Source organism: Melampsora larici-populina (genome assembly GCF_000204055.1).
Source record: "Melampsora larici-populina 98AG31 unplaced genomic scaffold MELLAscaffold_66, whole genome shotgun sequence".
Lineage (NCBI taxonomy): Eukaryota > Fungi > Basidiomycota > Pucciniomycetes > Pucciniales > Melampsoraceae > Melampsora > Melampsora laricis-populina.
In genome coordinates this window covers 18,196-88,507 of record NW_006768830.1, presented here as the reverse complement: position 1 = coordinate 88,507, position 70,312 = coordinate 18,196, and the positions used below count along the sequence as shown (strand labels likewise).

At 42.4% G+C, this 70,312-nt stretch overlaps 13 protein-coding genes across 13 annotated transcripts; 8 read left to right on the top strand and 5 right to left on the bottom strand.

The window, feature by feature from the left end:
• Positions 1 to 6,520: 6,520 nt before the first annotated feature.
• On the bottom strand, positions 6,521 to 7,159 carry MELLADRAFT_68354 (uncharacterized protein; the record flags this gene model as incomplete). Its single annotated transcript, XM_007416917.1, has 1 exon — positions 6,521 to 7,159. One exon carries the CDS (start codon positions 7,157 to 7,159, stop codon positions 6,521 to 6,523), a length of 639 nt encoding a protein of 212 aa, XP_007416979.1.
• Positions 7,160 to 13,090: 5,931 nt separating this feature from the next.
• Positions 13,091 to 14,837, top strand: MELLADRAFT_68353 (uncharacterized protein; the record flags this gene model as incomplete). The annotated part of the gene is made up of 5 exons (XM_007416916.1): positions 13,091 to 13,187; positions 13,401 to 13,630; positions 13,692 to 14,090; positions 14,125 to 14,277; positions 14,544 to 14,837. The coding sequence occupies 5 exons, from the start codon at positions 13,091 to 13,093 to the stop codon at positions 14,835 to 14,837; spliced, it is 1,173 nt and encodes a 390-aa protein (XP_007416978.1).
• Positions 14,838 to 16,299: 1,462 nt separating this feature from the next.
• On the top strand, positions 16,300 to 17,032 carry MELLADRAFT_28736 (uncharacterized protein; the record flags this gene model as incomplete). Its single annotated transcript, XM_007416901.1, has 2 exons — positions 16,300 to 16,408; positions 16,470 to 17,032. Coding segments are annotated over 2 exons (672 nt in total), but the record flags the coding sequence as incomplete, so codon positions are not given.
• A 7,747-nt stretch (positions 17,033 to 24,779) lies between these two features.
• MELLADRAFT_68351 (uncharacterized protein) lies at positions 24,780 to 25,262 on the top strand (the record flags this gene model as incomplete). The annotated part of the gene is made up of 1 exon (XM_007416915.1): positions 24,780 to 25,262. The coding sequence occupies one exon, from the start codon at positions 24,780 to 24,782 to the stop codon at positions 25,260 to 25,262; it is 483 nt and encodes a 160-aa protein (XP_007416977.1).
• Positions 25,263 to 33,247: 7,985 nt separating this feature from the next.
• Positions 33,248 to 34,408, top strand: MELLADRAFT_112439 (uncharacterized protein; the record flags this gene model as incomplete). Its single annotated transcript, XM_007416981.1, has 3 exons — positions 33,248 to 33,394; positions 33,533 to 33,682; positions 34,079 to 34,408. The coding sequence occupies 3 exons, from the start codon at positions 33,248 to 33,250 to the stop codon at positions 34,406 to 34,408; spliced, it is 627 nt and encodes a 208-aa protein (XP_007417043.1).
• A 670-nt stretch (positions 34,409 to 35,078) lies between these two features.
• MELLADRAFT_112438 (uncharacterized protein) lies at positions 35,079 to 40,691 on the top strand (the record flags this gene model as incomplete). Its single annotated transcript, XM_007416982.1, has 9 exons — positions 35,079 to 35,283; positions 35,411 to 35,476; positions 37,220 to 37,328; positions 37,632 to 37,764; positions 37,844 to 37,871; positions 37,972 to 38,277; positions 38,402 to 38,512; positions 38,609 to 38,919; positions 40,584 to 40,691. 9 exons carry the CDS (start codon positions 35,079 to 35,081, stop codon positions 40,689 to 40,691), a joined length of 1,377 nt encoding a protein of 458 aa, XP_007417044.1.
• Positions 40,692 to 40,954: 263 nt separating this feature from the next.
• On the top strand, positions 40,955 to 42,606 carry MELLADRAFT_68348 (uncharacterized protein; the record flags this gene model as incomplete). The annotated part of the gene is made up of 6 exons (XM_007416914.1): positions 40,955 to 41,041; positions 41,101 to 41,230; positions 41,906 to 42,007; positions 42,066 to 42,224; positions 42,301 to 42,402; positions 42,446 to 42,606. The coding sequence occupies 6 exons, from the start codon at positions 40,955 to 40,957 to the stop codon at positions 42,604 to 42,606; spliced, it is 741 nt and encodes a 246-aa protein (XP_007416976.1).
• A 133-nt stretch (positions 42,607 to 42,739) lies between these two features.
• On the bottom strand, positions 42,740 to 43,435 carry MELLADRAFT_68347 (uncharacterized protein; the record flags this gene model as incomplete). Its single annotated transcript, XM_007416913.1, has 4 exons — positions 42,740 to 42,843; positions 42,911 to 43,093; positions 43,162 to 43,319; positions 43,404 to 43,435. 4 exons carry the CDS (start codon positions 43,433 to 43,435, stop codon positions 42,740 to 42,742), a joined length of 477 nt encoding a protein of 158 aa, XP_007416975.1.
• Positions 43,436 to 44,705: 1,270 nt separating this feature from the next.
• MELLADRAFT_112436 (uncharacterized protein) lies at positions 44,706 to 45,639 on the top strand (the record flags this gene model as incomplete). Its single annotated transcript, XM_007416983.1, has 6 exons — positions 44,706 to 44,826; positions 44,847 to 45,010; positions 45,085 to 45,195; positions 45,219 to 45,341; positions 45,381 to 45,493; positions 45,540 to 45,639. 6 exons carry the CDS (start codon positions 44,706 to 44,708, stop codon positions 45,637 to 45,639), a joined length of 732 nt encoding a protein of 243 aa, XP_007417045.1.
• A 7,841-nt stretch (positions 45,640 to 53,480) lies between these two features.
• Positions 53,481 to 54,337, top strand: MELLADRAFT_112435 (uncharacterized protein; the record flags this gene model as incomplete). The annotated part of the gene is made up of 4 exons (XM_007416984.1): positions 53,481 to 53,794; positions 53,830 to 53,888; positions 53,951 to 54,124; positions 54,300 to 54,337. The coding sequence occupies 4 exons, from the start codon at positions 53,481 to 53,483 to the stop codon at positions 54,335 to 54,337; spliced, it is 585 nt and encodes a 194-aa protein (XP_007417046.1).
• Positions 54,338 to 56,861: 2,524 nt separating this feature from the next.
• On the bottom strand, positions 56,862 to 58,867 carry MELLADRAFT_112434 (uncharacterized protein; the record flags this gene model as incomplete). The annotated part of the gene is made up of 7 exons (XM_007416957.1): positions 56,862 to 57,164; positions 57,463 to 57,494; positions 57,567 to 57,769; positions 57,834 to 57,943; positions 58,219 to 58,391; positions 58,524 to 58,638; positions 58,709 to 58,867. 7 exons carry the CDS (start codon positions 58,865 to 58,867, stop codon positions 56,862 to 56,864), a joined length of 1,095 nt encoding a protein of 364 aa, XP_007417019.1.
• A 389-nt stretch (positions 58,868 to 59,256) lies between these two features.
• MELLADRAFT_112433 (uncharacterized protein) lies at positions 59,257 to 61,859 on the bottom strand (the record flags this gene model as incomplete). Its single annotated transcript, XM_007416956.1, has 5 exons — positions 59,257 to 59,280; positions 59,378 to 59,635; positions 59,765 to 59,962; positions 60,657 to 61,230; positions 61,597 to 61,859. The coding sequence occupies 5 exons, from the start codon at positions 61,857 to 61,859 to the stop codon at positions 59,257 to 59,259; spliced, it is 1,317 nt and encodes a 438-aa protein (XP_007417018.1).
• Positions 61,860 to 65,880: 4,021 nt separating this feature from the next.
• Positions 65,881 to 66,937, bottom strand: MELLADRAFT_112432 (uncharacterized protein; the record flags this gene model as incomplete). The annotated part of the gene is made up of 2 exons (XM_007416955.1): positions 65,881 to 66,093; positions 66,821 to 66,937. The coding sequence occupies 2 exons, from the start codon at positions 66,935 to 66,937 to the stop codon at positions 65,881 to 65,883; spliced, it is 330 nt and encodes a 109-aa protein (XP_007417017.1).
• Positions 66,938 to 70,312: the final 3,375 nt, after the last annotated feature.

The following is a 70,312-nucleotide window of genomic DNA, read 5'->3' as shown; positions in this document are numbered from 1 at the left end:
GATATGTGTTTCAAACATGTTAGTACCCCCGCAATGTGAGTCCGATTTCTTGCCTTCTCAACTGCCTTTACAAACAGCTAGCAAGTGTATACACCGTTGAGAACAGATGCCTACAACTGAGAATACCAAGGGAGCTAACACAACACCAGTTCACAGCGAAGCTGAGATTGTGGATATAAGAGAAGGGTGTGGGTGGTGTTGTTGGAGTTTGGTCCGTCCATCCAAAAGTGTTGTGTTGAGTGTTGTGAGTTTTGTGATAGTTCTTTCTGTAAAATTGTTATACCCTTATAAAAGGATGAAAGTGTTATTTTTTTTAGTATTTCGGAGTGATTACACATCCTGTAGCGTGAAACGTCTGTGAACTGTAGAGTGCGGTTCTGTTGTGAAAGTGGATTGTTGAGCGTGTCTTTTGAAGTTTTAAGGAGATTGTAGTGGTCTCTTTTAGAAATTTGTTTTGGCAATTTTTTTTAATGTTTCAGACAGTCTTAGAAGTTCATACAACTTCTTCATCAACCAACCTCACATTATAATTTTTTCATATTCTTTTAAGTTCTCTCAAAAGATCTCAGTGTTGAATTTTTTTAAAAGAAAGTAGATTGTTATACATGGCCAATTTTTTGTGTAGTGGTGATTTAGGATTTCTGTAACCCTAGCGTATGCACTTTTAGTGTTTAAGGGACGTTTGGTGACCACTCGTTACAAGCCAAAAGACTTGTTTGAGCTGTTTCGGACCAGGTTTGGTGCTGATTTATTCAGTAGGAAGAATATAGTAACATTATTAGAGGTGTTGGGTGTGTGTCACAGGAAAGTTTGTTTTAGAATTGTGCTCCGTTGCTCTGAACTTAGAGATTTCTAAAGGTTGAGGGCAGCTTAATTGCATTTGTTGTACTTCCATTCTCACCAGTTGTACTTTGTCCTATCTCCAGCTCAGCCTACGCTACACTGCGTAGGAGTTCTACACCGGTTGTGTTCCTTTCACAATCCCTCATACCAGCTGAAAGAAACTATGAGATCTTTGACAAGGAACTCTTAGCGCTGGTTGCTTCTTTCAAAGATTGGCATCAGATTACCTTGGCGGTAACCTGCACTGACTAGAAGTGACTGTGTATACTGATAACAACAATTGAGAGCTTTATGACAACAAAGCAGCTAACTTGACGCCAGGCCAAATGGGTAGAGACATCTGGGTGCTTTGATTTTGTCATTAAATTCAGACCTGGGAGACATTCTGTTCAACCGGACACCTTATCTCAACAACCTGATCCGGCACCTACCTTGGAAGAAAAGCTTGCTTTTGGCCAACTGCTATGCCCCAACAACATCACCAGCAACACATTTGTAGAGCTCAATTCCTTTGATGCTCAGTTTTGCCCAGATGTGACCGCAGAACCCAAGGACACAACCCAATGTTTTGAATCAGACATGTTGGGTCTTACTTGGTGTGGTGACCTATTTATGGGATCAATCAAAAAAAATTAATCATTAAAAATTTCAGCATAGCAGAAAATTCAAAATGGAGGATTTTAGATCAATTGAAGCTTTTCTAGGCTTATGTGTTGATCATTGGGTCAAGATTATGTGATAATATTTCAAAAAGATTATTGAGATCAGTATAGTTTATTCACAATCATATTCCAAAAAAAAAGAAAAGAAGAAGATAAGAAAAATTCAAAAGTATAGGTATACAGTCTTGAAATGGTTTTTAGGGTGTAATATTAGGTTTATGGGTTTTGTCAGGTTAGAGTATGAAAGAACAACATTATATTATACAGTGAAAATCTTAATTTTGAAGGTTGATAAGGAGAAACAGAAGATATTAGAGAAAAGGTCCTTTTTTCAAGGATGGTAAACAAGGATTATAGATGTAATTTACATATGTAATGGTGGTAGTAGCAGGATTCAGGGTTGCCAAGCGGATCTTCCTGGATTTTTGAGGTTATAGATGATGATGTCATATTACATGAGCAAGAAAGAAGGAGTAACAGCTGTGAAAAGCAGTGAAAATGGGTGAATTTTGTCAAAAATAAAGGTTTTCAGCTTATTACATACTGCATCTGCATGAAAGCTTGTAAAAAAACTTTTTTTTTTGCTTGAGAGGCGCAAAAATGGCCCTGATCTGAAAAATACCCAAAGCCGGATCAGCTGGATGGCGACTGATCCAAACCCCATCCAGCGCTTCAATGGTTTTCAGCTCAAAACCATTGATCCATCCACTCATCCACCACTTTTGATCAATCTTGATCTCAATCTCTCCACCACTCAACTTCCGCAATGCCACCAGACACCGACAATGAGCATGGATCAAATGCAAGCAGCATCAGCCTCCCTGTTTTAGAAACCAAGGTGAGTTTCTTCCGTTTCTTTCACTCTCCCCTTTTTCTTTGATTGTTCTCACTTCTGTCGATCAATGACCATCTCTACCAATCACAGTTCCTTCTTCTCTTTTTCAGTTTATAGGACCAACCACTCATAAACAGGCTTTCATATGCCATCTTGACTACCTCCTGCACTTCAACCACGGTGGGAAGAATCCAAGATGGAAACCACACCAATCAAAGAAAGGTGGTATTGCAATCGATATCCCACCTTATATGGATCTGGCCGCCTTTGGAGTTCAAGTAGCCAAAGCTTGTAGCTCCAATATGAAAGATCTCGGCAAAATGATCACCAAATACCGTCGTGCTCAGGCTCTTTCCATTTGGTGAGTGGCAAGCTTTTTGGATCTGTGGAATTCATTGCTTACAATACATGTAATTCTCAATTACCTATCACCCATGCTCTCTCAACACTTTCCGTGCTAGGTGAGCATGTTGATGGCGCCCGCCGTCCGGCCTGATTTGCGTGATCCGGAAAGTTTTCTTTCTCACGCAAATCTGAGCTGGTTGGCTGTACGCTGGGTGGGTGGGTGACATTTGAAGGAATAGTATTGAGAAATGAAATCCGAGATGAGAGTGAGTTCGAGACTAGTGCGTGTGTGAGCAGACGTGAGAGATCGTGAGAGGAAGAGACTCAGATCTCGTTGCGGGGGAGGGAAGAAGTTCTTTCACTGAACTTCTCCTTGCTACAAGCATATGCCTCTAGTCTGTCAAAACCCGCCTCACAGTCATGGAACTCATCTCCAAGTCGTGCCTTTGATGGCACTACGAATCCATTTGGTGAGTGGCAAGCTTTTTGGATCTGCGGAATTCATTGCTTACAATACATGTAATTCTCAATTACCTATCACCCATGCTCTCTCAACACTTTCCGTGCTAGGTGAGCATGTTTGGGATGGCGCCCGCCGTCCGGCCTGATTTGCGTGATCCGTAAAGTTTCTCGGAAGGAGTGCCCAGACCAATTGCCTGAACTCACTCCACTCTTTCCCCAGAGGGCTTCGAGGCGACTTATGAACATTTTCTTCGACAAAGGTTTCCTCTTGCTCCTTGAGCCGTATCCAAACAGTGCGTCTTCTTGACTCCATGATTCGTTTCTTTTGATCAGTCGTTCTAGGGCCTCTACTGGGTCTAGTATTGATGGTTGGGATGATATTCTTATAGTTTGTGATTTGCCTGGTTTGGCTGTTTTTGCTTTCCATAGTGTAAGTACCGCAACCTTCTTACTCTCGGTGCCTTCGAAGTTTATATCGGCTATCGTTAACATGCCTTCTCTTCTTGTTGTCCTCGTCAGTTCCCCAATCCTCATCATGCCCCAGAACGCGACTAGAGCCGCTGTTGCGATTGCTTTGTCTTCTTCTGACCTTCCTGCTAGGTCGCAGACTAGTCCGATCAGTTCTCGCACTTGGATGGGGTTCTTTTCTCCTTTGTTCTTTGAGTTTGGAACCAACTTTTCTTCTTCTTCTGCCTGTTCGCAGGCCTTTATCAGTGCTTTAATCATTTTCTGGTCGAGGTTCGGCGGCGTGAGTTTAGTCGCCATTTGCCATGCTGTAAGTCCTGCTAAGTACTTCTCTATCGTCTTGGATTTGACCGTTCGTCTGGCTGATGAGTCTTTTTCCGCTTTAGATTCTCCTGCCCAGACGATGAAACCGTATACGTCATTTGCTTGTACTGGTAATGCCGAGTCCCATTCCTTTCCTTCACTTTCTATATACTCCTTGAATTTCGCTACCGCACTCGAGTAACCTTGTTTTGTTGAATCTGCCCAAGCCCCGCTAACCATATGTCTTGCTATTTGTAGAGTCTTTATGTCAGCGACTTCGTCTTCAATTCTCGCGAAGCTGGGCTGGTGGGACTTCATGATTACTTGGTCGATGAAGGGGTCGGTAGGGTTTCTTCGTTGGTTAAGGGTGAAAGTGGGACCGTTGACGCTTCAATAAAGTCTTTTAGGTCTTCTGGTATTTCAACTTGTAGTCTATCTGAGTCGCGTTTCCCTATCCTTATCCCTCTCGAAAGGTCGTCAGCATCGTTTTTCAAGGATGTAACACGTTTCTCTTCCAGGTCACAATCTAGCTCGACTAGTCTCCTCTGTATCCTTCGCCACTCATTGTTCACTGCGACATGCTTCGATTTCAGATTTCTAACTACCGCTTCCGTGGTGGTATTGTCTGTTAGGAATAGATATCTCTTGCCGCTGACGTCTTCCATTCTTGCTACCATTTCTAGGCCAAGTCTTACTGCTATCGTCTCGGCCCAGGCTATATCTCTTTTTACGCCTAACTGATCTGTTTCGTTCCAACCCTCCTTTAGCCTCCATTGAGCCCATTTGCATCCTATGATTATACCGATACCGTGATTGGTCGCCGCGTCGCCTACCCAACCGACGTCTATGGACTCCTTCTTTGGGATTAATCTATGGTTTTTGAAATCTTTCAGGACTTGTTTCCACTCCCACAAGTCGTCATGTACGTTCTTTGGCATAAGTCGTGGTGCTCTTTTCTCCTTCCAAGAGGCCATCCAGTGGTCTAGGCTGGTGTTGAAACATCGCATCTGGGGTAGCATGTGGGTTACGTGGGATAGTCTTCCTCGTAGTTTTTCAATCTGCTTGAAAGTATGTGGGCCTGTTCTGTTCAACGCTTCATCCACCTGTTCTTTCCGTTCCTTGAGTTTCCCTTCCGGAAGTCTGACTGACTTTTCTTTACCGTTCCACACGAACCCAATATACTTCTGTTCCGTAGCAAATTCCGCGTACTTTCCCTCGTTGGTCTTAACTCCCAGAATCACACTCTGGTTTACCACGTCTTCCATTGTTGTCTTGTTGTTTTCCTCGACTATCTTTACAAAGAGGTTATTGTCGACCCAGCGAAAGACCTCGTTGAATTTAAAGTAGGCTTTCATTATGTCTTTCCAGGCGTCAGCGGGTCCGCCGAAACTACCACACCCTGCCACTCCTCCGAATGATACTCTTGTTGTTTGTGTGTATCATCAGGTACCGCCATTGACTAGGGTGAGTTGGGATTTGGCAATATGCCTTCTCCCAGTCGAAGATCCCTAGGAGCAGTTCCCCTTCCGTGTTAGCGAAGAAAAAGGCTACTCTGGCGAAGTCGTCCCAGGTAGTCTTAAATTTCTTTTTGTCGCCAAAGGAATTTACTGATGGTAGATTGTCTTTGTGTTTTGGAAAGGACAGGTCATTGATGATCCTCTTTGTGCCGTCACCGTTTGTAACCACCCCCATCGGGCTTGATCTGAAGAAGCCTAGCTTCTTCAGAGCCTCTTCCTCTGTGAAGGGTCCCCTCATCCTTCCTGAGGTCAATTCTTTCTGAATCTTCTCGATCATTATCGCATTCGATTCCTTCGAACGGTCATGGTTCGGTGGCGAATGGAATCTCATGCCCTCCAGTACGTGTTCCGGAATAGAGTTGCTTCAGGGTTTCCTCCCATTTTCCAAGGTCCATTTCACACTTCACCGAAGTTGGCCACTCCTTGTTTGGTATTAGCGTTGTTTGTTGGGCACTCGGTTTTTCCTTTTCTTTGCTGAGTCCTCTTGCTAACGGCAATTCCTCTTTCGTTGCTTGGTTCTCCTCCGTTGCTTCATGGGTTTCTTTCTCCTGTATACTCTGATCATCCTCCGTTTTTAACCTGCTAGCACGAAAGTTTTTCCAAGAAGGAGGTTATTCAGTTTGTAACTACCAACCTCGTTTCAGACATTTCTTCAGTTGGCATTCTCTTTTGGTCTCACGCGTTTTTTGGGACTAGGAGTGCGCTTTCTCACACATAAGCTCTCCTGTCTCCAGCGTGTATGGAGGCGTCTCTCACGGACATTTAGTTTTTGGTCTAAACTGACACCTTTCTTTATATTTCAATTGGACTGTTAACCGCGTGCTCACTTTTAGATATTACAGTCGTGGTCTTACCCTAACTCTCAATATGTTAGAGGAAAGGAATTGCATGGAATTCAGATCAGGAATGATATGGGGTTGAATTATTATATCTTAGATTTCCCAACATCAAAAGGAAAAGGGGATTTTGGTTTGGGACTGGCTTGGTAATTCAATCTAGGGGAAGTTTGATAATTTTATCTAGGGAAATTAGGGAAAAAGGGTTAAGGAAAATTGGGTTTGGCATGATTGACAGTAAGCGACCGTTGCTTACCAGTTTTGTTTTCCTCCGTTGTTCTGTCTGTTCACTATCGCTAACGCTCCACTCTGACTATTACCAGTTGGTTTTGCTATGATTGCTAATTGGTTATGTTGATCAGTGCCATTTGTCGGACCGTTTTGTGTGTAGTTGTGTTGGTATGGAGAATGGTACGCGAATGGATTGTAGGCGTTTTGCGTCTGGTAGCCGATGGTGTTCTGGTGTGTGAAACCGAAACCAAAACCGCCGTTTTGGCGGTAACTACTATTCTGGTCTCGATTCGCGTGGAAACTGCTGTTCTGGTGAGTACTGTTGCCTCTCCTGTTCTTTTGCCACGGCTTCTTTCTGTTTCCGTTATGATCGCTGTCAAATTGTTGATTGTTCTTGTTTTTGTTGTTCCGTCTAGAACCGGAGTTGCTCTTCCAGTTACTATTACCGCTGTCTGGGATCTCGGTGGTCGCATCGTTCCTCGTGGGGATTTTGGTGAATGATTGGTCCATTTCACTCCCTGACGAGACGTAGGGGTTTTCCTTGTAGGCTCTCTCTCCTAAGGCTTTGGCTCTATCCTTCGCCGCACGTAAGATATCCTGATGTAATATCCCCGCGTTGCTCATCTGCAGTTTCTTGTCTATCCCTATTCTGTTCTGCATCACCAACTTCCGTACTTTGATACAGTATCTTAAGGCAATCATCCAGCAGGATGTGGAGCGTCTTATGTCTACGACTATCGCTTTATGCTTCTTGAACATCTCTGCCAATTTCTTCATGTGATAAAATTCCTCTACGTAACATATAAATAGATCGATAGAGTCCATCCAATCACCGTACGTCATCAAGATTTCATCTTTTGGGGTTAGGCCAGAGTAGGTTGGTATGTCGTCACCCTCTTGAAGTTCTTTTACTGACTTTATTTTCTTTAGGCCTGCTTTCTCCACATCTTTTTCTATCCAATCCGCGTTGAACACGGTCAGGGGAACGTATGCGGTAAGCTTTGTCATTCTCTGGTGGAAACTGTTAGACAGCTTTAGCAGGTTGTTGTTGGATAGTTCGAGGTCGTCCACAAAGACCATACCCTTCTCTGGGTCTGACATTTCATCCTCCTCTGACAGATTTTCACCCGACCAATCACTTTTCTTTTTCTCTAGGGAGGTTCTTAGGGACTCTCTAGCTGTCGGCGTTACTGCCCTTGTGAGGCGGGGAAGGATGGGCGTCTCTGCCCTGCTTGGTCTTGGGCGGGTGCTTTCTCTCGATGTCGTTGCGATGGGTCTAGTCATGTCACCCCTTCTTCCTTCACCTTGGTGTGGTGGGGATTCTTCGCGCTCGTCTAGGAGATCATTGTCCTGGATGAGGGACTCTGTACGTGGGCGACGACTTTGATGGTGATTCAATTCGGGGCTTCGTTCTCTCCATCTCCCCCTGGTCTCTTCCGGCTCAAACGGGATTGACCCGTATGTTGCCCTGAACACGTTCAACATTGTACGTCCCAACGATAGGTCATCGTTGTCGAATGCGTTCACAATGGTTCTCCACCAGGCATTTCGGCTTCCAAGCAAGGTATCTGAATGGGGATTACGTGGGGAATCATTTCCATGTTAGTTCACGCTCCCGTCCTCTGTGGCCATTGCTCCCTGGAGTGTTATGTTGTACGTGTTTTATGTTTATCACAACTATTTGGGAGTGGGCATCTCAACACTCTGTTGGTTCTTTCATGTTGGGTCTTTTTAGATGGACCTACGTCTAAACCACCCCGGTTAGGCTCTAACCATTTCAATCTCGGTCTCCTCATGTTTATCTCGACTGATGGATATTTCCCCATCATATCGTGCCTATGGTTATTTACGGCTCCGGATGGACTCTTCAACATCGGGCTCGGATGAGCGTTTTGGCATTTTCTGTCCGCTAGGTGGTCACATCTACACCCTTGGTCTTTCCGTCTAATCTCAGCGGGGATGGACACGTCTACATCCCTTGCCCTATGGGCCTACAAGTGGACTACGGATCACGATCTTGATGCAGTTCTATTTCTGGTGTTGGTGGGGATGGACGCTTCAACATCCCCTATCATCTCCCCGGCTAACGGAACGATATGCTTGGTATTGTGAAGTATGGATGGGATGGATTTCGGGTCTTTGTTGGGTTACGGGAGGATAGGGGGGGGAAGTGACTGGAGAGGAAACGTGGTGGTGACATTTGGAAGTGGGGGGGTTGATGGGGACATGGTTCGTATACAAATCTTTGATCTGTATCCCTTGTTGCATTTATGATCCCCTCCATTTCGACCTCCTTTCCTCCGTTCTCTGACTTTTTGTCCTCCTCCGTTCCATGTCACGGTTCTCTCACAGCTCCTCTTGGTAGTGTGGGTTTTCCTGAGTTCGTTTGTTTTGGTTGACCCCCAGTTTTGGAGTCACCCGCGCTGGCGCTGTCCTCTGGGTTATCAAAGTCGTTTTCCGGGTCGTCTCCCATTTCGTTTGTGTAGTCGACGAACTCACGCTCTTTGGCCTCCGCCTCTTCTCTGTTCCTTGATCTGTTCCTCGTGTTGGGGCCAGATTCTCCACTTATCATTGCTATCTCGGCTACCCTTCTTGCTTGGGCGAGTTCTTCGGCGAGTGTTACCATTTTTATTCAGGTTTGTGTGAATATTTGAAGGATTAGTATTGAGAAATGAAATCTGAGATGAGATTGAGTTTGAGACTAGTGCGTGTGTGAGCAGACGTGAGAGATCGTGAGAGGAAGAGACTCAGATCTCGTTGCGGGGGAGGGAAGAAGTTCTTTCACTGAACTTCTCCTTGCTACAAGCATATGCCTCTAGTCTGTCAAAACCCGCCTCACAGACATGGAACTCATCTCCAAGTTGTGCCTTTGATGGCGCTACCAAGGAATCCAATGGTTTTGTTTTATTCCATCGATCCACAAATTTCTCAAGAATGACAAGACTATACTCAACACAGACCAGACATTCAAATCTTGGTGCGTTGCAGCCATCAAGAATCCCAAAAAAAACCTGGTGTCTCTCTAGTCATGCCAAAGCCCACGGATCCAATTGACGTTGCTCAAAAGGTAAATCTTTTATCATTCTCATTGTTGATATGATTTACTGATTTCTTTCATTTTGTTTCGAACAATTCTCTTTGTATCTCTAGAATTCCACTCTTCATGAGACTCTCCGTAGCATTCCACACCCTATCAACCATCCTGATGAACACGTTCATCCAACGGTGAGTTCCTCCAGGCTGATATTATCTGATAACTCAAGCTTACCATATGCTTTCTTTGGTTCCAGAACATGAGCAATGTTAGTGATGTGGATGAGTTTGAGGTTCAATTAGCAAAATTGAACAAGGTTGGTAATGTCAATGCCTTGATCAATCGACACACACGCATCTACCAGCTACCAAATGATGATGACTCCTATGTCTCGATAAGTACTGGGAACCAAGCAAAATGGGCAAGAGCTATGGTGAGTCTTTAATATTATCATCATTTCATCACAAATCTTGTAAGCTAACCTTATCTTTCTTTTGAGATTGATCCCACTGTTCATGGTGTCTCTATAACTAGCCCACCATCTGGAATTCAAGATAGCAAGGGGGCCCTGAATGTCAAAAGACGTTGAGTAGGTGTTTCTGGGACATTTGAGACCCCGCAGACTGCTGTTCCGGTGGTTTGTGGTTCAGCCTCTATGGCCAATTACCTCGAGTTTATTGAAATCGACGAAATGGATTGAATTTTGGGGATTGTGACCAGCAAGAAGATGAGATTATCATAACTTTGCAGGTGGAATCACTAGGGAGGAATTGAGCGGTTTAGGCTTTGAAATTGGTGAGATAAGAGACTTGTTGGACAATGTGGTCAGATTTGATGAACATATCGCAAAGGATGATCATTAGTTGCTTCATCCTGCAATTCCAATATTTTATTTGGTATTCAAGGCTCTTGCTATTGTAATTATTAGTATTATCAAAAGGTTGATAAATCCGGATTCACCCCCCGAAATCACGGAATCCTGCGCAAATTTGGCAGCAATTCAGTAATCGGATTGATGAAGCACCGGGTCCTCTCCGCTTCTCACTTGAGGCCCACATACGTGAATAGCCGTGAGTAGCGTTGGACGATGCCGATTCACAGCTCAACCACTCTTCTTATTTATACCCATTTTCTCCGGCCTCTGCCTGTTGCACCCAACTGCGGATGCCTCACCATTCCTATCTTTCTTGGCTTATGCGTCACTATGCTTTTCCTCACGGGAAAAGCAAAAGCGCGATCTGCCTGTTTCATGTGCCTGTTTCGCAATCAAAAGCGTATAAGCTAACAAATGCACCTGAACCAGTGCCTCATCATTCATTGTTCTCCTATGTATTCTTTTGTTAAGCATCAAAAGACGTCTTATCGACCGCTTCCCACCTGTCTTTCATTGATTAGGCTTTTCCAAATGCCGTCTTCTTCAGCTTCACAATCACTTAATTAGCGCTTTTCATCTGTATTCCAAGAGCGCTAACTTCTTGCATCCCCAAGTTCGTATCACCGCTGCACACCCCAACTTTGTCGGTGCTGTTTTAACAATGACATTTTTGCAAAAGTTACGTCTCCTGTGTCTCTCTGCAAAGTCACCGTTGCCTTTGCCGTATGCCTTATTTACCCACATGCCTACTGTTACCCCCTTTAGAATATCTAGGTACATGATCGAGATGCTTATTCTTTGCACCGATCACCATGTGCTTTTTACCTCTGATGCCTGTATCTTGCGACTTGCGTTGTGCTCATCCCATTCAATATATCGTGGTTGCTTTTTGACTGCTTTTACCACCATTACACTCTCCGTGATTGTTACTGTGACCTTTCATTTTTTCTCCGTAGCGATTCCCCTGCGCATACGCCATCCACATCGTCCATCTCCCTGGCTTCTAACTCTTTTGTTTTTTTCTCCTCGGTCAAATTCACCTTTCGTCATACATCTGCTTTTGAACTTCATGAGTTATCCCATTGTCTAATTTGCGCAGACATCATTGAGTCGTGTACCAACCAAAACTGGTGCAATGATCTGGTTTCTATTGTTTAATACCAACAAATGTGACGAGCCAGCGATCCATCAAGGACACTTTTCAAGCAAATCCCCCACCTGACCGCAGGTATAAAAGGCGCATCTCAATCCAATTATACTCCTCCATCCACCCCCATCTCATTGACTCCGCAAACCACACCCTAAATAAATTTAAACCGACCTTTCCAAATCCTACCCTAAAATAAAAACACCATGCAAGTCCACCGCAGTGCATACAACTCCCTTCATCCTGGCACCTGTTGGCTCAAATGGCACGTTGCCGCTACCTGGGATCACCCTTTGAATGACACTTTCTTATTTAAGGTTGTTACTAAAATCATGAACGGTCAGTATGTGGATGTCCTCCATGACTCCTAATTGTGCTGACATTTACCTGCATTTGGTTCAGATCACCAGAACCGAAACCGTTCCGTCAACCAATCAGGTACTTTTCTACACTCAAGTATGGGTCTCCGTTATCGTTTTGTATCCAAGCTTTACTCCACTGGAGTTGCGTCTTTTATGATAATGGAGCACCCTACCACCTCAAAAGTCGCGGATCTGTCATCTGCGTTAGCTTTCATCAAATTGGATGATAAATGAGCTGCTCTCCTGTTATACTCCATCGCTTTATTTTGCTTTTAAAAATATTATTGTTTGTTTCCTTTACTATGGCCTGTTATACATGTTACTCTACCTTATTAAATCTCCTATCATGATAAAAACATCATACCTCCCGTTTTGCCTTGATCGCCTGTTGTCCCTCTTAACCCGCCGCGACAACGCGCAGTTGCCTATAGATTTACTAAACTACGTTGCGAGTTCGCGCCCCTCAGATTCTTATTATTTATAAGGAGTTGTGCCCCGACGGTGTACCGATTGATACAATTCTTATAATACCGCCATATTGCTTGCGTTGTTAGAATTCACTGTAGGTAATTTTATGCGCATTTTGGAGTCTCCGGTACCTGGCCATCACCGCCGCTCACATACATACCGCTTACGAACTATGTTATCTTGAGTCAATTTACCTCTTCAAGTTTGAGGTGTGGTGAAATCCTGCAACACCTGCTTAACAAGATGTTGAACCTCTCCAACATAGCTACCTAGACCAGCCGACGCCAGTCAGGAATTCCGCGATAAAAATCTATTTATTGTGTCACCTTTAAATTGTCGATTTAGCTCATGTCATTGAAATCATATTCTTTGAGGGGACTGCCTCAAAATGTATGCTTATTTCGACACTGTTTAGCGTTGTCGAGTCGGCGGGTCCTTCGAAACTGCTTTAAATGTAGCATCTTTTCATCGTGTCCAACACATCGGTCTCCCTTTGTCTTTTTGTCCTCACGACGGGAGCAACAATTGGAGTAGACATCTTCAGCGGTTATTCATAACTGGAAATGAAATTTTGGTATGTGCCTGGCACTGACCGGCATTATGGAACTTTTCGGAATTTTCGGAATTCTCACGGTCTTGGCCAGGTAATCTTGCACATCGTAGCGGTGAGATTGCTTTTCGGCCTTCGATCTTGGTGCTTTTCAAAATGTGCGAACCATCGGCGCTTTTGGATCCCTACTGGGCTTCTATGGTTTACTCGATGCTTTTTGAAAAGCTCCATGAAAAGCGACTTTCTCACTCTGGTTAATTTTACATGATTTGGCGTTTGTATGGATGTCTAAGGCAAAATCCCTTCATTTGGCGCTTTTATTTGAACCGGTCGCCAAAACATGTCGAGTACTTTTCACAATGCTTTCAACAGCTTTTTATTCACCACTCAAAGGGTATATATTGCGCTACCAATGCTTGACTCTTGCATTTCACTTTTCCCTAAGTTGCAATCTAATCTTTGTTAGTAATCGAAAATATTCTACTCGCAAATTCAACCTTCAACATAAACTTGACCATTGCATCTCAACTTAAAATCACTTTCACCAACCACCAACCTAATCGCTCCTCCATCGTTGCCATGTTGAAATCCTCTTTACCAAAGACCCCGCGGTCTGAAACGGTTAAAGGATTGACTAACAGCAAGAAAAAGAATCATCCCTTTTACATCTCTTCTTTGTTTGACATGTTTGCGCAAGTCAGTATCGTCCGTTCCCGTGCCCTATTGTCCCTTCTCGATGCTGATGAGTCGCAATCAGCTTGAATCAGATGTCCAAGGCACTTGGGGGTTCCGACACTCCCATATGACGATTGTTACCTGGGAACCGGATGCCGAGGACTCCATGGGATGGGTAATCAGAGGTTCCGCATATGGTGGAGTCAAGACTATTCTTGAAGTAGACGGTGTTTATTTCTTCAAGGGCCGTTTGATTGCATTAAATCAACCCGGCAAACAGAAATTTTACTACGAACCCAAAAACCAAATCTTTGCAACTACTTCCCGAGACCTTAAAGGTGACATATCAAACTCAGTCAGCGTATTTGGACTCGGCGTCATCATTTCACGCAAAATCAAACCTGTATCTGCAGGAAAGGACACCATCGTTGTTGTCGTTCGGCATACGGATTACAATCCTGAGGTGATTGAATCCTTGCACGTAATAAAGAGTGACGCTGATTGTTCTCTTTTAGATTCGTGCTTTGAGCTCTTTCGACGTCCAATACAGATGCCCTTGGTCTCCCTTAATGGAGAAATTGCAGCCCTTACTTATCCCTAACCGTGAGGTTCAATTAATCGGCCACATCGTAGGTAAAGACATGTCCAAGCACATGTGGGTTGTCGAGGTTTGTACAGTTCGAACCATTCATAGCGCAGAATAGTACAGTTGACATGGCGTCTTTTCTCTCATTCAGATTACTGGGGTCAGCGTCACATCCGGGCCATCGAGTAGTGGCGCTACCTCCACTCCAATTTCAGGCAAAACCATCATAACTCCAGGCGGCAGGTCACGTGGCAAAATGTAACTTTTGTTTCAATGGATTGTTCTCCTCCAATAGCTGATAATCATTCTTTCATCTTTAGGATCTCTGATAATAATAAAAGTGTCCAGGGGTCTTCAAAGGACTTAGACGTAAAGTCATGCGTCGAACAAGAACAACCGCAACCTCCAAAGAAAAGAGCAAGAGCCCCTCCAGTTCGAAACGCGGTAAAAACACCTAATAAGAAAGGTAAGAAGACCGCCTCACCCGGAGTTCAAAATCCCGTCACCAAGCCCAAACCGTTGAACTACAAGGGAGACGCAGGTGGTGTCCCTCCGAACACAGCCAAGGGAAAAGGGAAAGCTCTGCTTCAGTCCGTGGAAGAAGAAAAGTCTGTAGCAGAAGATGAAAGTGACGAGGACTAGGCGTCCCTTCTGTCCCCTTCTTTGCAACCACATGTCGGCGTTTGATATTTGTTTGTTGTATTAGTTAATTACAATGGAATCCAGTGTTCAGTACATATCTCATTTTCACCTCGACCGTGATGAGGCCTTCATCCTCCTTTCGTGATTCAGAATAGCGCGCATATGAATCTTTGAATTTCCTTGAGAGCGGCCGAACCTTCACATAAAGCATCCCACACGCCTCTGATAAGGCGCTTGAAATGGGCCAGATCCACCTTGCGCCTGCCGGAGTGTACTCACGACCACGCCGGTGTCTGTTGGAATCGTGGTCTACGTTTTGTGCAGACTGAAGGGTGTTGCGCTACTCAGATGCTGTTACGAACCTGACAAGTGCATGTGAAATTTCACTGCGGTGCCCTCTTCAAATTCATAATTTGTTTGACTGCTTTAGCTGTCGGTTAGATCAATGTACGACCCGCAGACGTAAGGGTAGAATTGGCGTCGAGGCCTCGCTCTTTGAAGATCCTAATTGTTGCAAGGGTGGAGCCCGTGTTGGGAAACTTGGCTAAAGAGCCTATTATGATTCGAGCAGTACTTAGTCTGAGCGTTTCACGAGACGTTAATTAACACACGCGAAAGCACTTGAATGTGGAAAGCGCATGTGCTTTTAGAGCGAGTGCTTTTACGGAAACAAAGGTTCTTTTCCAAAAGCACCGGGGTCGTACAAGTTAACTATATAAGCCGTTGGTCATGGAGGACTCAGAACCCAACAACTAACCTAAACCAACATCCGCATTCATATCATGAACTTCAGCTACCTAAACATAAACATAACATTCTTTCCAAACCCTGAACATCTTGATTCCTACCATAAATTTGCAACCAAGTCTTTGAACCTCATCATTCGTAAATTGTTTTTGCGATTGCGGAAGTACCCTAGGCCAGCTGACATCTCTTCAACTTGGTGTGGCGTGTATCCTATTGCTTATCGCAGTAATCCGATTTGGAGTACCTAGCGTCATTTTTTCAAACAAAAGTCATTAATCTCTTTGAGAAAGCACCTACCCCATATATCAGCCAAAAACCAACACAAATCAATTGCCTCCGTTTTGACTTTGGTGCCGTTGAGACTGCGGCCAATTGGAGAATTAATTTAGATGTATGTCAGCTCATGGTTCCCATCTCTCCTGTCGGAACCGCCAAAAGCTTCAAATTCTGACCTGCCCCTATGTTTTTGGACCTGAACCACCAAAGAGACGGATTTTGTGGGTGATAGACAGTCAACTTCTTCAATCAGCCGGTTATGGTCGCAACAAAATGAGTCGTGTGCAAGACCAGCGCCGAGAACAATCAATCTTCCATTTTATTAAAATTTCAACACCTCCCTTATCGGCTTGGAGACCAGAATCACAAATGTCAGTATTGCGGCGCATTGCGATGGGCAGAAGAGAGGACAAAGGTAAAATCAAAACATCAAGAAGATATCTATTCAAACTGTTGTCAACAAGGTTCGGTGACCTTACCTTGGGGAGAGTTCAAAGGACCTACCGTGCCCAAGGCTCTGCTGAAATTATACACTGGAAAAGGCAAAGGTGAGTTTGGGCTTTTATCATTATCGTGGCAGGTTCTGACGGGAATTTGTAGATGCAAAAGAATTTCAAGACAACATTACCCATTATAACAATGCGTTGTCGTTCACCTCCTTGGGAGTGAAGGTTGATCAATCTGTCACGGGACAAAAGGGGATCAACACCTTCCGCGTGTCAGGACAACTAGCTCATCGCATTGGATCGGCTTTGCCAGCTGCGAAGAAGACTCCATCCTATGCCCAGATATATGTTGTTGGAGATGGAGGCGAAGGTGAGGTGGATGTAAGACTAGGACATTTCAAGAAGAAAAACTTATCAAGAGACGTGATGCGAGAACTGCAAAATGTATTGAATGATGTTAGTCCTTACGTGGAGTTTTTAAAATCCTCGGCTACCATCTTAGAGTCACAACCATCGCTCCGGATCATGCTGAAGACTTTACCTCCGGGTAAGAGGGAAGTGAAAACGTATAATAAACCCCGCCCAGAAGACGTGGCTGCAATTGTTGAATCATCAGAAACTTTAGATGATAAGCCTTGCCACATCATCCTTCACCGGAAGAACAATAGACTGAAGCACATTTCGGATTTAAGTACATGTTATTTACCGCTTTGCTATCCGCTCATGTTACCTTTTGGCTCGCAACAATGGGATGATGATTATACATCACCTACTGCAAAACAGAACAAAAAAAGTAAGTAATAGAGTTTCACAACTTGGTCAGGTCCGAAACTGACAAAATTTCGTCAGGAAAACGGGAGGACTTCAAAGTGACAAATCTCGAATGGGGCGCGTATCTTCTATACGAGAGAAACAAACATTTTTCCCTGTTCCTCCATGGTCAAAGACTCACACAACAGTTGATTGTAGACTTATACCTTTGTGTTGAACGAGGCCGGCTGCGGTGGTATAAAAACAATCAAAAGACCATTAAGGCCGATTTGTATCAAGGATTACGTGAGGCTTTTGATGGGAACCAACGTCCGACAGGAAAGAGGATCATTTTACCTTCAACTTTTGGGGGAGGCCCCCGACATATGCATAAATTGTATCACGATGTGATGGCCTTAGTCAGGGAATTTGGAAGCCCAAGTTTGTTCATCACCATGACGGCAAATCCGAATTGGCCCGAGATCCAGAATTCGTTGAAGTACGGTGAAACAGCATCTGACCGACCCGATATTGTCGCTCGTGTCTTTTATTTGAAACTTATTTGTCTCCTAGGTGAGATTTACAAAATGGGGAGGTTAGGGAAGTGTATCTCCTACCTGGGCGTAGTCGAGTTTCAGAAACGTGGCCTACCTCACGCACATCTGTTATTCATTATGGACGAAGCATCTCGACCGAAAACTGCTGATGAAATCGACGCCCTGGTCACGGTGCAGCTTCCCAATCCGGTGTCTGAAGAGCGTCTCCATAATTTAGTAGAAACTTTCATGCTTCATGGTCCCTGCCAACGAGGAGGTCCTTGCTGGATCAATGGAAGATGTTGATCTCGATTTCCAAAGCCATTTGCGGAAGAGACGTCCGTCTCAGACGCTTCCTTCCCCAATTATTGCAGGCCAGACAATGGCCGCACCGTTTCAAAACCCTCTTCTACATATACCAATCAACATGTTGTCCCATACAACAAATATTTATTGATGTTGATGGAATGTCACATTAACGTGGAGATACCGGTGGGAACTAGGCCGATTAGGTATCTTTATAAATATGTCACTAAAGGATATGATAAAGCGAGAGTTTACATGGAGACGGCACCTGACGAAAATCCAAACCCTGCCCGCGAAATTCCTACTGGATCGACTCGGAAAGAAACTGTTCCGACACGGAAGCGAAAGCGAAATGAACCAACCACAGTGGAACCTGAAGTACACGATGAAACCAAGGAGTACCAAGATTGCCGCTACATCAGCGCACCTGAATGTAAGTAATGCCAAACATTGTAATGATAAGATGACGAGTATGCTGACTTTGCAGTGCAGGTGCTTGGCGGTTGTTTAAGTTGTTCATGAACAAAAGGAAACCTGCGGTCATGAACTTGAACCTCCATTTAGAAAATGAGAAGTTGGTGTAATATGAGGACGAGCAGGAAGCAAGACAGAAAGTCACCATTGGCCCACTGCCTAATTCTACTCTAACATCCTTTTTTCCGCCTATGTAAAGATAATACTAAGGGGCACAAAAACGTCTATGCTCGAAACCTTCTTTACGTTGATGTCACAAAGCACTTTACTTGGGATAAAACAAAAAAACATTTCAAAGCTCGGAACAAGAAGTTGCGGACAATCGGTAGAGTTCACTACACCAAGGTGGCCGATGGGGAGAAATATTTCTTGCGACTCCTATTGTTCAACGTGAGAGGCCCCCAGTCTTTTCTTCATTTGAAAACCATCGACGGCGTCACCTACAGCACTTTTTGTGAAGCCGCTGAGAAATTGGGTTTATTGGAGTCTGATAAACATCATGAGGCGGCATTGGCAGAGGCTTTGTTGTGGGCTTTGGCTCACCAATTACGAGAACTATTTAGCTTGATGTTGACTTATGGACCCGTTTCTTCGCCCGACACTCTATGGTTGAAGTTTGCCAATTTTTTAACGGAAGATGTTGAAGCTACCTTGAAAGGCTTAGGTCACGAAGGCCCAATTGATAAAGATTTACGACATGCATATGGTTTCAATAGATTGAACGAAAGTCTACCAAACATGGGCAAGGAGACTGAAAACGTCGGTTTTAGCATTGATCTTAAAACCAAGATGACTAGCCAACCAGGCTTAACTGCGCTTCCGACTCAACCTTCTGGAATTGATAGTGCAAGGAGTCGAGCTTTGTTCGAACACGAGCAAAATAGCCTGAACAAGGACCAGAGGCACTTTGTGGATCACGTTTTGGACGGTTACAGGACCAAGGATCAGACGATTTCTTACTTAGACGGACCTGGTGGAACAGGAAAAACTTACACGTTGAACACAATACTTCATTTCTTCGAGGGCGAAGGCTTCCGGCCCGTGGCAGTCTCATTGTCAGGGGTTTCAGCTTTGCTTCTAAGTGGAGGTACGACTGCACACTCAGCCTTCAATATCCCGATCACTATAGATGACACTAGCACGTGTGACCTCACCGGGAGAGATGAGAAGAGTCAGAAAATTCTTTCCGCGCCCGTGATAATTTGGGACAAGATATCTATGCAACATAGGCATTGCATCGAGTCTGTTGACCGGAGTTTGCAACATATCAAAAATAATTCGAAGCCATTTGGCGGGATTAGTATTATTTTCTTGGGAGACTTCCGGAAAACGCTGCCTATTGTACCTCATGGGACGCTTTTTGATCAGAAATGGGCCTGTTTAAAGTCTTCTAAATTATGGTCCCTCATTAGTACCTTCAAATTGAAAGTCAACTTGCGGTTAAGAACTGACGCCGACGGCGACAATACAGATGCGCGGCACTATGCAAAATGGCTACTGGATCTCGGCAATGGTAAACTTCAGAGTCAAGACAGACAGATTATTCCACTCGAACATGTTCAAGTCCAAACAGTACCACTTTTCACCGATAATCCCATCAACTTAATTTCTTGGTTATACGATGACTTAGTCGGGACAATGTCAAACCCGGAATCGCATCAGACTGCGACGTACTTTTCCGAGAGAGGCTTGATAACGCCGTTCAATGAGACGGTAGCAAGTGTAAATAACGCCATTTTGGAAGGAACACCCGGTGGTATGTCTTGCGCCGTCTCGATAGACAATCCTGATCCCAACTTTGCGGATCCGATGACTCCAGAGATTTTGAATAAGATCGATTTCACAGGTTTTCCGCAGCATAGGCTGTTCTTGAAAGTTGGGCAACCCATAATGGTCCTAAGGAACTTGAGCATAGGTTCTGGGCTTTGCAACGGAACTAGATTGGTCGTCATTAGCATCTCGGATTACCTCCTCCGTTGCGTAGTGATAACAGGTCCCAAACGAGGGGAAGTCATTGCACTGCCTAAGATGAGGCTGATTCATCACGGAGACTTGGATCAACCTATTCCATTCTCCAGAAAGCAGATTCCGGTGGTCTCTGCATTTTGCATGACGATCAACAAAGCGCAGGGTCAAAGCCTCAAAAAAGTGGGCATCTTCTTACCCGGGCCAGCTTTCGCACACGGGCAGTTGTACGTTGCATTATCTAGATGCACGTCTTTACGTACTTTGAAGGTATGTTTGGCAACACAGGTTGCGGCTCGAGCAACGACAAATGTTGTATGTTGCGAACTAATCCAAGCTTAACGCATTGGTTACATAAATGTGTTGGGTCTCTCTGTCTGTGCCACTCTTGAATTCCTGTTGTGTATTTATTTATGTCCCATAATGCTTGGACCACAGCATGTTGTTAGTGTCAAACGGTTCCATTGTTAATTCGTGAGCACAGAGTATATGACTCCATGAATGTCTATTGCGGTGTATGTATCCAAAGTTTGTACTTCTGTAGAGAACAAGGGGATAAAACTTGACTTTGTCTTACTTCTGGATTAAAGAGATTCATCCGTGACCGAATGAAACAAACAATAAGGTTTCAGAGTCGTGGTCACTGACCTGGATTTAACGTCACGGCCAATGTCAGATCCGTGCAGGATCACGCCGTGATGCGCAAGATGTCCATGTAACAGTTGATGCACACATTGAGTATGGGAGTGTGTCAAATTGATAGTATAGAGCTAATGTAAGAGAAGGAACTTGAAGTTCATCTTGGAGTGCTGAGTTTCTATCCATGAATCTTTTCAGATATCGTATCCTGGTATAAGATATATAATGAGTGGAGTGGCTATGTCCTAGATCAGGATTCAAGATATTCATGCTTGACCGAATGAACCAAACAGTGAGGTTTCATAGTCGTGCTCACTAACCTGGATCCAGCGTCAGGACCCAGGAGATCCAAGCAAGAACACGCCAGGATGGGTTGGGTCTCCAGGCAACAGTAGATGCGCACGTCATTCATGGAAACGTGTCGAATTTGTAGTAGAGGGCTAAGGGAAGAGAAAATACTTGATTCTCATCGACTTAGTGCTCAGGTCTTATCCATGAATTTTTTGAATTAGCGGCACCTGATACAACATATATGACAAGTGGAGGGGCTATACAAGATTCTGGAATATGTGCGAAGATGGATGTCCAACAAGGGTAGGAGAAGGTTGAGGTACTGTGACCAGGACAAGAATATGATGTACATGATTGATTTTGTGCTCTACTACAGGATGCACGAGGCGACTTCTTTGACGTCGTTGTGAGAGACAGTGGTATGTCCATTTAAACGACGGGGCGAAGCATGAACGTGGGGGAGACCACGTTTTGGGTACTCAGCAAAAATCTCTACATAGCATCCTAAAGGAATGAAGAGTTAACATGCAAACTTCCCTTGCAGACAGTAGAAATAACGTACTTTGCGCTTCAGGCGTTGTTGACGCAGAGTCTAGCCGGTAAATGGAACATACCGCCTCCCTGGTGCCGAAACGCTTGATCCTGAATGCGTATTTCTTCCAAAGGTGCATTTTGATCGCGACAGAATTAGGGAAGATGATCCAGGTTCGAGGAGGGCGATCTGAATAAAACATCAGGGGATTAGGATACTTCGGCTGGGGATTTGTGAGTGAACCTACTTTGGTGGAAGTGTTGGTTTAAAATAATAAGGAACTCAACGAAATCTACGTCGATTCCGATTCGGTGGAGTTTCTCAAATAGGATCATGGTGAGGTAAGTTTGCGGAATTTGGGATAAAAGTCATCCACGACATGCTTCTTTATATATTGAGCTTTTGCGGTTTATCATCGGCCCTTACCGAACTGCTTTGTCTCTAAATAGGCACTATTAGCATCAAACTAACCCCGATCAAAGGTGGTAATATTGGTTGTGAATCTCATTATCGGAAAAATGTGTCAATGCATGTTACATTTTCAAAAGCATTCAATTTGGTGAGAAGGACGAGGTGCTTTTGGGAGCAGTAACTTTTGCCAATTCCCCACCTTCGAGTATGAAAGTGCACGGTCATGTCGGCGTGACAGTTGGGACAAAAGGATCCTTTTATAAGGTGGTCATTGAATAGCAAAATCAGCCGTTGCTTGGCGCTTGAATGGACAAATACGGCGGCCAACCGGAGGGCCACATAGCAACTTTTGGAAAAGTACGCTTCTAAATCGATTGCATTGCGTGTAGAGGGATCATAGGAATGGAGGGTGCCTGCAGGAATTACCAATTGTGATGCGAATGCTCATGCCGAGTTGGGATTCAGTCAACGTACATGATTGTGAATCCAGGTAAATTTCGTTTGCATTGTTAACGGGTATTAAAAGAGAGCAGGTGTCGTAACTTTTAGTTTCATGCCAAATAAAATTATAATTTCTCAATCAGAATCCAACTAACTACATTGTAAAATCCAATCGTGAGTCGTTTCACTTCTCTTGGACGGAAGATTACCAATACCAAACGGAATTCACATTTAAACAGACAGTCATAGAATCAAATACCAATGCCTCAATACAAAGACCTTCGGTGGAAAAATGTGGTTCCGCTCCCGAGTCAGTGAGGGAACAATTCATCGGAAGATTGTTGGAAAGGGTTTTAGAGCGTAGGTTGTGTTTCTCCATTCTGCGTGATACGGATGTTTGCTGATGTGCAGTTTGTAGTGTCAGAAGGCAGACCAAGACCGTTTGTGGAAAAAGGTACAATTTGGATTTCACACCCGGATAAGAGGTTCAAATATAGATTTGAGGTAGACATTGATGTCATACCACGGGTTACGGTGGAGGAAATCTCAAACCGGGTTTCAGGCTGATGCCTGTACTATTCCTGTATCATTTTGTACAAGTGGGTTTGCCTAGTTTAATGGTTGGGGGAGCGGCAATTGGAATTCCACATTGTTATAGTTAGCTCTTCGCTCTCAATGGCTGACTTGGTGTGCTAAAAGGTTTTGGGCTGCATTTTGGCGAGTACATACAATGGTGCAGGTTGCCTGGCGGGCGGGCCCGCCTATTCTCTAGTCAAAAGGTTGATTTCTGAAAAAAACCAATAACCTGTATCCTTAGTTTGTATCAAATGTGAAATTTGAGAATCAATTTCCTGTTTCACAATTTGAACCAGAATTTGATTGAATCAAAGGACACCAAAAAGGTTGTCCCTCCAATATGCCAAATGGATAATATTGAAGAGGTGTTCTTTGAGTGTACTAAGACATATAAAATTAACATCACAATAATGACAAGGAGAGCAAAAATTAATTGTGACTTTGGGGGCATACTTCAGGCTGTACAAAGGCTATTGATGATACCCCAGACACAACCTCAGAATCGTCTTAGACAAGCTAGGTTCCAGATTTCCTGCTGATGGAGACATGCACTGCATCTGGGAATTGAACCCAGGTGCACGTCACAAATGCTTCTTTTGTTCCCTTGCATATACTACTACACACTGCGTGAAATGACGTGACCCATGCCGCCACACAACAACTAATTGCATCACACGGCGCACTACTTGGTGTGCAGCAACATGCTAGAGGGTGGCATGCGTCATGAACTATTTGGTGGCAATGGAACCCTTTGGGCGGCGACATCAAGTCTTTCAAGGCGACCATGAACCTTGGGGTGCGACATATATGCCGGTGTGGCAACATATACACCTGTGCGGCAACATATACAACACGTGTGACGGCATATATATGTTGTCACACATATATATATATAATATGTGTGACAACTGTACATATGTAGCAACATTTGCATGTGTGGCACTCTCTCAACATTGCACCTCAAAATTATGTGAAACATAAGTAGCTAAGAATTAAACCCTTATTAGCCTCCTTTACCGTGCCACCGAATTACATGTTTCTGCTTCCAAACTCACAAAGGGCTTATTAACAACCAAAACATTCCTGTGCGGCATCATCACAACTCACTTGGAAAAACCCATCAATGATCATCATGATGGATACAAAGACTCATTCAGACTATACCAGGGTTCTGATAAACCCTGGTCTGGTGGGAGAGATCATGAGAATAACTCAACCTTGCACACCAAGATCATGTGAAACACGAGTGAGTAAGAAATGAATCCTGATCAGCCTCCCTTACTATGTAGCGGAATTAAGAATGCCAGTTTCTAAACTCAGAAAGGGCTTATTAGCAACTGAAGCATTCCTGTGTGGTGTCATCATGATCCAAAACATGAAAGAATACGTTAATTTACTCAAATTTGCTTAATATATAAATGACAGTCCTTTTGCGGTGGTGTACGCTATTCAGATCCCACCCACCCTACTCCAAATAAATTGTACCCAGTCTATTCCAAGAAACTCTTACAACAATCTCCTTATCCTTTTCTGATCATTTATACTTTCCAAAATGACCTCCCCCAACAAAGACATCACAATGTCCCAACCATCCTCTATGTCCACTTTGATCACAGAGGCCATATTGAAAGAACCAGTCACACAGGACCCCCGTGGTATTACACCAGCAACTAACCCACCATCAACCACCTCCATGGCAGAAGCTTTCAATAATGCATTGGCGCAACAAGCATCACAGTTTGCAACCATCATAAAAACTCTTGAGAAGAAAATTGAAGACCTTTCTGTTCCTGGAAGCAACGCTAAAATCAACCATCCACCACCAGTTGAAAAGACACAGGCTTCAAGCATGGCTTCTTCCTCTTGTGCATATCAAGGCTTGACTCCCTCAACATCTAAATCAAATCATAGCCTACCCCGCAAAGGCACAACTGTACCCTTGACTTCATCACAGAAAATCAGACGGCCCATCCCTCGCAAGCGGCATCTGCTCCAGGTGGCATCAAGTGTCTTTCCAGTGGACTTTCAACAATGAAGGTGGGCTAAATCTTACAATTTTGCCTCTTCCAGTCCAACTGCTGATATTCATCTCATTGCACTTATATTAATGTAAGACCTACGGTCATTACACAATCACAGAACTATACACTTAATTATTAACACTTAAGACCTTAGCTTTCATTCTCTATTTATAGTTGTTTTCAATTCTCTCTTACCAATGGTTCCTTAGAGATATCGGGACTGATACATCTCCCTCTATCCTTTGGAACCAGGTACAGTCATCTTTCCTTTTGATCTAGTTTCTTTCTATTGTTGTAACTGTTCTCACCGCTCAGAGATATCGGGACTGATACATCTCCCTCTATCCTTCGGAACCAGTGTTCCTGTTGGATTAGTAATATAAATCAGTATCTCTTGGGTTCTAGAAAACCCCTACTGTGTCTCACAGTATCCCGTGCGAAGTATCCAGTGAAGGTTCTCCCAAACCTTACACTTTTTTTTTCTCAAACCCAACAAATACACCCAACTTTCTTTTGAAATACATAGTTTCGGATCCATACAATCAATACTTCAAATTCTTATTGAATGCGCCACCTCGAATTCACTGCATTCGAGGTGCTTTAACAACTCAATTGATCACTACCCCGCGTTCTTTAAACCCCATACTTGATCGACGTGTATGACGACACACCGACAAGCTCCCCCCACCAACCCAAAAGCCCCGCCAGTTCCTCTGCCAGACCCAGAAGCCATTATCCGCGAGAATAGACGCCAGCAACAACTTTCTAGACCGAACCCAGACATCGCCAGACTAGCTGCAGCACAACCAATTCCGCCAGCCGCACCTGCTTGTACTCGCACAATCCAATTACCGCCTGTTACACCTAACCGCCTTCGGACCGGAACATCTACTCTGACAGCATTACCAGAGTCGTCTGAGGGATCCCCACTTTCTTCTTTACCCTCGACTCCTACTCGAGTTCCACGTTCACCTAAGCCGTTTCCAACAATGGCTGACCAAACCAACCCGTCAGATAACGCTAGTTCAGAGCTCATGAAAGCTATTGTAGATTCACAACTAGCTACTAATCGCCGTATGGAGAAATTCGAAGACTTCATGATGAAAATGATTGAATCTAAGCTTCCGAGTTCGGCTGACAATACCACAACCGAGTCAAAGCCAACGAGCGGGATTGATCTGACGAAATTCCGCACGTCAGACGGGCCGGTTTATAAAGGCCCATACCGCGAAGCAGAGCCATTCCTGCTGTGGTATTCTTCTCTGAAAACCTTTTTTCGCACTAAAGGTGTTGTGTCGGATGCCGATCGCATTACGCTAGTAGGGAATTTCCTGGAGGAACCTAATGCGCACGCCTTCTATGAAGGAGGGTTTGATCGCTTCATCACAGGCACTTGGAAGGAGTTTCTTGTCAAACTTTTCGACTCCTGCTTACCTAGTGATTGGAACAGTTGCCTCTTTGAGAAGGCCCAACACTTGAAGATGTCGCCGTACGAGGACTTCATCGCTTACAGTACCAGAGCTCGTGGTATTCAAGTCTTAATTAACTTCCACGCGGTTGTGATAAATGATCACCAATTAGCTACTTTCGTGGAGTATGGCATGATTGAAGAATTGAAGACGGCAGTAAAACTATGGGGATTCTCGAAACCAGTCAAAGATTTCGCCTACCATGCGTTCGAAAATCAATGTGAGACGCTTTATGCCTCGTTAGTTGCTTCACATGCTATCACCAAGAAGACAGGGTGATGAATACCAATGCCGGATTGTTTGAGTCCAATACCTATCACAATCGTTCTCGAGTCACCACGGCCAATACATCAGGTCGGTTAAGTGACGAAGAATTCAAGTGGAAGATTGACTCGTATCGAGATCTGATAGGTCAGTGCCACTTCTGCAAGGGTTTCTGTGGCAGTGAGCACCGTGCATGCAAGGGCCCATACATCAAAGAGAAAGTCAATTTTCCGCCAGGCTATGTCGCTCCGCCAAAACCAGCCAACTACGTACCCCCTAAAGCTAAATCTTCACCGCCGGCAGCTCGTAATCCAGCGGGACAATCCAATCAACCACCCGCAGGACGTCCAGCCGTATCATATGCCAAGGTGGCAGCGACAGCCGAGTTCCCAGACATGGATGAGATCGCAGTAGCTGCGCTTCAAGCGTTAGACAAAGAGCTTGTTTTAGCAGAAGCCGAAGGGTGCGTACCTTCTTTTAAGCCACCTCGGGTCATCATTGAATTCCTTCACAATGGCGAGAAGATTCGGGCGTTGGCTGATCCTGGGGCCGAAATCAACATTCTGACAGAACAGGCGGCAGACCGACTTAGACTCTTAAAGAGGAAACTTGCGAAGCCGTTACAGCTTAGCCTAGCGGTCAACACTGAATCACCACCTCCCGTCTTGACACATTTCACCACAGTCAACCTCGTTGAACCAACGTCACAAAAAATATTCAACAGGACGTACTGCAAGCTGGGGGAAGTAGGAGGAGATTTTGACATGATTCTTGGAACTCCTTTCTTCAATATCTTTCAATTTTCTGTTTCTATTCATCAACGAGCTATTGTATGCGACAAGACCGGTGTTAAAATTTATGATTATCGTCTCTTGGAAGAGTGGAATGAAGAAATTAAGAAATTGTCTGTGCCTCGTATCATTGAGCCTGTGAAAGAGAGTGAATCATCGTGGGAAAGAGAAGTCAGCATGAAACACTGCAGACATTATTCGGGTTCCCCAAGTGGGCAGGGAAAAATGATTGGGAGTATGATTTGTCATAAAATGGTCTATCACTCCACACCTGAGCCATAAGACCCACACTACATATGTGTAGCAGGCTCAGTGAATATGTGGTTATCATGTACATACAGTTCTGCTCAGTTATCTGCTCATCAGGACAAGTTATTCATATGTAATACATGCTGTAACTTCTTTCAGATTGAAAAAAGCTTCCAAAAGATTGACTACATACACTGACTCAATGTTTTGGTGTGATCTCATCAACTCAACTGCATGTAACACACTTTCTGTTACTAAGACATAGCTTCAACAATATTGCCTGAGCAGCTACAGAATTATATGTAGTGAATTTTTGGGAAAAAAATTTCAAAGTCGAAAAAGTTACATGTGGTATAACATGTGATTTATTTATTCTGATGGGCAAAAAACTGAGCAGAACTGTATGTACATGATAGACAACTATTGACTTAGCTTGCTGCACATATGTAGTGTGGGTGAAATGGCCCAGGTGTGCAGTATTAGATTCTTTTATGAAAAACTGTACTATTAATCATTTTCCTCTGCCAAATTGGGGAAGTTGAATGATGTTTACAGTGAAAGAAGGTGAACCGTTGAGACATGAGTGTGAGAGATATGAGCTAAAGTTGCTTGAGGAATTCAAGGATTTGTTCCCAGTGGACATCCCGGCAGTATCAGATGAAGCAGAATATGAAGGATTGTTTGTCGACGGCTCCTTTCCTGAGAAGCTACAAAATGAAAGCTCAAAAGTACGCCATAAAATCATATTGAAAGATCCGGATGCTGTAGTCAACGAGAAGGCTTATAACTACCCGCCCAAACATGTGAATGCGTGGGGCAAGCTAGTGGAGCAGCATCTGGCAGCAGGACAAATCAGGAGGTCAAAAAGTCAATATGCTTCACCAAGTTTGATCATTCCAAAGAAGGACCCTACCGAACTTCCAAGATGGGTATGCAATTACCGCGTCTTGAATGGCCTGACCGTGAGGGACCGTGCGCCATTACCCAATGTGGACACGTTGGTCAGGCTTGTAGGAACTGGAAAGATCTTCTCTATTATTGATCTTACTAATGCGTTTTTTCAGACACGCATGAGGGAAGCCAACATACCGTTAACGGCAGTTCACACACCATGGGGCCTTTACGAGTGGTGCGTCATGCCAATGGGCTTGACGAATGCGTCTAGCAACCATCAAGGAAGACTTGAGGAAGCATTAGGAGATTTGTTGAATGTCATATGTGTGGTTTATTTAGACAACATCGTCGTGTTTTCGAAGACATTAGAAGAACATCAAAAACATACTAAGATGGTGTTACAAAAACTCAGAGAAGCTAATCTGTATTGCAGCAAGAAAAAGACAAAATTATTTAGGAGAGAAATCAAATTTTTAGGACATTGGATATCAGAAGAAGGAATTAGAGCGGATAATGATAAAGTAGAGCAAGTGTTGAATTGGAAGACGCCAAAATCTGCCAAAGGGATCAAGAAGTTTCTAGGTACAGTGCAGTGGATGAAGAAGTTCATCTGGGGGCTGGAAAAATACGTGAACAAATTGACTCCCCTCACCAGCACCAAACTCGGCGCAGAAATGTTCAAATGGGGAAAAGCGGAGGATGACACGTTTTGTCAGCCCTGAGTACTAAACCAGCGTACCAATGGGCGACAAATATATTAAAAAACCTTAAAAACAGCAATTACAACTCAAGGCTCAGTTTCAAGAGTCAAGTTACATATGAATTGGCATATGTAACATGTGCAAAACTTACATCAAAGAGTGTGTACGTACACAACTTTCATGTGAACCAAAGCTACATATATTTCACAGACGTAACACATATGTAACAAGTGAAATATACTTATAACCCGATAGTAACCGTGTTACTGTAATTAACCTAACCTTAGAACCACAATTTGTGCGCACTTGTAGTCCAAAGATTCTCAAGGTTCAGACTATATAAACCCTGAAGATCCCACCAGTTTTGAATCATCACATTAACATTCAACAACTTTACAAATTGCTCATTTCATCTTCCTAGAACTTTTAAACTTTGTCTAACATCTACAAACTTTAAAAGCCTGATTCTACGAACTTTGAATCTTCAACCTTGTGTCTTGTTGACTTTATTGTGTGCGCATCAAAACTTTGTTTCTATCTGATTAGACTCTATAATCAGTTAGTTTCGTAATATCCATTTGGTGGAATTACGTATAAGGAAGTAGTCCTTGAGTAAGGCTTATATCAGATCAGGGATTCATCTGATATAAGGAACTCTAAATCTACGGGGAATCTCTATTAGTCAGAGTTTAAAGTTCCTGGTGTTAAGATAGACTTTAACACCTCCTTTATTGATCATTCTTTGTACAAGAAGTGACTCAATTTAGGCTTGAGAACTGCGCGTCAGTGGCTCTATTTTAATTGTTGCAAATAAGAACAATTACCCAAAATCCCTGGGCGTGAAATCCTTTGTTAAAAGGTCATCTAACTGGAGTCTTTACTTGTTTATTACAAGTAAAGCTTCTACGCCCACATCTTTAAATACTCCAACTCTTGGATTGTAATCCCCACGAGTCTAGTAGAAGTTTGTTTAAACTTCTATCTCCTTTTTATTGACTCTACTAGCCCAACAGACGCTAGTAGGCTCACACGTTTCATAACATTAAGCGGTTGATGACATCCCTGCCGCACTTGAAGAATATTGACTTCGAATCTGATGATCCAGTATGGCTTTTTACCGATGCGAGTGGGTCAGGCTTGGGAGCTGCACTTTTTCAAGGAAAGGAATGGAAGACAGCATCCCCGGTGGTGTATGAATCAAGGCAAATGACTCCAGCAGAGAGGAATTATCCCGTACATGAGCAAGAGCTTTTAGCTGTGATGCACGCGCTCCACAAATGGAGAATGCTGTTGTTAGGAATGAAATCAACATTATGTCAGACCATCATTCGCTGACTTATCTCCTGAAACAACGAACTCTCAGCAGACGTCAGGCTCGGTGGATAGAGACGCTAGCAGATTTTGATATTGATTTTAAATACATAAAAGGGGAGGATAATAGTGTTGCAGATGCGTTGTCTAGAAAGGGTATTGATGAAGAAGATGTCGATTGTGTGGCAACGTTGATTGAAGCAGGTCCGATGTTAGCACCACAAGTACGGGACCGCATTTTGGAAGGCTATGACGGTGATTCTTTTTACAATACAGTAGTTGCAGTACTTCCGTTGAGAGAGGATTGTGTCATAGTAGATGGTTTACTTTACATAGAAAACAGGTTATACATTCCATTCATCAATAGCTTAAGGGACGATCTAATTGGGGAAACACATTCGCGCTTAGGTCATCTGGGCTATCTTAAGACAATTGGTGATCTCAGAAGAGAATTTTTCTGGCCGAGGATGGCGAAGGACGTGAAGCTCTTTGTGAAATCGTGTGATATCTGTCAACGGACGAAAGGCTTGACGCAAGCTCCGGTAGGGAAAATGCTCACTCCAACGATTCCACAATTACCGCTTGACTGCCTAGCCATTGACTTCGTGGGACCTTTACCCAAAGTCAATAACTATGATATGATCTTAACATGTACTTGTCGACTCTCAGGATTCACAAAGATAATTGCGTGCTCTCAATCCAATAACGCGGAAAAAACGGCATCCAGGCTCTTTTCAGGTTGGATTGGCACCTTTGGGGCACCATCTTTGATCATTAGCCATTGAGATAAGACGTGGACCTCGGCATTTTGGAAAGCATTAACGCGTAGGTGTGGGACTAATTTCCACATGACAACAGCCTTCCACCCACAGGCCGACGGAAGGAGCGAGCGCACCAACCGCACGGTAGGTCAGATCCTTTGCACATTTGCATCAAAAAGGCAAGGCAAATGGCTCGAGTTGTTGGCAGCCGTCAAGTACGCTATAAACGGTGCCATTAATGTATCCACGGGGAAGTCGCCGTTTGAACTTATCTATGGACGGCGTCAACGTCTCCTTACGGTCCACAAGGCGGACGAATCCGAACCAGCTTCCCTAGATAAATGGCTGAAGATGAGGCAAGACGCTTGGTCCTCAGCGCGAGATGCTCTTTGGACTAGTCGCATACAACAAGCGTTGCACCACAACAAACGCTGTCGTTCGGCGGATCCCTTATCACCAGACTCTTGGGCTCTCTTGGACAATTCAGACTGGCGAGGCCGACACCAAGGTGGCGTCAACAAGTTGAAGGAGCGGTTTGAGGGGCCCTACAGGGTTATCAATTCGACAAATCACGGTCAGAACGTGGAGCTCCAACTTCCAGATGGGGATAAGCGACACAACGTTTTTCATGTCTCAAAAGTCAAACCCTATGTGGAACAGGACGAGGATGAGGTTGTGGCGCCTAAAGAAGGAGTGCGGAAGTAAGTTCCTCTCCTCTTTATGCACCGCCGTAGTATACTACGAAAAATGTCAAAAAGCAACACCTAGGCCACTTTGTGAGCACAACCATATCGGCATTCTCCCTTTAGATGTCAACGATGGGAAGTTACTACGACGGACGACACATCAGGATCAACATTTTCGACCTCAACATTCAATCCAATTTTTAGATTTAGGACTTCTCAAGTTTTTACTTTCATTTTTTTTCAGTTTCTTCTCAGTTTCTTTTTTTTTTCCTTCTTTCTTTTTTCTTTTTCTCTTTTTTTGTTTTGATATGTTTTTAAGTTTTCAATTGGTCATTTCCTTTTTTTACAAATATGTTAGTTGTTCAACAAATCATTAGGCATGCTTTGTTCCTTTTATAGGAGGGGAGACTGTAAGACCTACGGTCATTACACAATCACAGAACTATACACTTAATTATTAACACTTAAGACCTTAGCTTTCATTCTCTATTTATAGTTGTTTTCAATTCTCTCTTACCAATGGTTCCTTAGAGATATCGGGACTGATACATCTCCCTCTATCCTTTGGAACCAGGTACAGTCATCTTTCCTTTTGATCTAGTTTCTTTCTATTGTTGTAACTGTTCTCACCGCTCAGAGATATCGGGACTGATACATCTCCCTCTATCCTTCGGAACCAGTGTTCCTGTCGGATTTGTGTCTCACAGTATCCCGTGCGAAGTATCCAGTGAAGGTTCTCCCGAACCTTACAATCAACAGGACACACTTTACTTACACATGAAAATGATGTGGGGATTGCTGACGAAAGACAATGTAATAATTGCTCCCAATCCCAAACTACTCACTGGATTTCACTTGCAATTCAAGACTGCAATGACCACTGTGACTTCACCAGATGTCATTGCTCAAGACAGCATCCTCACATCAAAGAATGCCAAAGACAACCGTGTTAAGCTGGGTTCTGGAATCATGAATATCAGCAACATACAGATCCTCTATATCCACGGTATCCTGGCAAGAGTTGGTATCCGTGTGTGGAGTCCAGACTTGAACAATGCACATGATTCACTCTACAATTCAGCCTGTCGCCTTGTGGCAATTGATACCTTTTGACAACTTCTTGCTTCCGCATCATACAACTACATGAATGCCAAAAAGAAACACACCAACTCTGTATCATGGATGCTCCTTGCTCATAATCACTATGTGCACTTCCGCAAGGCAGAAGAGTTTGCTAGAGAAACCGCCGAAGCTGGGTGGCTTGCAAGCCAGACTGAAAAGGAGACTGCCCAGAGGCGTAGACAGTGTGTGAGTCATCTTTCTTGTGAAAACATGGAGCATTGATTCTGACGTTGTGTTATAGTTTTTCAGCCTCGCAACTTGCGGAAAGCCTCCTTATTCAATAATTGAGAAAGATACCCAGCTCGCTATCAGGAGATTGTTGAAGATATCCTGGCCAACAGTGACGATGAGAAGTCACCTGGTACAAACATTTGCATCATCCAAACATTACCACATAGATCAACCAACGCCAACATATTCTTCAGAAGACTGGACAGCTTGATGAAGGCAGATGCTGCCTTGGCTAAAAGTACAAGCCAATCAAATGCTTGAGTATTGCCAAAAGTCCCTTCTGTGTCAACCTCAATCAAAGCACCTGAATTCCTTCCTCTTGACTTCTACCGTCCATCATGGTTTCAAAAGGTTGAACCCAGTCGCAAGAAAAGAATTTCAATTAATCAAGTTGCATTCCTTCCCGATGCCAGAGAATCTTTCTCAGTTCATTTAGATAAGAAAAAACCTGAGGCTCAATTTGCTGCTAAATGTTACAACATAATCAAGGAACCTTATGGACTATCTGAGGATGAAGGAGACATTGCGGATGATGAGCGCAATTTTCCACAAGATCGGGCATTTGATCTTGGGAAAGCAATGGATGTGGATTTGGATTCTGTTCAAAACAAAGAGACTGACGGGATGTCTGACTTCTACTCTGATGGTGAATTTGGCGCCTTAGATGACTTGACAGAATGATTACATCGATAGAGCAATTCTTACACCTCAATTCCCACATTATTCTGTTTCTCCTATGACTATATTTCCCTTTTATCTGTTCCTCTTCTATGTTTTTGAGCCACTTGTTTTTCATGTCAATATAATCCTATGTCTCTCTTTCTTTTTTGCTGCTGATGACCCGATTTTCTTTGTATCTTGCTACCTCATCTGCTCATTTTTCATGTCAATACAACCCTATGTCTTGCTTTCTTTGTTGCTGCAACCAATCCCAGTTACAATCCACATGCTTGGTCCAAATTCCAAGTACTGAACGTCCAAAGATAACATGTGTGACTTGACTAGACCATGAAACTGAGGCCCCTGAACATCCTCTAGACAAGGCTTATTTTTATTTTGCCTTGCAAATCACGGTTCTGGCTGCTTTAGTGGTCAAGTTTTGCTGTCCTTCTTAACCACTATATCAGTGGATAATTGGATGATAGACACATCTATATAAAAGGGACATAATTTCATGAATCCATGTCTTACTCATCCACAATTACATTAACTGTTCATTGCCCCCACATCATCTTCATTTTTCTCTTCAGCCCCAATCCATCTGCATTTAACACACTTAGTTCAACACCTCATCATCTTTCAATTTCTGTTCTCAACCCTGTCTTGATCTCTGGAACCCACATTTACAACAATGATCTATTCTCGATTTGCCACAGTAGCTGAGGTGATTACCGAAATAGAAAATCTTATACCTGGTTGCAAATTGAACCAAAAGGCAAAGAAGGCTGAGATCCAGGCTGTTCTGGAATTTCTTCAAGTCAATTTACAACTTCTCCAACCCCCTTCAACGGTGAACAGCTTGTCCACCATCATCACCAACACTTGCCTGTTTGAAAGTGAGTATTTCTGGAAATCAATGAACAAATCACTTATCATGTACACATTCTTCTCATTTATTTCCCCTGACATCTATCACATCGATGGAAAGCATCAACACCACTTTGAAGCACCTCAATACATTAGGAATGGCCCCAGGAGCACCTGAAAGTGTGGAAGAAGGTTCACATGTCACAAAGAACATACTGACAGGTGAGATATCTGTGAAGAGTAAGCACAAAAACCTCCTAGCACATACAGCTGGTCCTTGAAAGCTTGGACTCTGCCTTTTGTTTTTGCCCTTTTGTGTTTTTGTAATTGCTTTCGAAAATGCACAAAAAGGTTCAAAAGCCACTCTTATGGGCTATTTTTTTTCCTTGAATAGTCCATAAGCACCTTAACCCATTTCTTTAGAAAAAATGGATTTGTTATACACAACATGTTGTGTCTTTTTTTTATATCAGCCAGTTGCGTGTGACCTTTCATCCCTGTCATGAGTAGTCCTTTCACACATGTGACAGATTGAGGCTTGGTGCTACTGACTCAGTTGCAGATCTGCAACTGAGAACTGGCCTAGCCGCCATACCCTGCTACAAATCACCTCTCTCGTCTTCACCAATCTTGTATCAAATCCACCATCATGGTTTATGTCAAGTATTCAGCTGACATCAAAGTCATCGCTGTCCGCCTCTCCCTTGACGGAGTTGGCCTTGAATCAATCAACAATCGTATGGACATCAAGATCTCTCGCCAGTCACTCAGCCGATGGCGCCACCTCTTTCTGACAACCCAATCAGTGCTTGCTGATCCGCAATTCTACGAAACACGAGGCCCACCCACAGTCCTTTCGAACACCGAGCGTGATTTCATCGAGGGGATGCTTGAGGATGATCCTACATTGTATCTTGACGAGGTGGCAACACGTCTTCTGGAGCAAACCGGGACTTCCATCTCAATCTCGGCTCTAGCTATTGAGATTCGAGATCGTCTTGTTCTGACCCGCAAGATTGCTCGCACAGTGCATCCTAAGCAATCTGCTATTCGTCAAGGTGAATATGTTGATGAGGTCAGTAGAATTAGACCTGAGTGTCTGGTGTTCATAGGTTAGCTGTTCTATTGATTTATCACTCAATCTTTACTTTTTCAGCTGCTAACATTCTCACTTTTCTCAGATGAGAGTGCCATAGCCAAACGAAGGCTTTATCGCAAGTATGCTCGATCTAAGCGCGGTCACCGGACCAAACGACTCGAACGAGAAATCTGCTCAGCTCGATTCACAACGTTACCAGCAATTTCAATGGACGGATGTCTTGCTCTTCAGGTCAAAGAGGGGTCTTTCAAGCGACATGACTTTGAAGCGTATCTTGAAGACTATCTGGTATGAATTTCTTGCAAAATCAGGTCTCCATCTCTTTGCTTCTAGGTCTTGAACATTCACTGACATGAATCCAACTGTTAAAACTCCCTGTGTCACCCCTAATCCCTTTTCAACAACTTTGATACATCATAAAACCTTTCAATCTCTGACTCAATCTTAATCAATCCAACCCAATTTCACTCAAAATGACTGGACTTCAATCATTTCGATCTCGTAAACTAGCTACCTATGATGAACCCGTGGCCCGAGAATAATAGCTGCTTGGTCCTTGACAATGCTCCAATACATCATGGTGGTGAAGTTGCAAATCTATGTGATCAGTTTGGTGTGAGATTGTTATATCTTTCGCCATATAGCCCGGAATTCAATCCGATCGAGAAGGCCTTCAATGTAATAAAGAGCCGCTTGCGTCGAACTCAAGCTTTGATAGGGGACTTCACTCCTGAAGAAGAAGCGGAAATAATCTATACTACAACTGAAGATGTCATTACCCGAAAGCTGGTTAGGAGCCTATACGAAGGGTCAATTTATTTGTAGCAGTACTGAACTGTTTGTAACACAATAAACATCTCTTCAAGTTATCTTTCCTCCTTTTCACTTTCCACATTCGTCATCAACTCTCTCAAAACCCTCAATTCCACACGAGCCTGATCCAAGTACTCCAAAGCGATCTCCTTCACATCCAGAGTCTGTGTAGATTTAAGTTTATCTTCTACTCCTTCAATTCTTGTCTTTGGTGCCTCAATATCAGCCTGAAGAGCTGATCTCGATTTTCACTTCACAAACTTTCAACCCATTTCGTCATCACCGCCAGAATCCACTAATGTGGTCAAGACCAAAAATCAAGATCAGTCAAAAATGAATTCACCTGAAATCCGAGATTGTATTTGGGTATTTTGTAAAGTTTGTTGATCTTGAATGGAACTCTCAAGATCGATTCCGATACACTTTTTTCTTTGAAAATGTTTAGTGAGCTTGTTGTGATCAAAGACCTAGAATCTCGTTTAACACTTGTGGTGAATTGTTATCACATTGGAGAGAAACTCATGAAAGTTTCAGAGGAACTGATCCATTAGAACGTCCATTTATGTGTGTTATGGATGGTTGTATGAGGGATTGGAAGGTAAGCTTTCTTGTCTATCATTATTCTCGTTTTCTAGCCAAGAGGTTGATTTCTGAATGATTTCGTATCTTGATTTTAGAATATCGCAGGAATTCGCTATCACATTCGTATGTACCTTTGGTTTTCTATAGGTCAAACAAAAACCTTACCATGGTCCACTTTTTCTTTAAAAAATTATAGAAACAGCAACTGATCATTTTATTACAGATCCCGTGACTTCAGAAAGAGTTAGGAATTTACAATCAGAACAAAAACCAATTCAAAGAGGACCAATTAGTAGTAGTCGACCAACGGGTCTTAATCTTTTACCTAATCCTAATCTTACTACTCAACCACATCATCTTCCACCTGTAACTACGATCAGTAATCCTATTCCTACTACTACGACCACTCCGACGATTAAGAGAAAACCTAGTGGGAAAAGTAGAAGATTGAATCGATCTGATGAAAAGAATGCAGCAAGAAAATATCTGTGTCCGATTGAAGGATGTGAAAAAAGGTATCAACAAACATGTGAGTCAGGAATCTTTCACCTATGAAGTTTTTAATCTTTGTATCTTCATTTACTGAAAGATTTGATGTCTCATTCCGATGATGATTTTTTCACCTTTCAATTCACGAAACCAAATATCAATAGCTGGATTAAAATATCATCTTTCAAATGGACCTGAACATTCTGCAAAACTTCATAGAGATGGTGTAAGTATTGATGGATTAATAGCCACATCGACCTTGAATATGTTAAAAAGTAAAGACATGGAAGCAGGAGAAGATGAAGTTGGGAACAAACTGATGGAAAAGAGAGAAATGAGTACTGAATAATTCAGTGATTTGGTAATTGAAGCATCAGATTTACCATACTTGGAAGCGAAATCATCACATCTTCATTCCGAAAGATCAAGTCAGATCATGGATTCAGAAGCAATGTCGATTTGTTTAGAAGATCGATTAAAGATTCCAGAGATCCAAAAAATCGAATTCTTATCTTCTTCAAGTTCAGCTGGAGGATTTCCATTAGTAAGTCAAGATGAAGTAGGAGATCAAAGGATATTGGTTTATATCAGTTGTAGTGAACTTGAACATGGGATTTCATTAATCTCGGGAAAGGCTTTAAAGTTGGATCCATCGATTCAGTTTCAAAGTGAGAAAGAGATGGTAGATTTAGATTTAGACAATCGAGTCTTTAATTTTTTTAATTATTTGTTCTAATGATTTATTGTATTTGCAATTGGTTCAATCTGAGCAATAATTCAACACATAAATTTCAAATGACAATTTTGATTGGATACAACAATCCATTTTGGGAGTAGTCAACTGTAGAGTACATCAGGTAGGCTATGAGTACAGAATGACAGAACAAAAGATCACAAGAGCTGAAAATCTTTATTGAGATTCCTGAGAGCAGGATTTGAAAAAAGGTAGAAGAGCTGAAGGTCAAAATCAACGTTGAATTGGTTCAAAAAATCCCTTCCGAATTGAGTCTCTGACTCGTTGACCAAATCTTGCAGCACCTGAAATAAGTTTTCTGGCAATGGCAAGTTGGAACTTGGCTGAAACCAAGGTTTTCACATTGAAGTCTTCAGCTTCATTTGCCCGGAGATCAGTCCAATGGTTGAAACCTTGGAGGCAAAGGTTAGTCCGAGTATCTTTGTCATCAGGATCAATGAGTGCAAACAAGAGGAAATCCTCAAAACTCCCGCAGTTGGTGCTTCTGAAGAGCCGCTCATCTGTGTCTGAGATTGAGTCGTTTAGTGAGCTTGTTGAAGCTGGAACAGGTGCAATAGTTGAAGGATCGGGTTGATTTTCTTTTTCTTTCGCATCCCGAATCTCATCAAGTGGAGATACACCATTTGGATGGAACCGGAAAGCCACAGTTTTAGGTGGTACAGTCAAAGTCACATCATTGCGACCAGTACGTTTGTTTTCGATCTGTAGCAAAGACTTCTAGGGTAAGATATATGCTTGATTTTATGGGATCATATGTGAGGGTTTTGGTTTACTGACCATGATATCGGCCCATATCCTGGCCTTTTCACCGGTAACTCGAAAAAAGTTGGCTTTGTTGTGATCATAGCATACTGAATTGTCGCCCTTTCGGTGTTGACAAAGTATCAAGCTGATAAGCTCAGAGCGCTCATTGGCTGAGCCTGATACTGGAAGTTCCACTTCTCTAGATTGATTCCCACTTTCGTCGATTTTTCTTTTCTTGTAAGCTTTCATTGATGCTTCTTGCGCAGCAATTTCATCTTGAGCTTGTTGGACAAGCGAGGGATCAGGCATTTTTAAGGTGAGGTTGACAAATTGAGTAGACCCAAGAGTCTTGACTACCTCAATTAGTTCTTCCCATTCATCGGGTTGATCGATGTCATAATATGGGCCAGCTCGTTTGATGGTTTGTGCTGTAGCAATCCACGAAAGCTGCTTTGGTGGGTGTGGATCGGTGAGATACATCGATAGATCAGGGACATATTTGTCAACCTGGATCATTCCAAGGCGTTTGAACTCTGCTGGGCTGGTGTTGGAGGGGTTTACAGTGAAGCAGTATTTATGTTTGATTGAGCCTTTGAAGGTGCTCAAAACCTTTTTGTAGACCGGAGAAGCAGCTGATTTCTTTGATGTAGATGCCGGAGTCCGTTTTTCTTTCGGTTCTTTCTCCTGGAAGATCTCGTAGCCTACCCAAATAGAAACCAGCTTGTGAACCTCCTCTCCGCCACTTGTATCTTCGGGACTTGTGTTTTCAGCAAGGACTTGGGTCTTGGGTCGGACCCTGAGTTTTCGTTTTTCAGATAGTTTCTCCGGTGGACGGTGCATGACTTCAGTGTTGGACTCCCAGTGCCTTGGACTCTGGTAAGAAGACACAACCAAGTCTTTCAGTTCAAAAAGATGGAATTCATAATGATTTGATTCGAAAAGAGACTGACCTTTAATATATCTTCTGGAAGGATTGCAGAATAATCGTCTTTGGACACTACTGGTTTGAAAGCAGCACCTTCTCTTTTCACATCAACATCGGTTTCTTCTTTTTCAACTCGTGGGACTTTGATGGAGTCGTCCTTTGGTTTACGTGCAACAATCACCGGTTCTAATTGCATATCATACGGAAAAGGAGTTTGATTGGTCAAATGAGACTTTCAATCCTCAGTAGCTACAAAATGAATAGACAAACCTATGTCAGAGTCGCTCCAATGAGATGGTCTTCTTGCTGGCTTTGCTCGTGGTCGTGGTGGTCGTGCTACTTGGGATGATTGAAATGGTCAAGGTAATTGAGAAGGTCGAGGTAATTGAGAAGGTCGAGTACTGATATTGGTGTTAAAAATTCATGGTCTTCAATGTCAGACTCAGATCAATCAACAAGGATCAAGAATGAAAAGGAGAAATCTTACCTGGAAGAGCGAATTGCAGCTGGTTGGGCTTCCTTACCAATCAAGCTATGGTCATCAACCCTGTATCCAACATTATTCAAAGAGTCAGTTTGGAAAACATAGAAACGAAGTACAAATGAAAGACCACTGACCTATGAAAAGCCTCCTTATGTTTGGCTGGTATGCCATAATGAAGCTCTGGCTTCGCTTCAGAAAAATTACAAGGTAAAACAGGCTTCTTTGATGATTCAATCACAACATCAGAATCATATTCAACTTCAATCTCAGAATCATAAAAAGGGGAAGAAGGACGTTCAGAGTTCTCATCAGAGGATGTATGAGTTTTCTTCTCTTTGCCCTTTTTGGGCATCTTGGTGAGAAGTTGAGAACGAGATAGTGGGAACTGAAATTGAGGTGGTAATGAGGATGAATTCAATTTGGTATCAGTGCTACGTCATTGAATATCTCACGCAAGTGACACCAGTACTTAGTAATGGTACCAGTTGGTTACTTCTGGTTCATATTACCATATTGAGAGAAATATGATGGGCTTATGAAAGTGTTTTTTTGTTGCAACATCGGATTGCTGTGCTCACCAAAGACTCAATAACACATCCACCACCAATGAAAGTCACTAATTATTGTTTTTCTACAAAATCAAAAGCAAATACAAAATATTGAAACAGCAAAAGCAAATCTGACTGGTCCAAGCTTAACAGGACCAGCTGTAACTTATAGATAAACTCATGCATGTTTTTGGGCATGTTCTACCTCCTTAGGGCATTTACCTGCTAGTGAACCTCATGCCACATGTGTTGCAACTGACGATGAGGAAAACCACTTGACTAAAACTGGCAGCCACATTTCTAATGATATTCAAAGTAAGTTATGACATCTCAATAGTCTCATGCTCACAATTCTGATGGTAATTCTCCTTAGTCTCAGAAGACCTTTCATTAAAAAAATGTACTGAAGTCACAGAGGTATCAGAATACACACTTGATCACGTTGAAAAGACGGATTCTCATCTGTCAGAAATCACCAAAGAGCATATTTTGCAGATCACATCATCTCAGAAACTGGATGTCGAGGATGTTGGTATGGCACATTGAATACCACCTGTCACACATTTTCAACACTGATCCTGACCCCTGATTGCATGCTGGCCACATAGTGAAATTACTATCCAATGAGATTGAAAGTTTACCATTTGCAACAGAAGATGAAGGTAAGCCCTCAACTTACACTTGTACCCGTATTCTTCAAGAAATTGAGAGTAAGTACTCTCATTTCGTATGTCTGATGATGATTTTCTCTAGTTCCTGAAACTCACGGGCCTGAAAAGAGATGCATGGCAGTGGCAGTGAAAATCATTGCAGACGTTCAATATGACATGGTCATGACAGCATACGCCGGGTCTGATGTTGAGATGATAGACTGTGGACACATTGAAACAATTGTCAACTATGGTGGGGAGTGATTACTTTAGACCTGTTGACCCTTGTATATATTGTGATCAGCTGTACATATGGTCTTTTTCATTGTATCATTTCATATCCCTATGTACAAAACCCTTTCTACACAACAAATGAAAAGCTTCACAACCATCAGAACTACTTAGTGAGAGTGGAAGACTTCTCTAGAGAAGGTTTCCCAACATCTTTCAACAGCACATCCAGTCCATCGCCTTCCATTTGGTGGTTTTCAGTCAAGCACGCTGTGGGAGAAAGCAAATCGCATGAGAAAAACACAGAACCTCAAGGACAACATCAAACCAAACTCACATAAAATTTCCTCTTGTTTCTTCAATTGAGAAATCACTGTGGTCTTTGCTGCACGGAAGTAGGCACTGTGCTCTCTTATGTAGTCCCTGATCTGTTTGATCATCTCTTGCTTGAGGAGCTTTGAGGAATGCTTCAGTCCTATAACCTGCGCAATCAAGGTTTCCGGATCTCTCTCCAAGACTTCTACATAGGTACACAGTAACATTGGTTCAGCAAAGCCGGCAGTGCCGTAAACTCCAAGCTTGCCTCACTTATGGACTGCTTCAAGTCTTCCACTTGCTGATGATGGCCATCGGAAGACAAAATCTTGGTGTTAGGGGAGGAACTCGGGGAAAAACTAGCCTCTGAGTCCTCAACCAGGGAATCATCAAATTCAACAAAACATGAGTCATAGCCTTCTTCAGTTGAGCTTGCATCTTCAGTATTAGAAGCCTTTTTGGAAATATCAAAACATCAATATATGTGAAGTAAAGTTTGATAGATTTGGACTTACTCCGAGGGACTCTTATAAATTTTCACTTCCATTGTCCTCTAGGCCAGTAGGTTCTCCTTCAATGCCATGTAGATCAAGATCAATTCATGAAAAGGAGTCATGAAGAAGATGTGAATTAGTATATTATTCTCCCCATAGGAGTTAAAATGGCCCACCATAAGGGTGTGATGTTGAAGCAACCTGATCAACCTTGAGTTGGGTGGGAATTTCAGCGATTACAGCTGCGGCAAGTTCCAGAAGTCAAGCTTTGAGCATGCTCTTTGTGACCCGCACATCTTTTGGGGGGTATTTGCTGAGGAACGCATGTAGAACTTTCTCAGTTGTAGTGGAAGGGTAGGGGTTAAGATACATCTTTAAGAGTTTGGTGAGTGGTGCAGAAAAAAAGTTCAGTTTGAAATGTTGGACTGTATATACATGAGGAGGAGGTAGAGTGATGTGGATGTGAATCAAAAAATCACATCCAACCTGAATATTTGACTCAATAACTCAAGTTGGTCCTACTTGGTCTTTTGCACTGTCACGGTCACCACGTTGCTGCTCTTCAGACAACTACATATCACAGAGACACCAGGACAGTCCCCTTGATGTGTTGTTCATGCTCAACCTGTGATTCAAAGGAAATATTGACCCTATGTTCTCAGCCCAATGTGGATTGGTAAATTGACCCTTCATTGTCAGCTCGTCAAGACTTGATAACTATGTCTTCACTGCATTCACTCAACCCTTCAACAACTGGTCACTGGGGGTTTAATTCTACCTTCATTAACAATCTTTGAGCCCTTCATTACATATTCAAGGAGGAATGAAACATTTAATTAACAACCCTATCAACATTACATCATGAATTACAAGATACATATTTGTAGTATCATGAGGTTTTTGGCCCAAGATATTTTATCTGAGAGATACGGCCATCTAGTCAGAGCAGGGTAACTTGTTAACATTACATTTGAGATTCACGTCTTTCAAAGATTAGACTGTGGCTGAGAGACAAAGTGAGAGAGATGTGGTTTGGAAGTTACGTGATTGACAAAGAAGATGAAGAATAATAGAAGCATAACACCATGAACAATTGAAGATGAAGTAGAGATGGTGCCAAGGGAAAAATAGTATACCCATGAGTTATATGTGGATGTCAAAACCGCAGCAATGCATCAGAGTGTGGCAAAGATGTCGCTGAGGAATGTAAATTGAGAGACCTGCAGATGGGGTCAATACTATAAATATGGGGCATCGTGGAGCGGAGTAACGCACCATTACATCAAATTGAAGTGTTTCTATATCTTTGTTGATGATGTTTCCATGAACCCAAATGGCGGATCCAGCGGTGATATGGGGCCAGAATCGGCCGAGGGGAGTCGCATGTCCAAAGCAATAGACAACATTAAACATAAGGCGATTCTGGACCTGACTCAAGGTGTCAGTACGTGTAACGTTTTGTAGCGGAACAAAGCACAAACGAGGGGATCATAATATTCATGACTGGCTGTGAAAACCATGCCCCCATCGGGCCCATTAGGTGGACTGTCTTTGAGGTAGAAAGATACATCTTTGGCGACCCCAGTGAGAGTTGCTCGACCCGCAAGTGCGACATTGGAAAGATTGGAGTCAGTAACGTCGACGTGATTGAGGCAAGTGTGTTTAATGGAAACTAAGACAGTGACACTGTCCTGACCAAAAGGGCCAGAGATTGAATAAATGGGGTCAACCTGAAGGGTACCTGTTCACAGGAGCAACAAAACCAAGAGTTTCAAGTGGCTTGGGTATGGCGTGGCCCTCGGTGTCAACAACGGTAAATGACCCATGGTTTTCAAGCCACGTCATTTGTCCACTGTTCATGGCGAAGGACTGAAAGAACATGTAAGTTTCAATTCAATGTCAATGAATGGAGTGACTGACAGGAGAAGTTACGGTGACGACTGCATTGATGATGGCGTAGTAAGTCATGCTGGATTGCAATGGAACAATATAAAATAGAGAGTAGGTTGTAGTACATTGGCATTGCCAACATACGTGATGCAAGTTTTCATATATCAGTTCTCAAATGACGCCAACCCAGTGTTTGCAGGCTGGACAGCCGGGATGGTCCGGTTGAATTTGTGTAATGACCTGCCATTGGCGCGGAAACTGGAACAGGCAGCTGCCAACGACAACATTGGGAGCAGGAGGTAGGTATCATCAGAACTGCGGTGTGGTCTCAGTCAGCGAGGATACAGGGCAATGGTGTGCTGCGTGAATGTAGCTTTGTACTGAGTCACGGGACAAGCCGCACTCTTGACTTAACTAAATGCCACCCCTGAGACCGACTCCAGAAATTCAAAAGGTCTCTTGTTATTCAGGTCTAATATTTCATTGTTGATCAAAATTTGTTGACAAGGATTAGTTCAACTTGATAGAGTGCAGAAAGATTTGAACTGGATGAATAAGAGGAAAGGAGATATGAAAGGATTTGTTAAAAACCCAATCAAAAGACAAAAAATAAAGTCAGAGAGGGTGGATTTTGGAGGAAAAACAATTACCAATGATCAATTGAACACAGTCAAACACCAAGCATGACATGTAAAGGTGTTACAACATGAAATTTCACTCTACAAACAGCAGAGTAGTTACAGGAATGCTTCTCTAAATCCACTGATTATTAGATTCTAGGTTTCTTGTGTGTTTGACATTTACTTATAATCTCATAAGCATAATTTTCTACTTTGGATGACTTCAAAGTAAACACCATCCAAGTAATAGTGCAATTTTTCTAGAGCCCAAACCAGAGCTAAAGCTTCTAACTGCGGTGAACCGTACCTGGTTTCACTATCTTTTAATTGTTGAGATATGAAAACTATTGGTCCTTCTCTAGATTTTCCATCCACAATTTGGACTTGGTGTAATGCAGCACCTAAACCTTCAAATGAAGCATCTACGTATAGCTTGAAAGGTTTTGTGAAGTCTGGTTGTATCAGAACTGGTGCTTCTGTTATCATTTTTCTAATTTGATTCCACGCTTCTAACCTTTGTTTTGTCATTTCGAAGGCAACACCCTTGGATGTCAGCTTATAAAGACAATTTGCAATTTTCCCGTAGTCTGGTAGGAAATTTCTATAGTAACTTGCAAACCCAAGAAAATACTGCATCTCTTTGATGTTTTTGGGCGGAGGTTTATTCAGAACTGCAGTGGTTTTATTCTGATCAACTGCTATCCATAGTCATGATACCAAGTGCCCCAGAGCTTTAACTTCATCAAACCCAAAGTTTGACTTCTTCAACGAAATTGTCATTCCCATTGCTTTGACTTTTGCCAAGACTATTTCTAGCCCTTTGAGATGTTCTTTGAAATCATCATGGAAAATGATTATATCATCAATGAAGATTTTTAACCATCCTTCTCTCAATTCTTTGCTGAACTCAATATCCATCATTCTTTGAAAGAACGCAGGTGCATTCTTTATACCGAATGGCATTCTTACAAACTCAAATATCCCCATATGACAGATTATTCTGAGATACTAGCAAATCGGCGGCGGGCGCCGCGGCTAGATTTATTCATATATGTTTCTGCTAGGTTGAATTGAAGCCTGTGATGAAACATTGGGATATCAAATAAGCATTCGTAGCTACCAATCAATATTAAAACATGATCAAACCTACATGTGGAATCAAGAAGATTTGGTTTTTGATGCTTGATGGTAGACGAGGAAAAAGACCAATCTTTTGAGATCAACTTTTGGGCAGATGTCTTATTATTGACCAATTTTACCCATCATGACATTCTCAAATGCGACTTTACGATGCTTCACTTTCAAAGTCAATTCCATTATCCCTCACTTGATATGTTTTCATTTTGCAAGGGTATACTCTCTTAATACGAGTTACCTGACTTTGCGTGTGTTTTTGAAAGACGATCAGTGAAAATCTTTGTGCATAAACACAGGTAAGTATTAGTTGTATTCTATCAAACAAAAACAGACGCAGGTTATCAATTTTCTAGGAGTCATCACAAGGTTACAGGTATCATTTGCGTGGTACAATCAATTCATGAGTACAGGATGATAAACTATATTGTTTGTCATTAAAGCCTCTGAGTCTGATGTTATACATACGTGGACATTTGATGCGTTTGTACAACGGGATAGGGCCACATATAGCTGACCGTGAGTAAACACAGGTTCTGGCAGCAAAACTGTTACCTTTTCTAAACTCTGACCTTGACTTTTGTTTATCGTCATGCAGAATGCTGCCATAATAGGGAATTGATATCGATTAAAAGGAATAGGGCAATCGTCATTACCCTCATGATTCAATTTCATCTTTGGTAAACTGACCGCTTGGCCTTTTAATTCACCAGTCAGGATTCGACATTGAAGTGCATGTTCTGCAATATGGGTGATCAAAAGTCGGGTACCGTTGCAAAGTCCATCTCCTATCTGTAAGTTACGTAAGACCATCACCGTACCGCCCACTTTCAATTTGAGAACATGACACGGAAATCCTGGGAAATTGAAAGCATTGAGGATGTCCGGAGATACTTCTTCAAAGAAGGCCTCATCCATAGTGTCCGTCGAGACCGAAGTGCGATACATACCAGGCAGTGAATCCATCATAAAACTGTTAAGGGTGTTGACTGTGGCATTCAATGGCGTTATTAAGCAGCGAGATGCATATAGATTGGTAAGTGCGGACCAATCTTGGGCATTGATCAGAGCCCGAGTCGCATTGTATTCGGCTTCAACTAATGTATGATCGAATTGCGTAGGCGGTTGCAGAACTGATACATTGCAATATAGTAATAAAATCTCTGATACGTAATCTTCCTGCAAAGCCCCTGATCCAAGGTCGAGCAACCATTTCGCGAAGTTGATGTTCATAGGGTTTTGGCGAACGTCAAGCCCCCCCAGTCTTATGTTGATTGTCAAATTGAACTTTTGAATCAGGTTCCATAGGGTTGAAGCTTTTAAAGTAGCATTTGCCTGATCAAGCAAGCTTCCCCTTCTGACAATTGGCAAAGTTTGTCGGAAATCACCTATAAACAGGTTTCCCATCAGCGTTCTTGAATAATGGTATGGAATTAGTGACGTGATCATGATTACACTTTACATACCTGCGAACAACACAACTTTCCCCCCGAAAGGAAGGTCCACACGGGTTAAATCCCGGAAAGTACGGTCGACACACTCGATTTGGTGTCTGTGTTGCATACCTATCTCGTCCCAGACCACAAATCTCACTTCTCTTAGCGCCTGTCCCAGCAAGGAATTTGGTAAAACCGGACAGACCGAGTCATCGAAGACAGGGATGGGGATTTTGAATGCACTGTGCGCAGTGCGTCCATGTAAAAGCAACAGTGACGCAATTCCCGCGGCTGAAACTGCTTGAAATTGAATTCCATTCCCGTTGCAGTAATGCAAGATCGTATTCAGTACATAGGTTTTGCCAGTCCCACCCGGACCGTCCAAAAACCCCAAGTACGACCTTTCCTTGTTGATTGCATCACAGAGAGACTCAACTACATTACGTTGTTCCATTGTTAGTTTTTGACTCATCGATTCGTATTTCGTTCGACTCTCGGCAGGATCAACAAAATGCACTCGATGAATCCTTTCGTCGTCCGGTAAACCAAGCTCTAGAAGTAACTGTTGGTCTACCGGTATTAGGCCTACAGCTTCAAGGCTACTTTCCATGGCGATGAGGGTTTTCTCAAGTAGAAACAAGGCATAGTTTTGAATATGATTCACGCTAGGTTGTATATCAGGATTCAATCTTTGAAGGCGTCGTTCGCAATCGTCTGATAAGTCCGAGATATGCTCAGTCCACAGTTGGAGTGGATCCGCTGGCGCACTGTGGCACAAGATAATCGCTAGCATTTGTCGAAGCTGGTGTCCTGTTTTCCATATGGCGGCTTCGGCTAGTGACAAATGGTAATGTCTATCATTTAACAATGAACCGTGTTTGTCCGCTGCTTCTCGAAAAGAATTGTACCGAATTCCATTCACGGTTCGCAGTGCAGCGAAAGATGTTGGTCCCACAATGTGCTGTAATAATAGGCGCAAGTAATAAACTTCTCCTCGTCTTACACCTGCATGGTAAATTCGACCTATTGATTGAAGTTTGTTCTTTCTAGGTTGTAAGCGTTTTGTTGTTTTTACCCATCTGAAATACTTAGGCACTTGCTGATACTTCAAGGTTCGGATAGTCAGTTGTGATTTAGGCAGTTTACAGTTTTCGGCACAGAGTCGGAAGAATTCGGTTAAGGTTGTCCTCTCAGCTCTTCCGGTGTCCATTGCTCTCCTAAGACCTGCCTCATCCAGGTAATAAACCGTCTGTGCGTCCTCAAGGTGCAAATTCAACCTCTGTACCGCCGGGTATCTACCTGATAGTTCGTATTGGAGAAGTCTCCACACCGCTAAAGAAAGGAAATCAGAGTCAGGCTTCTTTGAGTAATTAGTTAGGTGCTTACCTTCAGGTGCACTGAGGAAACGCGCGTTTAAAAATGCCAGTATCTCATCCCTATTATCTGTTTCCTGAACATTTGCCATCGTGCGATCATGGCCCTTGAGGATGTATTTAAATAAGTACTTTACAGCTCTCAAACTGGCCGCGACCTCGACATTCATATGGCATTGATATTTTAACAGCAAGAAGCGATTATACGGTACCACACTACCGTTGTCAAATCTCGTACCTCCGTTGACTGAGAAGCGACCGTTGCAAGGGCGTTTGTAAGTAGGGTACCTGTTATCTGGCAATGTTGTTGTCTCGCAAAACGGTTTTGGATATCCAATTTTGCATCTTGTTCCTGTCCAAAATTTGTATCTGGGACACGGTCCATGTAACATATGATGAGTTACAAGGCGAAATAGGTCGGGTTCTTGGTTGGGATCAGGTAGTTGTGCAGAAATTAAGCAATCGACCATCTCGGGTGTTGAGGGTCTAAAGCTTGGATCCAAGAATAGAATTAAGTGAGCGTGGGGCAATCCCCTTTTTTGAAACTCAATATAGTAAACATAAGCTGTGAATTGACCAAGCCGCCCCCACTTCGTCACGTCGGCAAGCATCGCATGAAAACGCAGGTGGAAAGCACGCGCTACAAGGTCGGGTCGGTCGTCTGCCGTTTGATCGTCTTCCAGTGCCTCAGTAATTTCACTCCACTGTGGGTTCGCAGTCATTGTTATGAAAAGACTGGGGTGCCCAAATTCTGCAACTAAGCTCATGGCATCTTGGTAAAGAGCCTGCATATTACGTGGACCACCTACAAAGGTTGAAGGCAAAACCACTCGCCGACCAACAACTTCGTCCTCAACTTCATTTCCAAACGCTTCGACTATTCCGCTGTATAGTTCGGCTCGAAGTTCTCTTTGATGAAATCGAATGAAATTTAAGCGAGAGTGTTCTACGCAAACATACATATCGACCACAAACTCTTGAAAAAGTCGTCCTGACGCAAGAATTACCGAATAAGTTGGCCGTTTGAAAAGAAGAAAAGCGAACCACTTGAGGCAGGTGACGGTTCCATCAGGGTCTAAACGGTGTTAACAATAGTCAGTATCAATTTGACTTTGCAACTATGGAGAAGATTCAGTACCATCCTCCGTGGGATTAGTATAATTGTCATGCCACATATGAGACCCGTAAGGAAACAACAGGGGATAACGTAAGGCGAAGTAAGCCATATGGAGTTCGGAAATTGACTCCAATCTGCCCGACTGACGTCTTAGGACAATATCACAACCATAACGTCCGATTTCCCTGTCACCCTCGATTATTGCGGCAACTTCGTTTGCAGTGGGTCTATTGTATCGTCGATGATCGGTCCCAGGAACTGTCAGCGTGTTAATTCTAAGAGTGCGAACAGGTCCGTCACTGTTGCAGATTTCGGCCGCTGATTGGTACATCTCAGCGTAAGGATTGACGTCATACATGAAATTCTGAAGCTGCAACATAATCTCGACCTCTAGATGTGCTACCCTGGTACGTTCAATCCTTAGACGCGCCTCGTTTTCACCCCCGCATCCGTAGATGTATAGTTGGGCAAATCCAGGATGATTTTCGGGTAACGGCATCAGTGATCCTATCAAATGAAACATTTGGCCTTGGATTCGGAAGATAGAATGACCCCGTTGGCCTAGGACGCTGGCATCGATTTGGGCTCCAAGAGATGTGAAAGATAGGCCATTGTTATACTTTTGAATGTTTTCACGAAAGCTTCTAGATCCTAAAACATGGAGGTCAATGAAAGACATTATATGTGCCAGAATATAACTTACTGTCATCATTATCACGCAAAAGGGCCTTATAGAAATCTGGGACTTGCTCGCCGACATCTTGCGGAAAGTATCTCAAAGGTAGATCTACCTGACTGTGGTTGCAACAATTTCGAAACGTTGTAGCCAGAGCATTGGTGTCCTTGACCCTCTGCTCACTTTTCCACCTGCAAGCGTGACATCCGGTGCATTGGTCCGTTTGAGGTCCTAAAGAAAAAGGTATTTCATTTCGAAACCGGTGGCGTAAATTGGCCTCAGAACCGAAAGCTTCAGCATGTACGGCAAGTCCATGGTTTTGCCGCCGCGGAGCCGCACGTCGTCGGGGCATAAAGACGGCGACTCCTTGAGCGGATTAACGATTTTGACAAAGAGATCGCAACACCCAACAAATAATATAAGTATGATTTAGGAGCATATTGAGGCCAAGCTCGATCTATTGAAAACGTACTTGAATACGAAGCACAATTGCTATTTTTGAAGAAAATGCTTGAGTAGTACAAAACTTTGTTCTAAGTGTTTTCGAAAACAGAAGGAGCCAAAGACAAAGAAATGAGCTACAATACGAAGATTATTATCTGAGATGAGACTACCGAACACCTATGGACGCCGCAAGCAGAACTCCTTGGCTCTGGGTTTGATCCAGAGTGCTACAAGGTGAAAACCTATACAAGATAATTCACAAATTTGAAGGCCATCTTTGCGCTTCAGATTAATTTGCTTCACATTCGAGCTGTTCACAAACAAGGATTACGAAAGAATCGATAAGCGAACTCTTTGCAAAAACCATCAAAAAATTATACCCACTTTCCGGGGTAGATTCGTGTTGAATGCCGAGAGCCACATAGTTCCAACGGTGAAGCTCAGCTCACAATGAAGTATCTTAAAAATCACCTGTCATATTCTCGTGCCGCAAATTGAACTCAAGATTTATATCAACACACAAACGTCGAATTTCGATATCACAGCATCGTAAATGTACTATCGTGAGGCTTGAGTTGTTTCATTCTCTGAAAGCCGATTATGACTCAGGGTTTTGTAAATCCACGGTGAGTATCTTGGTCAAGTTCATTCGCTTTCAACAGGCTATTTTCGTCTGTTTTTTTTTCTGTATATACCTAGATCCACCGAGCAAAACTTTGTGCCCAAGTTACCCGTGGTTAATATTTGATCGATGAATATGAATTAGTGTAAGCTTTGCAGTCATGATTTCGATAATGTGCTTGCAGTAGCGTCTCCTTTTAATGGAAGCCATTTGGTTTGCAGTGTTGATTGCTGGTTTCTTTCACAGGCCAAGTCCGATCTGTTTAACAATATCAAGTGAACACAATATGCAGATTGTATTTGGGTTTCGGAAACGGTAACAATATCAAAGTAGGAGACATATATGCCCCAGTATTGATGGAATAGGAAAGTTACCAGCGACAACTCTGACGTCTCGTTCGCCAGGTTGTACGGTGAGTATGAAAAGAAGGATTTTCAGATTGTAATCCACCGTTCAGACCTCGCTTCGGTTGGCTTTGTATGGTTATTTCCCGGGTGTCGTCAGTGTTATCGGGTTGGTTGACCAGATTTATGTTGAAATTGATTTTATACTGTCATTTTGAACTTCATTACCAATTTATCATTTGGATGGTTCATCGGCGATAATTTTATCTTGCGGGTTGGAATCAAATATCTGTCAAGAATTCGAGGCCTTTCAAATTCTATATAAGTCTCTGCTATTGTTGCCCAGAGTCTCTACCTCTGTTCGTAAAACAATCGATCATCCAACTAACAATTCATATCAAAATCTTCACAACCTTCCATATCCCCACCGTTTTCCTGCATAATGGTCGTTTTCAATTTTCCAATCACTCAATCTGAGAAAAATATTCCTGAATCCTATCAAGTGCATAATATCAATGAAGAGAACGCTCGAATCATGTATGAGTATTACAAAAAGACTCACTTAGATGTTGCTAAGTATTGTGAAATCCATGGGTGGATGTGTTACTGTTGTATCATCGATTTCGATTCCCGACGGGCCTATTTCGAGTGCGCGCCAATCCATTTAAACCAGGCTATGCCTTTCTCTCTTGGGCTGACTTCGGATCATCTGTGGCAAAGTCTTGGTGTTTGTTGTGTGCCAGTGTATGGACAAAAGTATGTTACATTAAACACATGTTTCCGGACCTCAGCATTCAACTCATAATCAATTCACACTGTAGTGATCCGGGAACTATCTTACCCGTGGATTGTAGGTTGTTCTCCATTTTGTGTTACGAACTTCGAGGCTGACCATTAACTCACGTTTTCCAGCGACCGATATGAACGTTGAACCACATACTCAATGCCTCCATGGTACCGAGCACAATCCAATATACGGTGTTAAGTGTTTTGCGTTCGAGTACCAAAAACGTGGCCTTCCTCACGTGTATACTATATTGGTATCTGGAGAACCTACCAGTGTTGTTCGCAGCGTGCAAATCAAGAGTAAACTTTGATTCACACTTCTTGCTCAAAATCCGGATTTCTTCGACACGTTTTGTGTGAGTTGGAGTTTATTTCTTTGTGCGCACATCGGGTTCAATGACAAGTTCAAGTTGTTGTTGTCGCAACCAGTCAAATTCTGTTTTTCTGATTTGATTTGTTTTTTGGCTCTTCATAGTTCATAGCAATTCGGCACAGAGTAAAAAAGTAAATTAAAAAGTCGATGCCATCTGGGCGTCCTCCAGGTTACCAATTGGTTTTCAATCTCGATTCTTTTTTTCTAAAAAATTACCATTTGTTGACTTCTAGTTTCTGATTCATGTTCATGGAACAAAAAAAAGCGAATATGAGACTGTTAATGTTTTCTGGAACTGTGTGTTCAGAGCACGCTACAACACTTTAGAGGAAACAAATCATATTTAACAATCGTGCAACCCTTGAATCTGTAAAACATGATATCAAAGTCTTTTTAGCTTGAAATCAATTTCTTGCCGATAACATTTCACTACTTTTTGTTTGTACAATTCCCATTCTTGAGTTGTTTTCCCTTCCCTCATCAAGAGTAGCCCCTCAATCCGATTGAGCAAGGCTTCGTTAATCTGCAGTGAACATCCAAAGCGGGTAATGGGTGAATTTTTCGGAGCAATTGAGATACAGCCTTCATCGTAAGTAGTTGAGGGTGAGGTGTGGTGGATGTCATCCGATGCCCATATGCTTTCGATCACGCCGTCGCAAAGATCAAGTGCTAATTCCACGTGATACTCGTCAAGAATGAAATAAGTTCCAGTAGTGTCTCCTAGATAGTCTGAGGTCTCGACTCGGTGAAGTTTTCCTGTAGCACGTTCAATTCGAGCGAAAATAGCATATGTGTAAGCGGTGACATCACGATCAAAATGTGGGTTATTGTTGAATCCGTCACGTGTGACGACTACACTTGATGCAAATATGTTGGCATTTGGCGACTTTGACCATTCTTCATCCGAAAACAAGGGAATCTCATACTTTATAGCTAAGTTTTGGTTTGATTTGAACGCGTGCATGCAGAGTGACGACATCCATTCAGCTAGCGTTTCATTGATCAGAGCTAGATCAAGCATTCTTTCTTGATCTTCGAAGATTAATTCTTCACTCTTTCCAGTTTTTGCGTTTAGAGCAGTCACCCCTGAGAAAGTAACATACCAAATGTTAACATTGCTTTGCTCTTGGGCTATACTATTGATACATTTAGTCAATGAACTTAACCCATTTTACGACCCTTATCAGATCCAGGTCTGAATCCAGCCATTCTCATTTCCCCCCAATCAATCAAACCCCGAACTGAACCGTTAATTTCTACTTTCCCTTGTGCCAATGTATGTTGATACAACGTTTGAATGACAAAATCCATGTCCTCTCGTTTTTCCTTCTCCATGTCCGCGAAAGTGATAAAGCGATTGACCTGGAGAACTTTCCAAGTGTCCGCGTCAAGTAGAACGGAATTGCCAAAGCTGATCCTTAGACGATGTTTCGTGGGCAGAGATTTGAGGTCATGTTTCTTCAGGAAGTACAAACGCGAGTCCTTTGGTATACCAAAGCGTTGACTGAGTTCGGCGCGCAACGAATCAAACTCCACTTCTCGCAAGTCATTGCGGTTAGGATGGTTGCCGAGTTCGACTTTAGCTTTGAGTTTAGCTCGGAGTTTGCCCCTGATTTTATCTTGTTTTATGTTGTAGTTTTGACTGCTGGTGGAGCGGCTTTGTTCGGATTTTATGTTCGTTCGATTCTCAATTCTGTAGTGGAGATGTCAAAGCAGGGTATTGGATAGTTCCGATTCAATTTCAGATTGAATGCCAATACTTGTCATGTTGTTCAAGAGCGCATGCTGAATGTAAAACTTACGCATTATCAATTACTTGAGTCGCCGAGACTTGCACTGATTTTACAAAACAAAGAAATACGTTATGTCAGCACTAAGGTATGATGATTGAAGAAGAGGAAAGCAGACGTCAAAGAGATTTGTCGCAAATGAAATAAAGAAAACGCAAATATTGAGAGAATCAAACATTGTGACTTTCAAGACTACGGTTCCATCCCACCTTTGGAAAGAGGATCCTGTTATCTCGTATGGTCACAATGCCAAAACCACAGGTACTGAACATATGATGTATCGAAGGATCAAAATCGAAAAATTGACAACAATAAACATGAACGGTACTTACTTGGAAAGTGATTTGATTTAGCAACTTGGTGGTCTCGAGAGAAAAACGGTACCTGGTTTCAAAGAAAGGCAAAATCGGATTATTCAATATGATTTGTATTAGTGTAGTATATGAGAGAAAGAAAGATTTGATGCCTTGGTGCTCAAGACCCCAAATTCCAAGTATCAATTCAACGATAAAAGACAACATTATGTTATTTGATGACAAAACGAACGTTGCATACCAGGTGTTTAATTCTGAATGTGATGCTTTCGATATTGATAGAAGAAGGCCAATCTAGACGTCGAAGATAAGCGAATGATATAAATTCAAGCGGGACACTGTTCGTTTTCGAGGTTAAAGTTTTGGGCGTAGGTCAAGGCAAAAGTTTCAATGGGAGTTTGGAAAATTTATGCCCCCGCGGAACCAAGCCCGACCCGTTTCACAGGTTCAAACTTAAGAACCCGGGCTCACATCCATTCGCTCTCGATCGAGCTCGATATGTATAAAGGTTTGAATACAGGTTTGTAGGGCCTGGATTGGTTCTCCGCTTTCCAAGTTGACTACTTAAAGTAATAGACTTCAATGTTTTGCAAGTATTTGATTTGTTTAACATAACCTCGGTTCGGGCCAGTCCTGAGGCCAAGCAGTTCTTGGGGAATGGTCTCAAACTGTTTGCCAATATAGAAGTTTGGTAAAGTGATTCCAGATATTAGGAAGTCGCGAAAGGCCATGCCTTGGGTGGACGAATATTGTTCATTGACCGCAAGTATTTTGCGAGCAATGTGCAGCTTCCGTTGCAGGTCAAGGGCATAAGGTGGATTTTTGGGCCTTTGTAAAGTGTCAATTGAAAACACTTGCACAACCTATTTTAAATTGTACAGCAGACAAAATTTAAAAGTTATTCTAGTATGATCCACATTCAAGTTCAGTATAAAATGTGCCGATAAAGATGTTACCCAAATCTGTGATACAGCTAGAATCTAAAATATGGGTGTACTAATACGTTACGTGTTTTGATTAAAATGAGAGACAATTGGAAAGTCGAGTACAAAGTTTGGGCATAGATTTAGCACACGTTTTAGAGATTATCTCAAAACTATGATATGGGGGAGTAAAGCTAAGAATTCATATTATAGTGATTGAATTGGGTGTTGGCATTACACTTGGTGCACGTGACCACACATACTCAGGTACTGTGATGCAAAACCACCACATTTACGTGGTCAAGTCAAGGGTTGTGCTGCTCGAAGTTCTGCGTGCCGGACGAGCTCGGGCCCTTTTCTTAGGCGTTGAGGTAGTGGCCCGTTTTTTGGTGGCGGGCATTGTGCTGAGTGGTTCTTCTGATTCACTTTCCGAGCCCGACTCCTCAGCAATAGGACAATCAGCAGGTTGAGCTTGTTTGCTAGTCATAGAGTTTCGCGCAATGACCGGTGATTTAAAGGGGGCCGTGACTGGTCTTGGGGCAAATCTAAAGTGGATTCACATGAGGACGATGGATTTCACAGCTGGTAAGAATCCGAGAAAATGCTTACTTCTTGGGTTTCGGACGACCGGAACCATCGGCACTGGCCTCCTCTTTTACTGTTTTTTCTTCAAATTCGCGTGTGTCGCGGTGGCCACAAGTAGTGGAGACTCGGTTTGCCTGTTATTAGAGTTTCATTAACATGGTAAAATCAAAGAAAGATCTGGCAACGTACAATGACAATGTAACAACGAGTTTCTTTGTTAAAGTCTGTAATGTACCCGTGGAACAGAGCTTCACGCCCTAATTTGAGAATTCGAGGAATTCCCGAAAGGTATTTGTAAGGTCGCACCCGGTACTCAACGTAAAACGTTGGTGCAGGTTTAATCTTTAAAGAACCATGTGGGTTACTTTTGCAAGAAAGGATTTGGAGATTTGGGAAACAGGGTACTAACGGTTGGGTGATAGTCAGTATGTTTCACAGTCACAACCATTGTTTTGGGGTCCTCCGTCTCATTTTTGTCACGTAGAGTCTTGCAACATTCTTCAACCATGTATCCGAGTTTGCTTACAATGCCGAGACCCGTGACACCCACAGTGTTAATAACTTCACCTTTGAACTCCTCGGCTGGTCCAATAAGTGCATGGTCAGATCCTTCGAAGTACAAAGAATCATTCTCAGTTTCGACGGTGTTGGTAGGAAAGAAAAGACCTCGGAGGAAGTAGATCTTTTTGTCGTCGAGTGCGAGAGAAGGTGAACTGTAACCAATTGCCCTAATTTCGTATCGAGTTTCTTTGTCGCGGTCAGCTCCTCCGCAGTTGACAAACACAACGTAGCTGCGGTAACCCGATTTGTGTCCAAGTTCTGAAGGGACCTGTTTTGTAAGAGATACATGTCATTGCGTATACAAAGCTGTCTATACACCAAAGTTGGACTGCACTTACTTTGGCTTCGATTTCAAAATTTCCGGAGAAATATACTCCATGTCCCGTTGGCTTGTTAAAATCATCTTTGGCCATCTGCGGTCTGCGAGGAGATGTCGTTTTAAGGAAAATGAAGAGATTACGGAATAGGTCAGTTGTAGCCACACAGAGACGTTTCATGTGGAAGTGAAAGGAAGCTGATACAAATTGTACAGAATATCGAGTACGATTTGACCGAAAAGACCCTTAGGTGGGAGACAACTTTTATTATTGGCTTGTAAAACGTGGGGACAATATTTCGTAGGTGCCAAGTTCTAGTCTAAAGCTGACCAAATGTACTCGATTTATTCTAGGAAGAGATTCGAGGTATATATAGGGTCGTCAGTCACTATGATTGAAAAGAGAGCGTTGCGAGGTGAAGCATTTGAAAATCTCAGCTCGGTTTTGACTCGTTACTCTAGAATTCGCATCTCGCAATTGTGGCCGTGTAAATATGTGGAAATGACACAGAGAATGCACCTTTGTAGTTCTCAAGACAAATTTAATTTCGTATGTGATTTCTTAACACTCTACAGTGTATGAGTATCAATTTGCTGTCTGGCCCAGGTTGCAAACAAGATTCCTGATCATAAAGCAATATTAGTTTATGGCGAGCAGGAAAACACCAATTGAATATTGACATAAACTTACATTGAAATAATAGTGTTCTCTTGTTTCAACCTCGATACCGAGTTCGCCATGCCCGGTGCGAGGTCGTTCCGGTAGCCGAGGACATGGTATAAGGCACTTATCGGAGGATGATAGTTCCTTGCAGTGGAAGGATGGGTAAATGATCTTCGCAAACAATAATATGTCAATTGCTGTGTGAAAGTGGGAGACACCATGGTATGGGACGCAGCTCGCAGAAGTCGTTCTAAGCGGTGGGTAGAGAGGTTCACAACATAGAGGCTAATAAAGAGAAAATCGCGGAATGTGTCTGCTGAGAAAAATAAGCGGTGAGACACACTCAGTTCATTTAAAAACAGACCCTGTTTTAAGATTTTGTTGAAATGAGTCACTTCACAGTGGATCGCTCACCGTAGTTCTCAGCCATTTTCTAATTTGTGACATGCAATATCGAATCAAATTGAAATTCGCACATGATCTCCCTGGTCCAACCCTTATTCGGGTATTCGGGGTCAAAGCGTGACCCAAGGTATGTATTTTCCTTGTCGGGTAATGCGGAGCGTGATATGCCATTGCGAGCTTTGTGTCAAGGGAGTACCGGGGAGGTCCCTGGGTATGACCACAAATAAGAACCGGGCGAGAGTTGAGGATGAATTGTCCAATTTCAAAATTGTATTTCAATTTCCAATTCCTAATGTTTGTGTAATCCCCGTGACATGCAAGGTGGCAGATCAGTGGGTGTTAAACCCGAGTTGAAATCGAAACAATTGATGAATTTCAGATCAAGAAGTGTGGTGGTAACCGAATTCAGAGTTAGATTTGAAAATGTTCCGCGTTGGGGACAATAAATCAAATGTTTGACATTATGCAATAGAAACCATGTACAAATATTTTTCAAAATTGGGCGGCTGTGCATCAGGACCACATTGTGTGCGGATTAACATGAAAGAAGTACGAATCGAGGCGTAGGTGCGCACATATAAACTGAGTGTAAACAATGCGTCATAATGTGATTTGAATTGTTTCCAAGGTGAAATGTTATGACAGGCTCTCTTAGTGATATAGAGACTGATCATGCATATTCAATAGAGATGGTGCCGATGATGTAGTGCTGTGGGAGCGCATTATGAAATTGAAAAGGGTCTGGAGGAAGAAACAAATCAGGAGACAGGCAAATATTGGTATGTGGCCGGAATAAATCACCGGTCTACGTTAATCCTCAAATCGGTTTGGTAGTTCCTGAAATGGTCCACAATGTTACTTTGGGAAATATTCTATGTTAGAAAAAATGATTGGCACGTACTGCAATTTCAGCCCGATTCATTGGCCCCATAAAATGGCATTGGATTCCAATCCCGTTAAAAGCATTTGCCAGAGACGATTTCTCTGTTTCCTCGCCACAAGAAACTATGAAGACTATGTGTTTTAACTTAGGAGGTTTAGCAAATGTGTGCAGGGCGTTAGAATTCAACCTACTGCGCCAGTATATGTTGCCCGACCGGTATGTAGTGATAAAGATTTTAACGGTATTGAGCATTTGCCAACTTAGCCACCTCAGATTTTGTTCTGTCGAATGACAGTACTCGCTTCGCAGGACTTTGAGTCCAGGAAAGATGTGGTTGCGAATTCCGTGCGGGACGCGGTCCGGGATAGAAATGATGAAAAGTGATTTAAGCGTGGTGGTTACACCCAAAGCAATAGGAGCTGTTGGGTCCGGGTTACTCGGTGGAAACATTTCAAGGCAGCTGATTGGTCTTTCGTTTCTACGACATATGTCAATGGCCGCGCGACGGTTTTTACGGTGGCAGGATATGTAGAAATGAGCTAGGTTTGGAAGTGAACCGGGACGTAATCGCATTGATGGCAAAACCGCAAATCTGATGGACAGAGATTCGAGTGAAATCATGCCTTCCAAAAGGCTCTTCAAAGATTGGAAATCATGCGCTTTGTCCGAAGACTGAGAACCTTGAATTGCAAGAGTTTGAAGGTGTGGCACGTTCTGGATCGCGCTTGAAAGGACCGGTGAAAATCCGACAATGTCGACAAAACGTAACTTCAAGTGATGTAAAGATGTAGCGCACAATCTGATGATTGATGCAGCACTTTCTGGCAGGACCGAGCAGGCGTAAGGGTACGGAGAGCATGTTGAGACCACGCCCCGAACCGACTTAGTAGACGGCATGGTGTACCAAATCCCGTCGAGATAAAGATGTCAAAGCTGGGGGAAGCCTGGTGTTATGAACTTTTCTGTCCACATGTTCATGAGGCTCTTGATCATAGGATCGCGAGTCAAACGTAGATTTTGAAATAGAAGGCGTATGATAGCATCACTCCAGGGTCGTCCAAGTAAACGCCATTGGAGAACGCGGGTGACGTAATCGTGCCAAAGTGATGGAGTGTCAGCACTATCGTTCGTGTCGGAGGGTACTAATGGGATTTGGAGAATCACTTTGCTGAGGATGATTTTGACTATTTCAACTGGAAGGTCCTTTTGACCAGATGCCATCGGAGCTTGAACTGGGTAGGTTGAAATGCTGTGATTGATCAAAAGATATCGTCAGTAAAGGATATAATTGCATCAAACACAATGTAAGCTGGTGAGCGCCAAGCGGGATGCGTCTTACGTATTGGTTATCAGGGGCACAAATCACTGTAAATCTAGCAGTGTAAACTTAGAAGATAAAGATGGATGAAATTTCAAAAGGAAATCAAAACCGTAACACCCGATAAAGACTCTGGACCAATATAAGATTGGAACAGGCAGGTATTTATTGGAAGCGATCGTTGGTGGAATGTTGCAGCGAGTCAGCGCGGTGTGCAGGTTTCTGAGCCCAAAAAGTGGAATAATTGAAAAAGGTTCGGAATGGAGGTTGTAATCAGACGTTCAGTAACCGAACTTACAAGAACCGTAGAGCTGTTGAAAAACACTGACGTGTTGGGGTGGAATGTGAATTTGATACCAACACTACTGTAGACTTAGCATAGGATAGTTATCCAAACGTTAGATCAAGGCCAGGCCGCAAGAGCTGAAAGCATCGGTGGGTCAAGATAAAACTGAGGAGACAAACAAACGTGTGGAAAAGTGAATCGTCGGTTTGGTATTAAGGTAGCAAGTGGAGTTCATGAGGTTTTGTTAACGTACGAAGTTGAGGCGTGATATTAAAGATGCCTTGGAAAGATTTGAGAATTCCCGCACCGGAGTGACAACAAATTTGGTCACAAAAGCTGTCCGCGCTGATGTTGTGTCGCAACGACATGCTGGGAAGTCCAAATCGGGTAGTTGATGTTTGTATCTGCTCAGGTTTAGTAGCCGTTGTCTTGTGGATTGAGGCGTCGGTCGATAAATCTACGGAGGGGTAGAGGAAGTAACGATTTCAGTTTTGAATGTCAAACGCATGGAGAGAGAGTTTGAAAGAGCTACATGGTCATAAAGACTGTCCACGGTGGTGTTGTAGCGCAACTATACTCGGTAGTTTGAATCGGGTAGTTAATGGTTCTGTCAGTTCAAGTTTAGCATATGGTTATCTTGTGGTTCAGGAATTGGTTGATAGTCCTACAGAGGGTTAGAAGAAGTAACACATTGAATGTCGAATGTCAATAGTATGGAGAGGGAGTTTGGAAGCTTAATGTGCAGAAGTCAGAGGGTGGGTTTTTGGGTATCAGGGGCTTACGGGGATAAGGGGATACGTAAACCCTTAAGGGGTTTAATCTGGTTTCGCCGAGAAACACGGTCGTGCCTTTAGTTTTATGATTTTCTACTTGCAAGTTCTACTATCATTTGGTGGAAACCTTTCAATGCATCCATGAGTGTGATGATCTTTGCTTTTCCTAAATTAAGCAAGACATGTTCAGTTCTGGGTAAAGGATATCTATCAGGCTCTGTGTACGTGTTTAGAGCTCGAAAGTCTCCGCATAAGCGTGATTTGCCGTTATGCCAGGCTATGATGATTGGTGTGGTCACATCAACTTCTTCAGAACTCCCTACTTTCCTTATTACACCTAGTCTAAGAAGTTCGTCTATGTGTTTTTCAATTTCTACCCGATTTCTAGGACTAGACGGATAGGCAGCTTTCCTCAATATAGGAGGGTAAGGTTTTTCAATTGTAAGTTTGATGCTTACTTGATGCTTTTCAATGGTACCTAATTCTTTTACACCCAATCCATACTCATCTTTGTATTGGAGAATAAGGTTAACAAATTTATCCTTTTCATCTTTTGAAAGTTTGGGACTAAATTTTGCTTCATTGATTTTAGGCATCAAATCATCTTTCTTCTCACACAACATTTTCTCTACTTCAGGTTGTTCATTATCAAGTTCATTGATTTTCTCTTTCTTGACTTGTAAACCTGAAAGAATTGGTCTTTGAAGTGGTAAACCAAACTTCTTTTTCTTTACATCATTACCAAATGTAAAAAATTTGTCTTTGCTATGAAAGATATCAATTCCGTACATGGACAAGTGTTCATCTCCCAGTATGAAATACTTAGTGTGGGAATTTTCCATAACCACAAATTCAGCTTCTATTCGAATGCCTCCTTGTTTATGAGAAAATAAAACTTCTAGTTTTATAATTCCTAGTGGAAAAAAACTCCCACTACAACCAGAAAATTTCATGTTGTTATTGCAAGGCATTAACTTCAATATCCAGTCCGGGACCAGGTTGTTTAAGTAGTGGTTCCCCACCACAGAACAAGATGCTCCACTGTCAAGTAACAATTCTGCATCTTGACCATTCACAATGACTCGAGTCAAACTGTGAAATCCAATTGTATGTGCTTTGCCTGAAGCTGGTTTACACCTGCTCAGTTTGGCGTCTGAGATTTGTTTATTACTTTCTTCCATAGTTGTAATAATTAGCATCTCTGCTTCAGCTTGGACTCGTGATATGTCAACTTCACCATCAAAAGTACTTTCAATTGCTGCCACATTCAGGTCAGCTGAGTGCCGTGACTCTGAATCAGCTATACTACCAGCGTATTCTACAAATTCCATTGGAGCGCCTGCTTCTTCGTCATCGTAAGCTTGGTCTTCTTCATCTGCTTCAACTGCATTGATAGCTTTGCCCTTTCCTTTACACGTTCTCCAAACATGTTAAGGATCTGTGCTACCGCAGTTGTTGCAGGATCTACTGACTCTCACCTCAGAAGCAGAAGGTTGAGCTTTTGTGCTACTCACTTGTTGTTCTCTTTCATGAGTTTTTGGCTGCAAGTTCGACTTCTATGTCTGTGTCCGTCTAACAGGTGTCAAACGTTTTGCAAGATCTTCAAAAGCTAAAATGAAATCTGTCCAGTTGCTATCTGGACCAATCCTATTTTGAACTGGGATTCTGATTGTGCTGGGCAGCTGCCAAAGTACTTTTTCAGCTACTTCAGAGGAGTTTGCATGCGGTCTGAATAATCTAAACCTCTGTTGCTGTCTCATAGCCCATTTGACACAATCAGAATGGATTTCTGGCTTGAATTTATCTCTCATGAACAATCTTTCCATTGAAGATCTCCATTGAGAATTACCAAACCTGGTTTGAATAGTGTCTTTCCATTCTTCCCAGGTCTTATTATGCGCGCCATCTTCTTTCACGACGTCCATAACCCATTGACGGGCCACCCCAGTAAATACAATCAATAACTTTGATGTGATCAAGATATCTGGCATTTGTAGGCGCACTGGGACTGCGTCAACCCAATCAATGAACTCTTGGTGATTGTACTCACCTCCACCGCTGAACGTGGGATAATCCTTGACATCAGGTTATTCTTTCCTGAGTTCTTTTTTGATTGATGCTTGACAGAACAGTTCCGTGGTTGTTTCGAAATCTACCATTGAACTGTCCGGTTGCAACATAGTGCTTTGACCTACATTTTGGGGAAAGAAGGGATTGTTTCCAAGGTTAGGGGTAGTTTCCGCTCTGAACCTTCGTCAATTATCCTGCCTGTCAAGGTGAGGAGGTACACTTCTGACATTTCGAGTTGAACTGCCTTGCATCGGAGTTTGGCTAATATCTTCAAAGTTTCTCACCATTGACCCAACTCTGTTCCTAGGTAAAGTACTGCTTTGTACTGGTTCCTGAACATGTTCTATGTCTCGCTGGTTGTCATTTGTCAGCTTCAGCAACATATTTTCAATTCTTCTAATTTACTACTAGTAGAATTTTCAAACTGTGTGTGATTTTCTTTAATTTCTTCTACACTCTTAATGAGAAAATCTTGAAAATTACTACGTTGAATTTTTTCATTTTCAACTGCAAGGGTTTGGTCCTGGAGGAATTTATTGATTTCATTACTTGAACTACTATTCTGATAAAGTTTGTTTTCCAGTTTTTGAATCAATTTTTCGTGAAGATTTTCAATAAGTGTGGTCAGAACTAGATCTTTCTGGACCACACTTGGTTTCTCACTCTCACGGTTCTCACAAAACTCATTCAAAGAATTTTTAAAATCAACAAGATTTTCATTTATGTCATTCAAAGATACTACAGAAGTAGAATCTTTTTCTAAAAATTGATTCAAAGATTCTGAAGGGAAATGATTTAAAAAAGAAACAATTTTTTATCTAAACTAGAAACATCTTTATTATCTTGTTTGACAATCCTATAAAGTTCTTTGTATTGAGCATGAATAACTTCTACAAGAAGTGTTTCCTTCTTTAAGACGTCTGAAAATCTTGAATTGGAATCTGAATGAAAATCTCTAAGATTTCTATCTAAAACTTCTAAGTTACCATTGAAAACATTTAAAAATTCCTGAAACAAACAATTAAAGTCTTGAGAAACATTCATCTGTTGTTCAAAATGACCAAGATAGTTAGTTACTTCAGTCATCATTGGCAGAATAAACTCACTTGAGTGATTTCAGAGAACTTACATAAAATCATCCTGTCTTGAGTACTAAGCAAGGTTAGTTCCTTCTCCCCCGACCTCCTCGTTTTCTGAACTTTTTCAATGAATGAGAATGAGAAGTCGGCACCAATGCCCTGCCTGCTTCCACTGGAGCGCCGTAGTAAGCTTGAAAGTCCAGCTGGCTTGAGTTCGCTTGGCTGTTGTTGTAAGGCTGAGCTGAACGGTTTTGGTGTGAGTTCTGATGGGAAGTCAACGGCTGGTGAGTGGCCATCTTCAGCTGCTGAACTTCCTGTTTGGCCGCTCTCGGAGCGAAGATGTGGATTGACATCTCGCAGGGGTTCCACTTGATGGTCCCGTTGACCATCCAACCCTTAATCTGCTGAAAGAAGTCCTCCTCGCTCACCTCGTGATCCTTCTCCAAAGCCTTCCTGGCTTTCCAACCTTCCAAGACCGATTGCTTGAGGAGCATCTTCCTCTTGTTCTCGTCGCTTACCATGGTCCTTCCTCTCTCCCACTTGAGATACTGAGTCCGAAGATCCTGCCAGAGGTAGTTGTACTCGGCCAGCTCCTGTATCCAGGGAAGGGTCAGTACTTTTCTTTTTAGAAATGTCAGTCTTGATGAGCAACTTACCTCTGCCTTCACCTGTGCCATGCTTTTTGCTGGCTGTTGATCCAGCCCTGGAGACCCCTCTTGATCCTCTAGCATCGGACCCGGGCCTGCTGGTGCTGGTAGTTTGGAGGTTGCCATAACGGTTTGGCTTGGTTTGACTACGAGGGTGGGGTGGTGGATTCCAATCAGCCATTTGAATACCCGAAGATATTGAATAAGAAAGAAAAGAGAGAGAGAAAAAAAATCTTTTTAATTCTTCTTCTCAAAAAAAATGATCAAGGGAATCAGATACTCACTCTGACTTTGATCTGTAGTTGATATTATCAAGGAAGAGATATCAATATCAAACAATGTTAGCCTCTTGTATAGTCTTAAATGATCAAAGAGATTTTGATTCAAATAGACAAAAAGTGTTAGCTCACTTTCAAACCTTTCAGTAGTAAATGTGAACTGATCTGTAGTTCTCTCCTTCAGAGGACTTCACTCTAAAACAAAGTCAAAAACGCTTTTGGTTGGGCTGTTAGGTCTTTCAAAATCAAACTGATCTGCGGTTTGAAAACGTTGAGGTTGAGGTGTATCGTCAGGTGACGCTGATCAGGAGGATGGTGTGTTAGGGACTGAGCTGCTGGTGAGCTTGAAGTTGGTCGCAATTGAAAGTTTGTGTTGAGCTTGGTTGAGATAGTCTTCAAGATTTGACTCACTGAGACATGGCAGATTGTCGTAGAGATCCTCTATATTCACTACTATCAAAGAAAAAAAACCGAGAAGTAGACAGAATCAAAACAGAGACAGAAATGAATATAAGTGTTCAATTTCTGATCTTCAATGGTGAATTGATAATATGGAGGAATCTTATGATCTCACTTACTTTGAGGATCACAGGATAGATTCGATTGAACGGTGCTCCTCTTGAAAATGGATTTAGCGAAATCTATTTCAATTCGCAAGGATAAAAGCAAAAGGTATTACAACCAAGACAAATCAATCAAAAATCTCTATTAGTTTTGTTATTGATGATTCTTCATCAAAAGGAATAGATAGATAAAAAAAACTAACTGAAATGTTTTTCAGCAATAGAACCGTTAAGCAGATTCTCCGATCGATAATGCAAGTAATAGCTTCTGTACAATCTGAATTGAATGGGAAGGTTTCAAAAATAAGATCGCGGTGACGTGGTCTAATCAATTATCAATGAACAAAAGAAAATAAAAATTTAGATAATAAATAACAACTATTGGTTATTTATCTGAAACAATTACACTGGTGCTAGGAAGACTAAATTGATGCTCAAGATAAGAAATTAAAAACAACTCGCTGTTGATCTGGTATGATCAATTGGTAAGTAGTGATTGTCTTGTTTGATGAAGCTTTCTTCTGTAGCAGATCCGACTACAATTAGAACGTATCAACCTATTCAAAAGAAAAAGGTAATTCAACCCAATAAATCAATTAGTTTTCTGAAGAATTTAGTTATAGACTTGTGAATCTAAGTATCAACTCGTACTGATTGGTCTTTTTCATTCTTTGCAGGTTACTTTGCTTTGGTTATAGTCCCGGCGGCTTTGATTTGGCTTTAGTCAATATGATTGAATTGTCAACTGCGGGACAAATGGCCCTGTGTTTGTAGCGTGAAGCACACAACACGTGGGCCACTCAACTCCGACAATGACTCCGAGGCAAGGGTGAAAGGGTGTCCAGTGGTTGCTGAGATCAAAACTTTGAATTTTGGAATTTCGAAGTTCAAAGGGTATTACAGCACCGCTGTGGCTGTCGGACCATGCACGGGGCTTCTGTACGGCTACTAGGTGCAGTGACTGTACACAGTCACCTAATGTAATATATGTGTAGTTGTAACCAAAGCCACGTGTTTGGCTTGTTACACACCACAATTAAAAGAATTACAGAGACAATTCACTGTTAAATTATATGTGATAAGTTTGTATATGGATCAACTATTGATCCTCTTTCACAAAAGATAGAAAAAAATAAAAAAAATGTGAAATTGAGGGGGGCAAAGAATTTCTTTCTTTCCTCCAGGGTATTATCCTAAAATCAAAAATGCTGAGCTTTCCTCAGTTTTTGATTTTAAAGGTTGATAAACAAAATCAAATAATGAAATGATATATATATATATATATTGGCTTATTTTTAACCTTTCAAATGAGATTGAGCTATAACATGCCCAAAAAATTAATCAAAAGGTTCTGAAAACCCGGATGAGGCCCCCAAATGTGAGCCTACTAGCGTCTGTTGGGCTAGTAGATTCAATAAAAAAGAGGATAGAGGTTTAAACAAACCTCTACTAGACTTGTGGGGATTAGTATCCACGAGTTTGAGCGGGTAAAGACATGGGCGTAGGAGCTTTACTTGGAATAAACAAGTAAAGACTCCAGTTAGTTGACCTTTAAACAAAGGATTTAGCCCAGGGATTTTGGGTTAATTATTGTCCTTGCAATAATTAAAAATAAGAGCAATTGACGCGCAGTTCTCAATCCTAATTTGATCCTCTTCTTATTCAAAGAAAGGTCAAAGAAGGTGGTGTTAAAGTCTTTCATAACACCGGGAACTTTACACTCTGATTAATAGAGATTTCCCCGTAGATTAAGAGTTTCTTATATCAGATGAATCCCATATCTGATATAAGCAGCACTCAAGGACTACTTCCTTCTACGTATTTCCACCATATGGATATTACAAAAACTACTGATTAAGGAATTTAATCAGACTGAAACAAGGGTTGATGCGCACACAATCAAGTCAACAAGACACAAGGTTGAGGTTTCAAGGTTTGTAGAATCAAGCTTTTAAAGTTTGTAGATGTTAAACAAAGTTTAAAAGTTCTAGGAAGATGAAGTGAGCAATTTGTAATGGTTGTTGAATAATAATGTGATGATTCAAAACTGGTTGGATCTTCAGGGTTTATATAGTCTGAACCCTGGGAATCTTTGGACTACAAGTGCGCACAAATTGTGGTTCTAAGGTTAGGTTAATTACAGTAACACAGTTACTATTGGGTTATAAGTATATTTCACTTGTTACATAAATGCTACATCTGTGAAATATATGTAGCTTTGGTTCACATGAAAGTTGTGTACGTACACACTCTTTGATGCAAGTTTTGCACATGTTACATATGCCAAATCATATGTAACTTGACTCTTGAAACTGAGCCTTGAGTTGTAATTGTTGTTTTTAAGGTTTTTTATTATATTTGTTGCCCATTGGTACGCTGGTTTAGTACTCAGGGCTGACAGTATTCCACCCATTCTTCCTCACCCATAGCACTTCTTTTATTAAGAATTAAATTAATGCGTTGGACAATTGACTTTGAAACTTGACACGATGAACCAAATTGGGTGATTTTTGATTGTCGAGGGTTAACACGGTCACCTTTTGCACCATGAGTGGTTGATTCAGTTGTCTGGTGCTCCATGTCCGTCGCCCAGACCATCTCCACCACTCCATCACCATCTTCAAAGCTGACTTCAATATTATATTGAGGGAAAGCGAAAT